The 70,959-nt window shown below is 47.5% G+C and overlaps 4 protein-coding genes and 4 non-coding genes across 9 annotated transcripts; 4 read left to right on the top strand and 4 right to left on the bottom strand.

The window, feature by feature from the left end:
• The first annotated feature begins 7,008 nt into the window (after nucleotides 1-7,008).
• Trnat-cgu (transfer RNA threonine (anticodon CGU)) lies at nucleotides 7,009-7,080 on the top strand. Its single transcript has one exon. It is a non-coding gene; the product is annotated as a tRNA-Thr (tRNA).
• A 22,098-nt stretch (nucleotides 7,081-29,178) lies between these two features.
• Nucleotides 29,179-29,250, bottom strand: Trnaa-cgc (transfer RNA alanine (anticodon CGC)). Its single transcript has one exon. It is a non-coding gene; the product is annotated as a tRNA-Ala (tRNA).
• A 195-nt stretch (nucleotides 29,251-29,445) lies between these two features.
• Trnas-gcu (transfer RNA serine (anticodon GCU)) lies at nucleotides 29,446-29,527 on the bottom strand. The gene has a single exon. It is a non-coding gene; the product is annotated as a tRNA-Ser (tRNA).
• Nucleotides 29,528-48,704: 19,177 nt separating this feature from the next.
• On the bottom strand, nucleotides 48,705-48,777 carry Trnak-cuu (transfer RNA lysine (anticodon CUU)). The gene has a single exon. It is a non-coding gene; the product is annotated as a tRNA-Lys (tRNA).
• A 391-nt stretch (nucleotides 48,778-49,168) lies between these two features.
• LOC131259396 (mpv17-like protein) lies at nucleotides 49,169-49,720 on the top strand. Its single transcript, XM_058260877.1, has one exon. The coding sequence runs from the start codon at nucleotides 49,169-49,171 to the stop codon at nucleotides 49,718-49,720; it is 552 nt and encodes a 183-aa protein (XP_058116860.1).
• Nucleotides 49,721-49,971: 251 nt separating this feature from the next.
• LOC131260570 (uncharacterized) lies at nucleotides 49,972-50,374 on the bottom strand. Its single transcript, XM_058262332.1, has 2 exons — nucleotides 50,300-50,374; nucleotides 49,972-50,238 (listed from the first exon to the last, which is right to left on the bottom strand). The coding sequence occupies exons 1-2, from the start codon at nucleotides 50,372-50,374 to the stop codon at nucleotides 49,972-49,974; spliced, it is 342 nt and encodes a 113-aa protein (XP_058118315.1).
• Nucleotides 50,375-50,841: 467 nt separating this feature from the next.
• On the top strand, nucleotides 50,842-51,499 carry LOC131258664 (protein UXT homolog). The gene is made up of 2 exons (XM_058260023.1): nucleotides 50,842-50,902; nucleotides 50,966-51,499. The coding sequence occupies exon 2, from the start codon at nucleotides 50,973-50,975 to the stop codon at nucleotides 51,417-51,419; it is 447 nt and encodes a 148-aa protein (XP_058116006.1). The 5' UTR covers nucleotides 50,842-50,902; nucleotides 50,966-50,972; the 3' UTR covers nucleotides 51,420-51,499.
• Nucleotides 51,500-52,175: 676 nt separating this feature from the next.
• On the top strand, nucleotides 52,176-57,585 carry LOC131258595 (zinc finger FYVE domain-containing protein 9). Of its 2 annotated transcripts, none has more exons than XM_058259946.1 (5): nucleotides 52,176-52,229; nucleotides 52,367-52,482; nucleotides 52,558-56,396; nucleotides 56,462-56,623; nucleotides 56,700-57,585. In XM_058259946.1, exons 2-5 carry the CDS (start codon nucleotides 52,398-52,400, stop codon nucleotides 56,859-56,861), a joined length of 4,248 nt encoding a protein of 1,415 aa, XP_058115929.1. In that variant the 5' UTR covers nucleotides 52,176-52,229; nucleotides 52,367-52,397; the 3' UTR covers nucleotides 56,862-57,585. The 2 variants fall into 2 exon arrangements, with proteins under 2 accessions (XP_058115929.1, XP_058115928.1); XM_058259945.1 differs by having other exon boundaries at nucleotides 52,207-52,229; nucleotides 52,341-52,482.
• The last annotated feature ends 13,374 nt before the right edge of the window (nucleotides 57,586-70,959 follow it).

The raw sequence follows: 70,959 nt of genomic DNA, 5'->3' as shown, positions 1-70,959 counted from the left end.
GCTTCCGCCCTCCCCATGAAACCGGTTGTCGACTCACCGTCATCGCACGTTTTTTTCGAATTCGATTGAATTTAATTTTTGGTTCGAGTTTTTTTTAACTTTGTTCGCCACTTCATTCAGCTGTTAAAGGTTCGCCTTCGGTCGACACGTATCTTCCGGTCCGGTCTTTCGGGGTTCTCTTAAATTTTTTTGAGGTTAAATACGGTGCATTTCATTACACCCGAAACGTGCCCGACGTACTTTACACCGCGCGACCATATGGCCATGGGGTTTCCCGGGTTTCGCACTGCCTTCTTCTGCCACTGACATCTAGAGATTTTATTTCCTCGCAATCAAGCTTTTCTTTTCGCACAACGATTTCCTCGCCTCGGTGATGATTCATGGTGCGCCAGACGAGTTTAATAGCACGCGGCGAGAGTAAAAACATTCTCATTGAAGGAGTTTTTGTCATATCATCAGCCATCATTAGATAAGTGCCTGACATTTTCATCCACCCCGTCCTCGCCATTCCAGCGCGTCATTATGGCGGGGGGGTTTTGCAATGCGATTCCGCATGATAAAGGGATCCGAGGCACGTCCCACCGAGGCATCGATTGCCAACCAGACCCCGGACCGATCGGGTTTGGAAATTTGAAACCATCGCGGCGTCATTTGCCAGGCACTTGGGAGACGGGCCGTAAATAACCGGCAGTGCTGCAACGCTCGTTACATCTTTATTAGCGCACATTGTGTTGGCGCGTATCTTAGACGTGGAATCGGGCTAGTTGTGCAAAGGATGGAACGGCAAATGGCGAAAGATAATGCCCGGAGTGTGGAGGCCGCGCTATGTTGATCAATACACTAATCATAGGCTTTTTCCGTCGATGAAGCGAGGGTTCGCTCTAAGGAAAATAATACTCTCCACAATTTACGTACACGGAATGAAAACACATTTTCAAGCGTCTGATGCGAAAGTGTTTTGCAAATAATTACCGTCTATTCTTAGCGACGCTACATTTTGGCAGCTGTCGGCATTTCCCGAGCCCTGCCAAAAGCGCGGAATGTATCTGCCGTTCGTGATATGTTTTAATTCGCACCATCTCCGAGGGACATCGGAGGCCTATCGGCAGGCAGCTGTGCGCGATGGCTATAAAACCCGAAATGTGACGACCACCACCGCATCGCTGAAGGACAATAAAGCCCCGGCCATTCCCGCATACGCGCTCGTCCTCGTGAATCATCAATGAGCTCCGTGTCATAAAATTTCCATTTTTATCTAGAGCAAATGGGTTCCATTTGCTGGCAGGCGTCGACGGATTGGTTATATTGTTGGCCAGCGCACATGTGCTGTGCAGCGGAATCATGTTTATTTGGTGTTAAACATGTTCGGGAAGGAGAAAGCGTAGCAAAAATGTTTTATACATGAGAGTTGCTTTTTTGTTTTGTTTTCAAAAATCGCTCATGTGTTGTTTTTGAATTTTGAATTTTTATTTTTTTTCATTTAGACCCCGAGATGTCATCTCTTTGTTGCGAAAAAAAAATCGTCGAACATAACAAAATAAATGTCCACCAAACCGATTCGTTGAAGGTCAAACTCATGAAAGATTTTTCTCGGAACGGAAAACTCTGCACGTTGCGTCGGTGGCATTATGTAGCTCCAGGCAGCATCTTGCAGCAAGCCACGGACGGGATGGGCCCATCCACCCAAATCAATTGCACCGAATGACGAATCGATCGCTGCCCGTGCCTTTTGTTCCGCTTCCGCCCGCCCGCATCCCGTCGCCGTGGGAGTCGGAAAACCCTGGGCCTGGGGTCGGGTCGCATCGGGTGGGCGAGACCCGATGGCTGCTTGAGAAAAAATGACGACTCATCAGTGCGCCGGCCCGTGGGACATTGTTATTACCCCGTGTGGCATGGCCCGTGTTCCCCGGCAAGCTACCCGCCGCGCGTCTCCCTTTCTCCCCGCCAATGCAGTGCACTGCGGGTTTTAATAATAACATTGGAAATACATATTTTCGAGGCCCATTATTTATAATTTCCTTCATTTGTTTGCCTGCTACAGGCAACGTGCCGGGCAATGGAGCGTATGAGTGGAATTCCTCCATTCTCTCTACCCACCTTCTTCCCGTCGCTGCCGAGGGGAAAGCGTGCGGGGTTAAAGTTACTTGTAGCATAAAATTTACTCGCAGCAGGTGGCGATCGGGCCCATGGCCGAGTCATTGTCTGTTTCCTTTTTCCCTCCGTTCGTGCCTGCGAGGACCAGCATTTTCATCCCGCTCTTCAGGCGTCAAGCACAGCAATCACTGCAGGTGAAGTATTTGGCAACGGGCAACTTCCGTCCTTCGCTTGAAGCCCGAAGAAGCCCTAGAGAGCCCTGGCGCGATGGGTGCAATCTCAATGTCAATCTCGAGCCTGCAGATTGAGGGGGCGAAAGAAAGGATAACAACAGTGAATGCTCGTCAACATCAGCCGCTACTCCATTGCTTGTCAATCTCGTCCATTTCTGGCCCAACAGCTGCCGATGCCCGATAAGGTTGATGCATTTCGCATTTCTTTACCAGAGGTATCTTCTTTTTTTTTCGAGTAAGAAAACATTTTTTAGAAATGGAAAATGTTAAACAGAAAGACCATTTTTGAATCCTGTGGTATTTAAAGGTTTCAAATATGGAGGACATTTAAATCTGCTTCCATATTAAAATAAACGGAGCATTAAATTAAAGAAAAAAGATAAATGGTTTCCATCTTCACTGAAAGTTGCTCGCTAAACGAGAAAGAAAAGTAGCTTTTCTGTAATTCTAAGTAGAAATTTTCATTCCTTCCAACAATTTAATTTGCAATTAACTTTTCTTCAATTGAATCATCTCGTGTAACCATCTCTGTGTAGTTCTTAGAGGAGGAAATAACGCTTCCGGTTAGTCATTAAAATAACATTTAATTCTTTGCCCACCGTTTGCCATGAAATTTTCCTCACTTAAGCCTCTCGTAAGCCCACTCCCGGACGCGCCGTTCCAGCTGCCCGGTGTAATAAACGGATCACACGGCTCCCGATGCCATTTCCATCCAGCACGATAACGCGCCCAACGCTGGTACGCCGAGTGTGTGTGTGTGGCCTCCATAAGCACCCTTTCGCCACCGAACAGCGAAGCCTCGCGCTTAACGATTGTTTACCAATCGTTTGCCCGCAGCAAATTGCACTCCACGCCGGTGGCACAGGCGGGATTATGGCGGGCGGGATTGTAAATAAAACCCCCCCCCCCTCCCGGTTTGTCAACTAAGTAACCCCTCCTGCTGGGTGAGAGAACCACCACCCCATCCCGGCTCTCCGCCCGAGCACTTTCACCCGAAGGCGCCCCGACCTAAATACATTGTTGGCCAGTCGGGAACAAATTTATGATGAAATCGCTTTGAAGTTTCCTCGTCGTCTCGGGACTCGGAAAAGATAGCTGGGATCCCGTGAGCTGGGATCGGTCGTGGTGTGTGGTTTGGCCCCGTTGAGTGGACCGTTTCGCCGGACGGGAAGTGGAACTGTGTTTGGATTATTATCCGCCCGATCGGAAGCTGATACGGAGACCCACGATGGAGATGGCCACGCAAAGCCACGTGCAAATTGAAAGCCAACCGGTGGCGATATGGATGTAATGACAGCGAATTGGTAGGATCGGGTGATAATTTTCCCGGGCGATGTTACTTATCGACGTCGCTTATCGGGTTACAAATTGCGTTCCGCGCAAGATGCGTGTTTGGCATTTGTAAATAACACTTTCGACATTCGATACGACACGACGTGGGTATGAAATTAGCGGAACGTGTACGTGTGTGTGTGTATGCGTGCTTCATTGCATTTCCCTCCCTCCCCGGAGGAAGCCGAATATTCTCGAGGAATGCTCAAATTGAACGCGAAAAGTCCTACTTTGCGCAGGCCGTCGATGAAAGGTGATATTTTTATTTGTACTCTATTTGAAGGTAGCCCCTCAGACTCACCCCCAGGCCCACCTCCGGGAACAGGTTTCGACGTTCGACGTCCAACTTTTCGCCCCGGTAACCGGCTTCCAGTGCGGCGACCTTTCCCACCGCCATCCGATATCGGTTCCGTTTGTTTAACATTTCGAGCGTCCGACCGCGTCTTGGTGGGTCGCGTCCGCGCGCTCGAAGGTGAAGAGAAGCGGAAAGACCACCCTCGACGGTCCACCGGTGCAGAACGGCCAGCGGGGAGGCGGTAGTTCCGTTTCCGTTGGAAAATTCGGAAATCTTGTTATGCCACCGTCGAGGCGGGACAGCCGCCAGCAATTAAGATGATACGCCACGTGCGGCATTATGGTGGTGCGTGTACGGATTATGGAAAATTCGTCCCCACCTTCTGACTGGCTTTTCTTCTGCGAACGCGGGTCGGGTATTTACTTCTCCATGCGCCCTAGGAAAAGCGACAGACCGAGCTTGTGTACGGTTGTTTCACTTTTTCTTCCTCCCCGCCCCCCCCGAGGGCTGAATACGTCCCACGTCCAATTACGAGGAAAAACTTACCGTGGTCACGTTGACAACGGCTTTGCGGGAATGCACTGCTTCACTAACGATATTATTTACGTACACGAATTCGTTTTGTTCGTTCCAACGCAGTTGAAAATAAAAATAAATGCCACAGTGAGATTACGGCCTCCATGTTTCCATTTATTATCTTGAAGCTAGTCTTGAACGCCTTTGTACACAAATCATGAAGACCGTATACTTGTTTATTACATTTTCTGCTGCAGCATTGCGACGATTGCTTTGAATCAAATTTATCAAGAACGCACACGTAGAAGCATATTTGATCTAAATTAGAGTTTTGTAATTCAGATTCAGATTCATGAATCTGAATGATTCTTTGCGTTTTAGAGATTAGAGAGAAATGAGCAAAACATGGGTAGAGGGACCTCTTTTTGATTTTTTTTTTCTGCTCGCATGATTCACGCCAATAAACTAATCATGAAGATTTGTGACAAATCCATGAAAGATGCATGAAGATTCATTAATTTTTTTAAAGATCCATAAACGTTTGAAGCTTCGAATCCCAAAAGATTCGTAAATCCATCTGAAGGAATCTTAGGTAAAAGATTAAAATGAATTAATCTCGCCTAAAGATTCATAAGGCACAAAACTAATGTAAATTAGTTATATTTATTACAAAATAAAATGCTTTTGAAACCAAGTAATGGGCATCAATCACAAACAGGATTGAAGCTTTGTTACCATAAAAATCTTGAATTGAATAACTGAATGGAGCACAATAGGTTCTTTCTATCGTCAACATCTATGCATGTAAAGGAGCATCGTTACTGTAGAGAAATCATACCCGTACGTATATCCGTCGCAGCGTTCGCAGCGGTGACAAGGAAAAATGGATTCGTTTAAAGTTTAATGAATGTACACTATTCACTATTCACCTCGCGCGGAGATAGAGAGATCTTTACACGGCGGAGCAGGGAGCCGGGGTCGAGGGATGATAATGTTGGACATTTTCTATCGATCACCGTGCGTCCGGTGGTTGGAAGGCAAACAAATATGCTGGGACGAGAATGCAGCCGATTGTGCAGCCTCGTTTGTGTGCGAGTGGCTCGTCGGGGGCAAATCAATCAAGCATGTGTTCGTCCGGCCATCCCAGAACCGTCCCGTCCCGCGTCCTCCGAGCCACAATCATCGGGCACACACACGGCGTTGGCCACAATCACAAATGGCGCCATTAAAATCCACTCGCATATGTCAATAGAATGTGTGTGAAACCGCAGAACGATGGCGGCGTTCGGCAGCTTTGTGCGCATCGTCCAGCCCGAACGCGGAGGGCTTTTTATTTTCCCATTCAATTGCCCGGCCGGCCGACCATTACGGGGCGCAAGAGGGACGCGGAGTTTATCGGCGTCCATCTTGATCGACTGCTTCGGGGTGGCGCACCCCGGCGATGAACCTGTCGAGATGCCCGGCCGAGTGAAAATGTTTACGTTGTCGGTCATTCGACTTAATTTATCTTTATTTGCTTAATGCGGCGTCCCCTTCGGGAGGCGAGGCGAGGCTCCAAGATCGTCTACCAGCGATGATGACACTCGGCGATGCAGGAAGAAGCTAAGAAAGAGGGAGGGGAGCGATGGGGGGGACTACATACATTAATTGATCTGTGTATTATTATCGTTCACCTTCTCCGGCAAGCCATTTCCTTTCTGCCGAATCCAGCGTGCCACGAACACAATCGACAGCGAAAGCCCATCGATGTCGACGGCGAACGCTTGCAACGAGGCGTGAAATGTTACTATTAACATCCTCCCCCTCACCTTCCCTCCCCTGTGCATGCGTCACACCGCACTCTTCCGCTCGGTGCGGGGCTCAAAGTTCGCCTCTTCAGATCTTAAAGCGCACGAGCACGTCGATCATGGGTCGCGTTTTGAGTGCGTTCAATAAATACCGGCATTAATTTGCGGCACACACATACGGGCACACCAACGAACGACGCGCACATGGTCTTGGCAACGCACTTGGGCACGTTGCTCTCCCCCGATCCGCCGCCCAAGAAGGAGCTCCGTATAATTTATAGTTTATCGATAATAAATTACGAGCGATTATAATTGATTTAGCGTGTACTTGGGTGACCTATAAGGCATCGGCTGTTTCCTGTTATCCACCCCTACGCCCCGCGGCACACGTCACCCGCGATCGGCATGTTTAAGGCGTACCTTCGATAATGCCTGTAATGGATCCGGATGTAGTCCTGTTTGAAGCTGGCAAATTCCATCCCCGTAACAGATTCTGGATAAAATTGAACCGACACCGTTTTTAACCGGCAATGTTCTTCCATACCTTCGGCTCCGTTTACGGTTATCGTGGAGACGGTTACATGTTATTGGTTCTCTATGAGAAAACGAACGTGGCATATAAATTCCTCCCTTAAAGTAATGGAAAACGAGGGTTTGTTCCAAAATACAAAAACGGCAAGTCGGCTGCCTTTCAAACAGCTGGCACGCACTCTGTTTTCTTATACGCGTTTAAGCAACGGAGAGACCGTCAGCCTCTTTAGCTCAGTGGTAGAGCGCTGGTCTCGTAAACCAGCGGTCGTGAGTTCAAACCTCACAGGAGGCACTGGGAAATCCTCGCGTGTGCGAGTCCTTTTTTCTTACTTCACGGTCGTACATCGAAGAGTCCTTTTCCTTTTTAAAACACACACTCCCTTCCCCTATAGCGTTTTACCAGCACTGCCAATGGCGTACTGAGGTAACGGATGGGTGATAAAACAACAATGCCGCAGCGAAGGGCGACGGCATCAAGCTGTGTACGTGTGTGCACTGGAGCAACAAAATGCAATTAAATTTTGTCGTGTCGTCATCCGGTGACGTGACAAATTACCCATTCCGTTTTCTTGCGAGCCGGGTTGCAATGTGGAGCAGGGTAAAAAATCATTAGATCGCTTGAAAAGCATATCGCGGAACCACATCCCATAAATTGCACTGCTAAGAGCAAGCGCTTCTGTTCTTCGGCGTCATTATTTTCATTGGCAACGAACGGGTGTATGGTTTCTGTACTCATGATTTAGGGACGTTTTTGAACGTACAGTAATCGCTCTTTTGCGTAATTTCCCGGCGCTTCTGTGTGTGGAGCATTTTATTGCTAACTTTGTAAAAGTCCCACAAAAAACCCGCCGGATGCTTCGCACTAAATCCGAGCCAGTGGAAACTTTAAGCAGGAAAATATACATCGTCCCAGACAAAACCGACACTACCGAGTGCATAAATCGTGCACAGGAATCGGCATTAAAAAAACCCGCCACCGCGAACTTTACAGCATCGTTCGTTCGCCGGTGCAACCTATTTACTATTTACGATTGCTACACGAGTCGTTCCGGCGCGATTGTGCTGCTTTTCTCCACTCCTCAAGAGCACGTCCTTGGAAAGGTGCCACGGCGAAAAAGCACATTACGAGCACATTAACAATAACGGCGCACTGTGTGTGCCCGCAAGTGAGTTGCGTAACATTTTAACGACCCATTCCGTCCGGTGGAGTTTTTCCGGCTGTGTTTTTCGATGGCGTACTCCACCGTCACGCCGTCGCATTTCCGTCGTGACTTTCGGGTTTCGCGGAGGAGTTTGCGAGGCCACAAAGTAACACCCTTTGCTGGAGTGATGTCTCGAATGAGGGACAATTTTTCATTTCCATTTCCCTTCACCCCGCGGTCGGCAGGAGACACACTCGAGTGACGCACCAAAGCGTAGAATTTTCTTTTCAGCCACCTCTGCCTTCTGGAAAAGCACCGTCCCAGGGGCCTGTTGGGAAGCGCTTGAAAATCTTCATCAAACGAGAAGTACATTCGAGGACATCTTCGCTCTATTATGGTTTGTTGTCCACTGGTTTCTGTGTGTGTGGAAAGTTACCACCTATCGGTATTGTACGCGAAAAAGGGTTCTTTCTTTACCGCACGTACTTTACGCTTCATGATATGAGATGCGATGTTTCGAAAGTGCACTAAGGCCAAGCATTCCCCCCATTGGCTGCTGAAAACGCACACTCCAGCACCGGGAAAGTGCAAAAGACCGGCACAAACGAGATGAAGTGCTTCGCTCAGATGAAAAGCAACGAAATAAAAGGGAAGGCCTCTTACGCGGCCTGGAAAAGGCTTCGCCGTTCGCGTTCCGTTTGCGTTTCGCTCGCTGCCAGCGGTAATTATGACATTTATATTATTTTGTCATTAATTTTAATACCCTTTCCCAACCCGACCGTGGCCTCAACCCGTTCCCGCGGGCCAAAAAACCAACCCCGCGTGGTTTACGTCTGTCTGTTGTTTATCTTCCATTTCGTTCCGATGTGGCCATTCGTTTAATGACCCCCTTGTGAGTGTCGCCCCCTCTAAGGGGTGGTTTCCGGAGAGGTAGTCGGAGGCTGGGGCTTCCACGAAGGGCTGCAGCATAAATCCCACGAATCCCGGCCATTGTTCGCCCGTTATCGGAACGACCAATTTATCAATCAGCATAAAGCGATTGCATTCGGTCGTTCTGAGTTTGGCTTCTACTCGTTTTTTTTTATTTGCATCAATTGCAGAGCGCTGAAATGACGGCCTTCATTATTGCGCCAGCCGTCCTTTGGGAACGAGCAGATTTCCAATGTCAAAGTGATGCATGCGCGCGAGTGTGTGTATAGGCATGGTTTATATATTTATGGAGAGATAATTGAATTCCGTTGGTTTAAATTGATTTCAAATCAATTATAAACATCAATTGAAGCGCATGAACGAATGTGGCTAATTATTGTATCTCTACCCGGGCTGGGATGTGTGACAATAGGAGGATTTTCTATTTGAAAATAATCTTTTTTACAGTGAAACGAATCAATGATTGCTAATAGATAACAATTTCATTTTATTGATTTCATGGTAAAATGGATTGGTTGTATCGATTATATTTAATCCTTTTTTCTATCCTACCTTTGTTTTATAACTTTGAACAGTTTTTTCTACTCTGCTGCAAGCATCGATTTCATGATTCATTTTAATTTCCATGTCAATTAAATACTTGTATTATTCCATTCCGTTACCATTTCTTTAAAGTCACGGCCTGATTTTCCTCTGATTCCGAAGGATAACCGTTCTCCCATTCTCTGGATCACCCGCCATTCAGGCCATTTCCGCCCGCGTTTGTGTGAGCGTGATTGTGTGGGGCTGTTTGTCACAAATTCCCGGCGGCCATTTGTACCGACGCGAGCGTGTCGGTCGTTATCGTGTCACGTACCGCACGTAACCGTGCACGAAGCGAAGGAAGCGCATTTGCTTAGCATAAATAACACACACTGCCTGCCCAGGGCCGGTGTTGACTTTGTCTGGCCACCAACGCACCCCTCCTTTCCCCTAGGCCCGGGGTGAATACATTTTTCAAATCTCACTCACCTTCCCCACCCCCCTCCAGGACGCATCCGGCGGCAGGAAGTTCTGCCGTCTCTAAGTCGTTGTTAAATATTTACAATTGTGATCGAACTGTGAGGATTTTTCCAAGCCCGGTTTTTTTTTCTTAACTTCCCTCTCATTCTAGAGCCCATATTAATCAGCGTTCGGTAAACCGGAACCCCGGGATGAACGGTACAATTTGTTCGCCAGCCTGCGGCAGGCGGGCGTGTTGATCCGGCAACAATGGGCCAGAATCAATCATCCCCGGAACGCTATCCCTTGGTGTGTACCATCTTGCTTCGCACTGTTCGATGGACGAACCCTGGGCGATTATTAATTCCCGCATTTGCATTCCCAACCATCGCCGGTGGGGAATCGGCCTTATCTCGGCATATGCAAGGCTGTGCGTCACTTTGTCAGTGTCGCCGTGAAATGATTTATCGATTTGCGACAAGGAGGAATATTTCGGGAAGGTTGCTCAGAATCTGTCGAAATGATTACAGAATGGCGAGGATAAAATTAGTTTGTGGGTTACTTTTACGCTTCGGTGAAAAACACCTTTTACAGCCACAAATAAGAACTAACCTTAAAAATTGGTATCATACTTTAGTGAAGCCATTTTCCCACATCGCAGAATATAAGCGATAGTCAGGGTGAAGGAAAATGACTGTATATTATTTTGCGGCACGCTTCGCCGCTTGGAATGACGGTCACTTATAACTCTTGCGGTTCGTTTATTAAATCTGTCGTGAAAAATCATAGCACGCAGCCATTCTGGGACCGGCCGGGCGTTCGCGTCGCATGTTGGGGCCATAAACAAAAAACATACCGTACGTAATTTCGTGATAAATACCTTCGCGGACACACGAGCACGTGCGGTCGGAGCTCATAACCGCATTTGCTCGGCGCTCGTTTGGAACGTTTCCTTTTTCTTTTCGTTTTTTATGCCGCCCTCCTTATGCTGGCCTGGGAACCGTCATGCGGTTTTGTGGCACACTAGCGCGCAAAACCACGGCCAACTCGATTCCAACCCTGACGCTGCAGGAACGTCATAAAACAATAAAGTACATTTATCTCGTGAGTTCGCGTGCATAGCGCGTAGCTTCGCCGGATACGTGAGCCTCGACGGGAAGCGACCGGGGGGGCATGTAGTAGATGAAACATACGACCGCTGCGTGCGCCTCGGACCGGAAAAGTCGGGCAGAAAAATAGTGCACTCTGCGGAGAACACCACAAACTGAGGGCCCCGCGAATGAAGCCGGGTTACATGATCGGATTGCTGTCACTCGATGGCGGTTTTTTAACGCCCTGTCCGCGGGCAACATTGTTTCATTTCCCTACAGCACGCCACTCCCTAAGCCGGCGTTGGGACGGATGCTTTCGCTTTTAGCTATCATCGCGATGTCCCACACGCTCTTCCGGCTCTTCGGCTTCGCGTCCTCGTGTTGGCTTTATTTGATAACGCCGGGGTCGGTAGCACAGCCGGGCACCGGAGTCCGGCACGTATGTAAGTCATGCACCGGCGAACGATGCCACTGCGCAGTTGATAGGGGTATGCGCTGTTTGGCGGTTAAAAGATTCGCCCCGTCTAAACATGCGGCGAGTCGGCAAGAAACGGCGGAGCACAAAAGTGCACCCAGAAGAAATAAAAACAAGCACTAAGCGCCCTGGGGCTCAGCCACGCGAAGCCATTTGGGCGAGTGCGGTGTGTTTATGGAAGCGTTCGCGTTTATTACAGTATTTTTGTTTTCATTGAACCTCGTGTACTTCTTCTCATACGAGGCGATCGTCGGCGAAGCAGTCGGCCCCGGGAGGGAACAACACAAAAAGTAGCCGGGATGGGCATGTGGATCGTCTCGGGCCCGGTTTGCGTTATTGTATTAAATAAGCGCCCTTGCCTGCGCCATGCGATGCGATGATTATGATGTACAACACGCTGCTGACAAGCGCATTTGTAGCGCACAACATCCTTCCCAGCAATGGAAGACACCGGTTGGGGCCAATGAGTTTGATTGAGGAATGATTGCTGTCGTTGGGTGCATTGAGAGGTAACCATGGAGGAGAAACATAAGTTTCGTCTAGGTGAGCCACTTCCGAGCGCTGGATAGCAAAAGAAAAATCGTAAATAATAAATTTGTTAAATCATTAAATTTGTTTGGAAGTAGAAATTACTACAAAACGTTAATAATTTGCTGCCTTTCTGTTTGAGCTGCTCGTGAAAATTGTTTTTAAATAGTAGCAGATGAAGGAGAAATAGTTCGTAAAAATAAAACCTCAAAGTTAAATTCAAAAAACCTTGTTTAATACACAGATGGCCTATCAATCGTTAATGTATTCCAAGTTCTATTTCAGCAGCATTCAAACGTTCGCTACATTGTACCATCAAGAGGCCATTATATTAGAGCTTGTTTCAAATCAAGATAATCAAACCTTTTACCGATAAGTTTATAAATAATTCATATCCCAGCTTGTCGAGCTAATGGTTACGTTTAAAAACAATTCAACGGAGCCGAATTTGCAGCCTCAGCCGTTTGGTAATTGCTGTTCTCTCTCTAAGGGCCATGCTGCAGAAAAGAACCGAACCACTTTCCACCACTATTGATTACTTTCCATCTAATGCCATCGCACGCCAAACATGCTCGCCGGCGCTCACGATCAGCTCGTTCGGTTTAATAGCACTCGCCCGAAAGCAACCGGTAATTAAATAAATGCAATTTTCATCGCTAGTAACACACACACTCGCACACAAACGAGCAAAAAAACCCTTCTCGTTCGCATTCGCCCCATCTGCGGTCCATGGCCGCAAGTGCAGTTAGCTGCGAGCTGATTGCGACAACTTAAATGCACTTCGCGCACGGGAAAGGAAAGCGCCCGCGGGGGTTTAGGGAGGGGGTAGCGGCCACTTACTCGCAGGGCCAAACTGCACCCAATCAGGAAATGGCGTTTTAAGGCACCGCGAGTCGTCGGAGCAATTACAAAAGGGCCCTTCTTCTTGCCCGCAGCAGCAGCTGGATGATGGGTTTGGGAAAATTTTTAGCAAACTTTGGAAATTGTAGAAAAGAAAATTGCTCCACCGTTTGGGATCCCAGCTGGGGTCGTGGAAATTGGGAGCGAGTTCCGGGAGATGGGTAGCGTAAGAAGTTACCCACCGAGCGATCGGGATGGGAAGAATCGCTATCGCTTCTTGGATGACAACCACCAACCCGGGTCTTGGTTTCGCATTTCCTGCGGCCCGCGCAATTATCCCCCTACAAAAACACCCTCCACCAACATTATCATTATTGAGCAGGCATTGTCGTCGATACACAATTTGCTGTCGATTAATAGCGGCACGTTCGGTCCCTGTCGACGCCCGGGCAGATGCCGCCGGCACTCGAAGCGATTGGAAACTCCGGGACGGAAAACCCAGCGCCATTGTGCGCGAACGCGACATGATAAATGGAGTGCGGGACACCGTTGCGTTGTGCGAAAGATTATTTATTCAAGTGTTGGCGACGGTTGTGCAGGACGAAATCGATTCGAGTACGAGGGACCGCTTCCAACGGTTCTACCTTGGACTTCTTCAGAGGACTTCCTCTACCACGAACTGGCAGGACGAACGCGTGTGTCGCGCTTGGGAGTGTGGTTTTTCCTTTTTCCTTTCCGTTGACAGCCAGCACATGTGGCCCGGTTGTCGAACGGCATAAATAACACAAAAGGCCGGAATTACATTACGAAAACACGGTTTGATAGACAATGTCAACAGAGAGTGTGGCGCGACCGTCTCCTCAGACACGCACACACACACCCATCGCCGGACGCAGCTGATTTCGGGCAGCATTGCCATTCGTTATTAGGTTGACGACGGCGCTGCGAGGCCAGACAAACCCGGGGAAAAGAAAAATTAAATAAAACACCCCCACGGCAGGGGTGGTATTTAGAAGCGGCCCAAGGAACGACGAACGAATGGAAAAAGAAAGCGCACATTTTAATACGCGAACGATGTTGTGCACGCGGTGGGAAAATTAAAATACGTGTTCCCACAGACGTTCCGGTTTCGAGCATCATTGGCACGAGACACGGGGACTGGGAGGGGAGAGAGAGAGACAGACAACGCGATGTCGTAGGCGCAAATGTGTCATGGGGGAATGCGTAATTTATGAAAACCCATAACCGCAACCGAATACGCCCTCTTTCCCGGGGCGTCGCAAAAAAGGGGTTTGGGTGGCATTTTCTGGCGACGGTGACAGTTATTGAAAAAGTAGTGTCTGCCGGGGAGTTAAGTGTGCGTGTGTGTGTGTATGACGCGAATGTAATTTAATCACGCCTTATGGTGTTTTTTACGCCCTTCGCTGGCACGCGGGTGAGTATAATTAGTTTGGCTACGAGAGCACAATTTTATGACTTTTTAAACACGTTTAGTTTAGACACGTATGGACAAACCTTTCCTTTCGTGATTTATTTCTTATACTTCAGCCGAAGTTTTATTCCTGAATTTTTCAATGTTTTGAAATTTATCACACGAAGTTAATTTACCCCGGATTAATAAATCAATGAGGCATTATGGGTCAGCTAAATAAAAATAGGACTACAAGTGTTAGTTTTTATGTCCCAATCTTTAACATAGCCATCGGGTTTGATACACACACAAATCGACAAATCAAAATAAAATTATTAAAATTAACAAGGTTTCTTCTGGTTTAATAATTTGTTTGTAATCTCTTCCCAAAGTATTTTGTTTTCAAAATGAAAATTTATCAAAAATATTATTTTTTATTGAAAGTTGAGGAAATGTTTGCAAAGTGGAATGAATTCATTATTATTAATTTTATCTGATTACTAATATAATTAGCTGCATTAGAATTTGATTAAAGTATGTTTGTTAACAAAACTAATTACATTTTAACGATCAAAGCCTATCTAATCTTTCTACAGTGAAAAAAAAAACTCTCTCGACATCGTATGGTAGACGTATTAAATCCATCCTGAACTCATAAAAATATGATTTGCCGGATGTATTGTTGTGCTTTTTAAGATGCTGAAGATAAGCTAAGTAATGGTAAACAATAAATTTATTCCCCCAACCGGAAATGAATCGTGGATAGAAGTTTTACATCACAACAGCGGAGATTAATAGATCTTTGTCACAGCAAGTAATGTTTTTACGGTGCGCTCTTTCGGTTCCATTTCCCGAACCGATTCGTTCTCATTCCCATCCATCATGAAGCTTCCTTTTTTCCCTTTTACTCCCCCCTTGCAAAATCCGGATGTTTCGACTAACGAGAGCTTGAGTCAGCCCGCTCGCGTAATGATGAATATAAAACTCCTCCGTCAGCACACTCGGTGGCCGCATTTTCCCCCCTGTCCCCTGCTTTATGTTGCCCTCGGTTGTTGGCGGCAACATACGATGCTACGCGCCTCCCGCCCGGTGCACTGCGGCAAAACGCATTAGGCTCTAATCCCTCCGGTAAGCCTGGAATGCCATTTCCTAATCTCAACTAGATTAATTTTTATGACCATCCCATCCGACCCGGGACCGCGGGCATCGGTCTTCCCCTTGCCAACCCCACCTACCCACCCGGGAGGCCCGGCCCGGCGTAGCAACCGCATCAATCAAAGCGTTTCGTGAAATCGTTTCGGTGCGGTGTTTCGGGCAAACGATGCGGTGCGCTGAAAATCAATCACTTCTCATCGATTTTTTCGTCGGTTAGAGGAAATAAAACCCACCGCTGGGTTGAGGCTTGGGCGGGCGAAACCATGAGGGGAAAAAACCAGGAATTTTGCTAGGCTAGGAAAGGAAAGGAGCCGAACGTATTGACCACTATAGTTTGACCGTACCCTGGGAAACCCTGGCCGGAGAGAGAGAGACAAAGAGAAACCGACGATTACTGCACTCCTTTTCCCCCCTTTTTCCCCACCACAACGCGATTGGGAGGACCTTGTTTTATTATGATTGATGCCCAAGGCTCAGCGAATTGGAAGCAATCAGTCTCCGGATGAATGAAGCCATGAACCGAACCGAATGTGAGCGCGAAAACCTCCTCCGGACGAAACAAAAACCGAACGGGCTTCAGTGAGCCAGGTCGGACAAAATAAACATCCCGAACATCCCGGGCGAAGGAAACCCTGTTGTCTGTTGCTTAAAAATACATCCCGCAAGGAAAAACGACCGGGAACCGGACCGGGAGGCTCGCAAAGTGCACACACGCTCGTCAAACGCTTTCCGTGTATGTTCGCGGGCAGGTTTGGCTTTTTTACTCCCGCCGAGACGCAATCGACTGAAAAGCGAGCATAAAATTCCGGCCCCGAAAAACGCCATCGTAAGGCCGGAGTGTACAAAGGTTAATTAGCATAAATTTATTAATCATAAATTTATATTCGCTGCACCTTTACCGAACCGCCACCGTCACCACCACCACCACATCCCTTCGGGGGTAAAGCCGAAGTGGGCGGGGAAAGTGGAAGGGGGGGTGGGGTCCTGGTGGACTTCTGGCTGAGCTGAGATCGTGCGGAATAATTTATACAATTTCATGTTTCGCCTGCCCGATGTTCGCTCCCCTGCCGTTCGCATACGAGCCCTCTCACACGCCGAGGCTCCGCTGGAGGCTCACAGGTTCCCGCATTGATGTTTTTATATTTTTTGTATCTGTTATACCTTCGCTTCATTATCTGATTTTCATTCATCAGTCACAGAAAGAAAATCAACCGAACCAGTCCTGGCTCTCGGCGTGTGGGCGGCAAGTCCTGGCCCGGGGGTGGGTGGGTGGTTGGGATGGGTTGGCGGGGCGGACAACCGTGGCGTGGTACATGTATAATTCATCTTTCCATAAACATAAAATTACGAATAATGATCGATTGTTGAAAATAACAATATAGGGAGGTAACAATAAAACCATACATTTATTCACAACGGCCTGGAGGCCGGTGATTCCGATGCTCAATCGCGAATGTTCATATCCTCGCTTCGTTTTTTTTTCTGTTTTGTTTGGAAACCCCGCTGGAAGTTTCGCGTGGAAAAAAGGCCGTCAATTTTCCGTTTCATTACGGCAGCGTCGGAGTCGACGCGAAGTGTGATAATAATGCTACCGGCATAGGGAAACGTCGTCTCGTGCTCGTTTGGCAGTTAGATTACTATTTTAAATCGTTGCTTGTACTACTATCTCTCCAGCCTCGCTTTCCATACTTCATCCACCAGCCTTAGCTCCGACACTGGCTGCCATTCCCACGCACGGTTCCGAGAGCTTCTCTTTACGATCCGACTCTAAGTCACATCCAACTAGAAGGAAACCATGTGCCATGTAGATAATAGGACTCCCGATTATTATCGTGTCGAGTGGAGAAGCAAAGGAAGCGAGAGAACAAGAAGGAAAAAGCCAAAGTGCACCACCAGCTAGAGACGAAAAACCACACGGTTCCAAGTGGGACCACCAGCGACTTTCAAAAGGATGACAAGAACGTGGTTTTTTTGAACGAACGCTCATTCATTGCGCTATCTTCGAACTTGGTTGGCTGCTTGCGCTTGTGGAACGTATGGAAACGGGTCCGAGGTCTCTCGAGGCTAACTAGATAACAAAAGGACGCCCGGATATCTTCTAAATTGAAAAATGTCGCCCGACATCGAATCGAGCGTAACCGCAGTCAATCTGAATGGAGATAAATTAAGATGAAATGTGTCACCAGCAGTGGAAGGAATAAGGGAAAGTAGTGGGAGAGGACAAAAAGGGGAGGGAAGTAGAAACGAAGCCGTCCCAGAGCTCGCCACCATGTGGTAAGCCAATCGAGTCCCAAAAAAGCGCCCGACGTAGTCTTTTGTACGTATAAATGGCTACATTCGAAAAGGGGGTTCCTTTCCCAGTGGAAGTTTTGTTTATCACCCCCTTCCGGACAGGACCATGGCGTTGGCGGTGGTAGTGGTGGACGTACACAGCATACTAGATAAAAGGCCCAAAAGGGGGATGCACCCCAAAACAAATCGGTGCAGTTGATGAGGGCTCAGGTTCCGGCACCGGAATTCTGAGTAAGCAAGGGTTTGCCTGCACGGCATCCCGGAGTTTGTGTAGAAACACCCATGATGTTGTGTGTGTGTGTGGGTCCTTAAGCCATTTACGTCACAGCGAGTTAGGTGGATCATAAATGATGACACGGGAACATGCTTCACGCTTCACGCTTCGGCCACGAACCGGGCACGTCGAGCTGCGCTGACGTTCGCCAAGAACTATCTCCAGCAGCGGGATGGCCATGCGGGAGAGCTCCGGCACGGCAATAAAACCCAAACAGAAAAGTAACGCAAAGTACATGGGAACACGATCGAACGTAAAAGTGGAAAGCAAAATCATGGAGATCCCCCGAGACTCGACCGTCTAACTGCGGGTAGAGTTCGCTTTAAATCCTCCTCCTAGGGAACGCTCTCGTAAGTCTACACCTCATAGTTCACACACACACACACACAAAGGCCCATTTTGAACACGGACCACCGCTTGGAGGGAAAGGATGAATTTTATGATGCCTTAAAAATGTACTTTTAATTGAAAAATGTGACGTAAATTATGATTCACACTGCGCCGAGGCCCGGACGTCTAGTCTGTAACGAGTGTTACGGGAAAAAGTAAGATCCACGCCAGGTCCGTCCCTAACACGTGAGGGAAACGGTGGAGTGTGGTAGTGGGTTGGCGGAAAAGTGGCTATAAAAGTGCACTCCCACATCCGGAATGTAGTTTATGGTGGACGCATATAAAATATCATAAGCTTAATGAAACTATTCAGTTCATTCTTGGACGCTACTCCATCCATGTCCATGTGTCCTAAGTTGGAAGAAGTTTGATTTGAATAACAAAGAACAAAACAGTTTTCTTACTAAAATTCTACATAAGCATTAGCTAACATGGCGTTAATATTTTATACCATGCACTTGGAAGGCAGAGAGCTCATTTGTATGCTAACAATTTATTTAATTATCTTTATGAAATTTATATCCTGCTAGCTCACTGACACAACGCAACACGCCGTGAGAACTCGTCGCTGCTCGAAAGTGCGATTATTTATGTAACATATTTTCAATTGTAAATCAGAATAGATTTACTACGTGCATCCAGACGGAGGTGAATCCTTTTCCGAGTGGCGTTCGGCGAAACTTCCACCGTTCCGGCAATGAATAATGGAACATCTTGTGTAATATAAAGCACCGTAGCGCTGGGTAGCTGGCAAGCGATGGGCTACCCCCTAAGGACCAGAGCCTCGGACATAATAATGCAGGTCCATTGAGTTCGTTCGTTTGCAAAATTTAAAACCATAATTGCTCTTCATCCTGGTTGGCTTACTTTTTTCCTTCCTTCCTCCGTACCAAAGGCCAGTTTTGCAGCACCCTTTGGGCGAGTGAGTCCACTGGTCCACAGTGCATTATCATTTCCCCCACACCGGGGTGTTATCCTAGCGAAAATGGTAACATAAAATCCTTCTACGTTGGCGAGTGCCCGTACGAAACGGAGGGAACGAATTGGAGTATAAATTTGAATGCGAAATGGCCCACCAAACCCACCGGGCAGGGCACATAATACATGGCGCAAAGTGTGCATGCATGCCCGGGCACGAAAACTTCATCCATTTCCCTGGTCAAGTGGTAGCTGGGGGCTGCGCGGGGTGCCTGGTGTTGCCCTCGTGAAGTTACTGTAGGTCGTCCTCTCTGACTCCAAGCGGAATCCCTGGATAGGCAAAGAGTGGAAAGAGATTTAGCGAAAGGGCACCAAAACGCCCCGTTGGGTACGTTTCTGCGGTCCACCATGTGCAGTCGATATATTTTACGAATGTCTGGCCCATTTCTGGTCTGCCGGGCTCGTTGCGAAACTCATCATCATCATCAGCGTCGCTCTGGCGTGTTATTCCAGTTGAAAAGGGGCGTATTAGACGTCCACTCTTAGCTGTGATGCTCCCTTGGTTCTCTTTAGTGGGTTGGCAGATTGCTAAAAAATTGAAGTAAAATAACTCGTTAGCTGATAGTTCTTACGAAAACGAAATGCAACGTCGTGGTAAGTAAAATTTTAATTGGGAGAGATTATTGCCACCGTAAAAACTATCTTTCATTTGAATCTGGAAACTTACCTAACCCATTTCCAACCGCCCCGCCGGTTCTACCGGAAAGTTTGATGACAAACGGAAAACTGGAGCGGAGACACACAAAAAAAAAACTAGCACACGACGAACTTTCCGCAAAGCAAGAACAGTATTACCATGAGCAACTTTTCCCATCAAGCAAAACGCCTTTCGCTGACTCAAGATTCACGTGCCAGAGTTTGCCAGAGTCCCGGCCACACCAAATCCCTGGCAATATTTCTTACGGCACGGTGCTGTCGTTCCAAGTCGAAGTAGACTCGCTCCGTTCCGTAAACACATTCCAGCAAATGAGCACTAGGATTCTTCCTGCAAACCCGCTCGGGAACGGGAAGTGGGCGAAGAATAGGCGAAGCAGGCGCGAAATGCAAGAAAACTTCCAAATAAATAGACCATCCTCCGAAACAGGGCCCCGAAACGGCATCGGTACCGCATCCTCACGATCGAGCGAGCAACGAGACATACGTGGAATAACATTGTTTAAACAACCAAAAATTTTAATTTTAAATTTCAATATAAGATCATAAACATTCCGGCTGTTGTTGTTCCCGTTCGCCGGTTGTCGGTGCCACTCTCCTCGGCGAGCAAACCCAACCCGGCAACGATGGCATCCGCACGTGATTCGAGTTCAAGTTTTCGGCCCGAGCCGAGACTATAACGTTTGGGATGGTTTCGCCGCTAGAAGCTCGACCGAGTATCACGATGGCGCACGTTTGCGGACCGATTGCACGTTCCCTTCGGGGTGATACAGTAATGTGCAAGCAGCGACATCACATGGGTTTAAAGCAGCTTGGAAAAAGGGGAGAGGGGGCGGAATGGAATTCTTTTCTCCTGTGTTATTTTCTTGCGAAATGTGTTTCTGAACGATTAATATAAACTTAGTATTTGTTGTAGAGCACTAAACTCGTCAAAAGACATTTTCTTTGGATAGCAATCTTTATAAATTTTTAGTTTTAAATATTGATAAACCTTACATTCGGCGTACAGTTTTATATTTTAACACAACACTCTTATCAACCGCTTAAAGATAAACGTACGTGCCTTCTTCGAAGCACAATGCCATAATGAGCCAGCATGCGACACACGCCATCGCTGTGGGAGATACGGTCGACGCCTTTCAGAGCCAGTTCCGATGGATGTTTGGCATCCGATTACGGCGAAAACGGCCACGACGCCAAACGACGATGACAGCGATGACATTCATGCGCCCTGGGATGAAAGGCATATTTCCTGGTGCGGGACTACGGACTTGTTATTATTTCGCCCCCGCCCCCGACGGAACCCATGCCGGTGTTTTCAGTGGACAAATATGATTCAACGCGCAAACCGGGGCCGGATCTCGCTTCCACGCGCCCGTAACAGCACCGGCCTCATGCTGTTGATTATTTGCACAAGTGGCTTCCGTTCTATCAATCATTCATTCGGAAGGTTTGCAATCCCGAGCGCCGGAGGGGAGTAGAGGGCGGACGGGGTTTTGGGCAGAGGAAGGACCACCGCACGCTCCACGCGCCACGGCGATGACCTAGGCAAGGTTCCCGAGCAAGAGCGTACTGCGAACTTTGCAGACATTGCTGATGAAAGCACAACATAAGCCAACGATTAAACGGGCTAAAAATACCATCATCAGCAGCAGCGTCATAATCAACAAACGTCGTCCTGCAGCTTCACCATCCTGCGACCGACCGGAGAGCTGGGAGCGTAAAAACAAAAAGCAGATGCATTCCGAACAGCTCCTCCGACCCTTTTTCCACGAACAGGGACGGAGGCAATGATGACTATCCTCCCCCAGCCCGACTGGGGGTTCTCTCTCTCTCTCTCTCTCTCTCTGCACCGTAATGTGGTCATTTTGATAATCAGCCCCAAAGCGGGTGAAGCGGGCAAACTTCCAGCCCGCTCCACCGGAACATCGCGCAAACGAACCGTTTATGTCCTCATTTTGCATTCTTTTGATGAGATGATGTTGTTGACTCGGAGGGTCTCCACTCGGGACTCCACTCCACTGTAGGACGACGGACGGCATTCACGTTTGATGCAGACACTGAAGAGACTCGCTTTGGGAGTATGAAATGGCTAATTCACAGTCGCACGTTTATGCGAAGTGCATTGTTTGTTTCAAAATGTTAATGGAACGAGCGGACGAATGGAAAAGAAACAGTTTAAATGTGATTCTTTTATTGGCAAACTTGAACGAACGAACATTTCAAGGAAAATATTAAAAAACAAAAACACAAAACAATGTTAAACTCAACTAGTTAAAGAAGAGTAGTTAGAAGATTTACAGAAAATTTTATATGTGTCAGCAGGTAGAATATCTTCAATATGTCTTCCATTTGGGCAGATGTTTTCCATCGAAAGGTGTGAGTTTCTAGCTTCACGAATGATTGTTGAGTGTTATGCATCCCGAACAACTCAACCTAATGGAAAATGGACTGATGCTCAAACAGAAATATTTCACACCGTGTTTTCCCTCTTGATTCGAACATTTTAACCACTGATGTTTCTCGTTCGGTTGGTTCCCTTTTTTGTTGACTTTTTTCAACCTCCTAGAACCATGCACCCTTTTTCTCATCCCTCCGACGTTAGGCCGGCCAGTTAAAAGACCCATTTTTTCCATTTGGTGCCGGAAAAACACACTTACGGTGCATCGGGAAAAATAAATAATCACCGAAAAGCGGAAGGCAAACAAACAAACCCCAAACCGAAAACTGCATCTCGCAAACTGCGGCAGCAATGGAAGAATAATATTTTCTTTCCAACATCCTATATTGCGATCGTGACCACCTGCATTTTTCTTCGACCGGCAAGTCCTCGGGCCGGAGATAGGGTGCGTTTGGCGTGGAGAAAGTGTTCGATGATTTACGAATTGGAAAATGGCCGATGACGGTCGCGGGCAGCCGGTTCCCATATTTTACAACGTCTTCCCCAGAAACCACCGATGGAATAATATGATTATCCGATAGTGCCCGGTTTTCGAGCCGAGTCGTGAAATTAATTTATGCTAATTCTGCAATAGATTTGCAGCCGCGTTTTTTTGGGGTGTGTAAGTTCGGTGAGTTCGGCTGCCCGGGACAGGATTAACGGAGGCTGGTTTCATGCCGTGTTGTTGGGATGTCTAATCGGCTTAGTCGTCGCGGAAGGCGACTTGGTCTCTGCTTATTTCTGCGCCTGACATTTCGAACCCGGTCCATCGAGACGCGGCTTATCGGTCGTAATATTTTATCCGCATGATAAAATGGTATATTTTTAATCAACTGGTTTTATTATCATTTTACGATTTTCTGAATCCCGAATGGTGATGGCGTGAAGATGTGCGTGTTTAGAAACATTTTTTTTTTTATATTTTTCCTCAACCCTCCGAGCGGTCCTACTGTGCGGACGCCATCGGCTGTTCCTGGCCGACAATTGGTTTATTTTGCAGCTAACGAAGCGAGGAAAAGTGTTGTCCTAGATTCGAAGCTACTCCCCGACAGCGTCAATAAACCTGCTTGATTGATAACATTCCATCCTCCCCGTCGTTTGACGTGCCTTTGCCCTACACACAAACACACACACACCCACACCATGTGCTTTTGCACAAGGGTCAATCATGGCGGGCCACAAACAACCGTCCGTATGCACGCCACAGTCAACTCGTTTCCCTTTTTTCGCATGATAACTGAATTTAAATGCCCAATTACGTTCGCTGACTCGGGCGTTTATAAAGCGTGGCCGAGGGGTCCGCCCGCAGCGGAACACAAAGGGACAGGAAGTTCACCGAGCCGCGTGGGGGAAGGGGGACCTTGATTTAAATTGATTAACACCCGGCGCTACTCTCGGTCGTTCTTGTTTCCTCTTTGCTTTTGCCCACCTCCGGATGCATCATCCACCCGCCATCTTTCTTTGGCCGCGTGAGTGATCGAATTTCGAAAAGGACACCGATCCGATTCCGGTGCAGGCACGGAACGAAGGGTGAAAACACGAGCACATTAATTTTGATTATCTTCTTTGTTTGCGGACTCTGCGCGACCTATCGGACTATGCATCGCATAATTCGTTCGGTGCCTCTAACGATGGCCGCCTCTGGACTCTGGTTCCTTGTGTTGACCTACTCCACGCCGAAGTTCAGCAGGAGGATAGAAAAAACAAACATCGGAATAGATTGCTGTAGAGTTGCGTTTTTGCTGAGATTATTGTATAGCTCATAATTTTAGTCTTTAGCCTAATTTATTTTTTCATCGTGAATTCGACTAAACGAGTTTTCTTTAAATTTGGGACACTCTTTAGAACATTGCCATAAATTTGGTTTTAACTTGCTTGCAAAACTTCTAAACCAAAAACTCCAAACTTTCCAATGCGGTAGACATGTTTTGCATGAGATAGACTCCATTAGCGTCTCGAGAAATATTTGTAGTCGCTACCGTTCCTTTTTGTGCCACACGATTTACGTCGTCAAGAGCGGCCTCTTTAACTCGTCTACCGGTTCTTCCGCATCCTGTAGCTCCGGATGCCTGGCATCTTATGAACACCGCACACGAATGACGTGGCATAAGATGTCCACCCCTTTCCTACCGCCACTCCTGGTGCTCTCTTCTGGTATGGCCACCCGTGTTCTTCTCGATTGCTACCGACATGCCCTGTCACGGCAATGTTTTTACCCCTTTTCTCGTCCTCCGTGACGCTTGCCACGCCAACGTCGAAGCCATGCCACCATGCGCAATCGCACAATTTGGGCTACGAATTTATTTATTCCATCCGGTGATGATTTATGGCCGGTACAGTTTTGGTTGCCACAAAAAATATCCTACGACTCGTGCGGCCTACGAGCAGTGTTTGTGTTTCGGTTCTGGGCGTGGAGGAACTGGATGGCCGGACTAGGTAAACAACGGTGGTGTCGAGCCTGTACGTGGTCTTATCGGCTTGGCGTGCTCGCAATCACTAAATGCATTTGTGAAGAATTTGATCAAGCCCACATATTTAATATTGAAACGAATACTTTTCACAAAGCCCACAATGAGACGCGTCGAAAGAATTCAATTCAGTTCAGCGAGAATATTGGCTGAGATGTTCCTGTGATATGATTACGGTGGAAGCCGAGTTCACCAAATGCTTGATGCCTGTCAGATAACGCACGTTTTTATTGAAGCCGAACAAAAACCTGCACCGCCAGGCAATTTTTCTATTTCATTGCATTCATCCCGTGTCCCTGAAGTTCCGCCCGGGAGAAAGTGGTCGTCTAGTACGGTTCCCCCGGACAGCAAGGTGTAGTCTAGTCCATGTCCGTGTGTGCTTGCTGTGCGTCGCCTGCGTCGCTTGCTGTTAACATTTTACAGGTTCCTCTTAATGAGCCCACTGGCGATGCTTCCGGCGGCCTTGGCAGCAGCGGCTGGGTTGGAGAACTCAATCCGGGCGGTTCCCGGTACACCTTTGAACTCGGACAGGACCAAGGATTTGCCGTTCTGCACTATTTTGGCGGCGCTCGCGAACAGGACGGCGGCCAACACGGAAAGTAGGATGAAGATCGCTCTCATCTTGGAAGGATTGGGTCGGTTCGACTGGAGTTCCTGAGGACAGAAAGAGTACTGGAGGGCACAAGGCTCGACTTGATTCACTCGGTTCGCCGGGGACGGTATTTATACTGGTTTCGGAGCGTTACCGGCTTGCCTTTTCCGGATGATGTGGCTCTTGTGACGCACTGCTATACGAAGGTGTCAACAACGATTCGATTCATTAAATGTTAGGCAAAGTGCAAAGAAACGAAATTGTAACATAGGCTTCTGTTTCACCAGCTTCAATTGACGTAAAAAACACCAAACAAATGCAAAAGAACAGGTTATCATTAAGATGTCAAAACAAAAAAGAAGGCATGCATCTGTATGGAAGATGTATTCACGTAAGAGAAATGACAAATGTTTTTACGGAACCTTGCTTTGAATGCTTGTAACAACCAACTTTTGAGTTTTTAAATGCCGAAGATCTACAAAATGTCGACTTATTGCGAACTTAGAAGAATGTCTCTTAAAGGCTTGAAATCCTCAACAAAAGAATCGTAACTTTTAGTACTAACTGTATAGCACAGCTAAGTTTATGATCATTTACTTTTTCCTGAGTAAAGTTCCGGTAAAAGAGAACCTCCCAATCACAACATCTCAGGTAACCGTGGGTTCTTGCCCTGACATCTGCGGCCCAGAGAACAACTAACCGCCATCGCCAGGTTGCCCGGCGACCGGGCACGACGTTCTCCAATAAATCAAAGCTGACGATGGTGTGCGATTGCCTCCGACGACGACGCCATCGGAATGCGGTGTTCGCGTTGGTGGTGTGAAAATAAAAACGAAGTGCTACAAGCGAGCTACCACGATTCTCCCGCTGGAGATGATTTGTTGCCGAGGAAAACATGGGCGGCTGGCGGGAAAGGGGGGGGCCGGCGGAACAGGGGCGTGGAACACACGCAATCCCAAAATGTCACGACGTTCACTTGGCCGTCCGTTGATTGATATTTTAATTAAATTAGGGCCAGCGCTTGGCCCCGAGTGCGCCTTCATGTGTAACATTTATTATTGCTTTTTAGTCATGCTTTTTTCTTCTAGTGCTTGACTGGCTTGTTTGTGTGTGTGTTTCTCACGAGCGGTGCTGATAGGAACGGGGTGGGAGGAGGTGCAATCACATCACTCATATCGACTTCTCAGCTTAAGTAGAGTGTATAAAATTGCAGAAGTGATATTTTCTTCGTCTCCACAATCTCTTCATAAATGAGATTCTATCCTGTAACATAGTGTCTAAAGTAACGTAACTAAATCTAGCACTTCAGAAGCCATAGTTCAATACGTAATAACAATGCATGCCGTTGATGAAACATGATATTCGATGTCAGTTGAGATTCACAACTCCTTTCTCCAGTTTCCCTCTGGCACTCGATGCAATTCAATACAACGAGATTGAAGTTTGAGGGCTCCTACTCAAGTAACGGCCCTGGTCGAACACAGCACATCCTCGAAGTTACGTTCCATCGAAATCCAGGCTACGCAACGCCACCAAAAAGTAAATGGTAGTCATCCACAGGATTACGAGATTTTCGTCCCTCCGGGGGAATGGTTCTGAAGCTGTAAAACACATTAAGAACAGGATGAGACGATATTGGGGTATTTTGTTTTATTAATTTGTAGTTGTTTTTCGTTTCCCCCGGTTGGCCTTCGGTTGCCATATGGTTTTTCTCTGGCTTGAAAGCGGATCTTCGGAGTGAGAGGTTTTTTCTTTCAAGAAGTGAAACGACATTCCACGAGCGTTCTTTTGAAAGGATCCTGACATGCAAGACTGTAACCTTTGGTGGATGGTGGTGTGCAGTCGGGAAAAAACGGTGAAAGCTAAATCTCATCTCGCTCGGTTTGTTTCATCCTGACGGACCACATTCCCGGGACATGCAATGTGTGTTAGTGTAAAGCAGCAGTCTGGTGGCAGTCTTCTCAATTTTCACGAATGCTTGCAAGAGGCAAAAAAGTGGTACAGGTTTCTTTCATTCCATCCCGGTTGAGATGCGAGATGAGATTGGATGGTGAAGTGGATGACGCCGACCCGACCTGATGGACACTTGCGTTTTCCACACGGGAATTCTGAGGGTCGTTCTTCGAGGCCAAAGCGATGAGGCTACTCGAACGGAATCATTTCCTCCGCCATGTTTTCTAAGCAGGTTCGTTGAAGCATAGTCGTCTGGAAACCGCCTTAAACTCACCGTTGAGGACGATTGCGGTTCTTTGGCCAGTGAACCCTTTGAAAAACATTTTCCTATCCCCCTTTTCAGGTGCTACATTTTCCCATCTCACTTGGCTACGGGTCGAACCGGGCCGGCATGCAATTGCATGCATATTTCACCTTCCGGCTGCACCTCATCCCGGTGTAATTATTTGAAATTTGAATAATTTATGCCGAAATTATGAAATGCATTTAATTTTAATTGCCAAGCCGGGAGCCGATCGATTGGGGCGAAGAGAAAAGGAACGCTAAAATTAGCCCCGGAGCGTAAGAATTGGCAAAGAGCGAGCATGTGCGTGGCGGGGAACGCTCCGGGGCTAAATTAAACTTGTCGGTGCAGCATTATCATCTAATCGAAAGAAAGGGTACTTTCCGAAGTAGTTATTTCAATGCTGCATCCATTCCAACATACATTTCTGTACGTTCGAGTTCAAAGACATCAAACGGAATGAAACTTATATCGGCTCATCTTAATGCTATATGTTTTTTTGAGCGAACCTATTTCCATGCTGGAGCGTCGTATTATCAAAGCAGGTTATGTACAACGGATGATAAATTAACTCTAAACCCAAAGCAGTCTAGAGTTCACATGTGTATTAAACCATTACTCCTTGATTGGTCTACGGTTTTCCTAGAACGGGGCACGAAAATCCTGTGCCTCGGTTCGATCCTTCCGGCCAGCACGCCCCCTGGACACGTGCGCTGTCTCCAATTGCGAACCGACCTAAGAACGAACGCAACAGCGCTGGGAAATCGAGCGAATCAATAAATCTTCTCATTTGCTTCTCAATCTCCATCTTGCAGCGGACGCAAACCGTGCTCCATCGCGTATCACGGGCCGTGTGTGTGTTTACTCCGCGCAAACAGAAGCTCCCCGGATTCAACGGAAAACCCTTTTTTCCCCCCCGAAACTACCGACCGACGCGGAGAGTCGGCGAACAACGTGACCACAACCGGTAAGCCCTCGTGGGACGTCCACCGCACACACGTACGTCATTGGATTGGCATCGTGCGACGGAAACGATGGCCACTTCCTCCAACCCCTGTCACTCGTGTTCCACACAACCCTTCACCCAATCCATGACATGTGTCCCGGGTTTGCCGCTGACGTTCGACCCTAAATCAAAACATTATAAACGATCTCTCATCGCGCGGTAGACGGTCCGTGTGTGTGTTTTTTTTCGTTCTTCGTGCATCTTTTCCGTCCGACGCAGGGGTGACTCGAGTGATGCCCCGATGCGACGGGGTAGAGCAACGGTTCCGAGGGACAAGGCAAGGGGCGAAAGCAAATGAACGTATCGCAGACAGATTTATGGTTCCGTGATGGGCTAATACCGTGAGACGAGGGTTGCCAACGCGGGGGAATTACAATAAAAGAATACAAACAAACAAACATGAATCAATCAAAAAGGTCAGGTAGGGTGGGTTTGGGAGGGTTGTCGTAAACGGTAAAGGAAATGTTTCTAAACTGTGCAAAAAAAGATTTCATAGAGTCACACATGTGGAGACGCCGGGGATTGAACCCGGGACTTCTCACATGCGAAGCGAGCGCTCTACCACTGAGCTACGTCCCCGTGATGAGCAGAGCTCGTTCAAAGCCCCTTTTGATCGCCGGGAAGATGCCTCACCATTATGTAATTCAGTTTCGTTTCCTTTTTGTACGAAAGTGATGAAAAAGCACAACAATTTCAACACCTGTTCTGAAGACGGAAAGAATAAAAATAAAACAGAGAAAAAATAAAATAGAACTTGGGTGGCAAAAAACTATCCGACGAGGATGGGATTCGAACCCACGCGTGCAGAGCACATTGGATTAGCAGTCCAACGCCTTAACCACTCGGCCACCTCGTCACTATGAATCTCGTTCGCTACCAACAAAAGAGAACAACGCAGCCTTTTCGAGTGCCTGCCCGTTATGCCATCCTAGAAGGCTTCAACTTCCATTCCTTTTTTTTTCATCTCCTCCTTTTTCTGGGTAACCGTTCAGCAAGAAGCAATGGTTCGTTCGTTATTTCTTGTCTTCAACGAAGATTGGCTTATGTGAACAGTTTGAGCCGGAAGAAAATCTTCAAAATAGCTTAGCAAGAACTCTACACCTATGTACCTGAGTATCCTTGCTGCAGGTGTGAGAATGTATATGTCTTATTTATTCACCAGAATAAATCGAAATTAGCCTCATGGGATGACCAGCAGCCGTGATCGTTTCCTTTCACACAAACCTGGAACGGTATCATCCTTCCCAACCATCCAAACACGTTTAATGGTGATGAGTTCCGGTTCGAGCGGTATAATAATATTATGATTTCATCCGTAAGAATAACATCAAACAAACTGAATCATGCTGCTTCTTCCCGACACATTTCATTACATAAAAAACAAACTTTGAGAAAGGGATGATGGGAAATATTCATCAGTATTTACAGATGTTGGGCAAAAGTTTCTCTAAATAAATTGCCATTCTGCTAATGTTTATTTTACAAAGCCCTTCTGTTTGTATTCAATAACGGCCGCTAGTTATCGTTTAAATATTTAACCATGAGCAATGCCTTTTGGATCTCGAAGATAGCTTGTATGGCAAAATGAGTGAACAATGCTTTTCTTAATTTCTTTTTTCGTTAATATTTCTTTTCAGATTATTGAGAACTCCATTGGAAGACGTTTTCAAAAGGTAAAATTCGACTTTATAGTTATGCAGTATAACACCAAGGCAGCACTTATTTGATTTCAATGTTTTCGCTGAATGTTATGTAATATATCAATTATAGGATTTACGATTCTTCCAAATGAAGTTGATGAATGGTAAAAAAATGGAATAAACTTACGATATTCAACTGCCCGTCGTGAACAGAATACAAAATCAATATGACACAGCACCAGATTCAAGCGCCAGTTTTTCAATGAAACTTCTTGCATAAGCAGTTGTTATCGAACTTTTACACCCAATGCTGCAAGCCGAGCAAAATTCCAGACTCATAACAAAAGCAAAAGAACTTCGCGTGTACTATCAAACTTTTACATTTCGCTCGCCTTTCTTGACGCTGTCTTCGGCATGCGCCTTGGAGGAACTCAGGGAATGGAGTAGCAGATTTTCTTAGTTTTTCCCGGCAGAAGACGCTAGCGCCGACAAGACAAGTCTGCCGAAAGAAAATCCAATAAAGGATGCACACGTAAACTTTTGCTCCACTTTGCTGGTGAGGTTTTTCCCGACCGTCGGTTTGTACGGGCATCGTTCAGCCGCTTTTCCTGGCATTCGCTCACAGTCAGCACTCTAGCGCTGGGGCGGTTCTTACGTAGCACAAGATTTCAATACCAACCAACTTTGCCGGGATAATATATTGCTTACATAACGATCTGTCTGCCGAGCCATCACTTCATTCCAATCCGCTCATCAAATATTTATCCGGAGCTCTTTTGCTGCAAAGAGATTTAAAGAAACGCTGAACACTTACTTATCCATGCTGGTGGAGGTATGAGTGATTCCTAGAAAAGTTTGACTTATCTAAAACTTTACCCGTGTTGAAGATGTTACACAACTTTTGTTATCGTTTCCGTTTGTAGGAAATCTCGTGTTTCTAAAATACCCCAAGATAGCTCCACATGTTTTGAAACATTTGGTAGTTCTGTTAACGTTCCTCTCTCTTTGTTCCACATACTCCGTGCTTGGCCAACCCCAACCGGAACGGAAATGAACTGCTTGCGGAAATAATAAGATACGAATTTGTGCACACGCAGGTCGACGAAAAGCCCGGCGCAAACATTGCAGCAGCCGGGCAGGAAGCCGCTACAACGATAAGGACCTGGTCCCTTGGAGGGATTGTCGCCGCCCCCGACCCTTGCGCAATATTCGGATCCGTAGCGGCGTAGGACAAAAACCCCGTCGGCAAACATGTGTTTCGGTAATAAAGTGTCGTTATGTAATTACGAAACACGGTCGCTCGTAAAAAGTAACGAAACAGCAGCCCGAAAGAACCGTACGTTCCACGGTGAAGGGCAGGGCGAGCGGGAGATGGAGCGCGGATAATAAAATGGCACGTCCGGGAAAATGGCACGAGCTCAATGACGGACACTTTTCGGTTTCAAATGTACAGCAGCCGACCCGGTCCCGGCCGGCCCAAAGTGGAGCAATTCGATACGGATTATCAACCGGAGCTCTCTTCTTCTGCGGGCACATGTGGCGTTCGGGGCGTAAAGCGAGTGTATTTTCACGTTTCATCAGGACGTAGAAAATTCAAGCAGCAGCCCCCGATGGCTTGGAATGCTAGGAACGACATTTTTCAGCTTTAATTGCTTGGGTGGTAACCCTTACAGCGGAATGCAGCGGTCCTGCTGATGCGCCAGACGGCAGACGAATGTGTTCCCGTCAAGAGCGGGTTCTGCTTTCACACCAGTGCTTCACTTGAATAATAATGGAAATTGAGTTTAATGAGTGCACTTCTGCGAAGTGGCCTTCATCGTCCGCTTCTGCTTGTTTTCCTAAGCCTTCTGAAAACGAAAAGCAAGACTGAACTGCTTTTATGCCGGACGGAAACAACCACGATAATTCTTTAGTGTTGGTAATTAAGCTACTTATTCGGGGTAGGTGAGCTAGTATTTGAAATTAAAAATGTTCAAGTTCTTAATATTGTTGGAAAATCGTCATTAAACACAACAAGATTTTCCAGAAAAAGATTTTACCACACGACTTAAAAGCATATTTCTTCCGCCAAGAAAACTGGCAAATAGAGTTATGAAAGGAAATTTTCCAACCTATTCTACCGTTTCATCTTCAAAGGCGTTTGTCGCTGGAACCGAACCGATCCTTCCGATAGAGTTTTCGGCAAAAATATACCGACCGCTCTTTGGCGCTTGATTGAGTTAATCAATCAAATTACGCAGCGTCTATTATGCTGCCATCTGGTCCGGGGAAGGAAAACCCCATTCCGGTCGGTTTTCGCCAAGGAAACGGAGGAAGTTTTCAACCGGGAGCACGTTTTATCTTTTCCGGTTCGGAAAATTGGCACACTTGGTCCACTCCGGTCCAACACAAGCTCTTCTAATTACGTTGACGTTACAGAGAAGTAAGAGCGTGAAAAATGGTCTCTTTCAAACGGTCCGCCCGGGGCGAGGAATTGTACAATGAGGCACTTTTTGAACGAAAAAAAGAAAATGAGTACATAATTGTACGTTTTATTCTTTCGGTTGCCTCCTTCTTTAACTCACAGATTTTTCGTCGTGCCCCGGTTTGGCCCAATTTTCCAAACACCTCCGGGTAGGAGGGTGGCTGTTTTTCTAGCCTAGAGGGGGATGCCGGGACGCCGGTTTCGGTTCTCGTTACCGACCAATTCATCCGTGTCATTTATCATTTCGTTCACGTACCAACCGTAAGCGACCCGCTTCGCTCGAGGATGATAATGTGCGGGCTGCTGCAAAACGAACCCCGCCGTGATTAGAAACAACCGGTAGAGGAGTGAGAGCGGGAGAAGGAGAGAAAGAGACGCAGTGTCACTTCGGACCTTGGAGGACATTTAAAGTTTATGGTCGGAAGAAAAAAGGAAAAACGAGCTCAAAGGAGTGAATGAAAAAGAAAAATAGGTTAGAGGGAAAAGGCATCCCTAGAGCAAACCCCGCACTTTTCCCCCCCATATCGCCCGACGGAACACGAAAGTAAAACAAGAGAAAGATTATTTATGACAGTTTTCAGCGTTTCAAATTAAATTATGAAACATTGCATGTCCCCATAAATTCATTTCATCCTTCCGCTTTTCGACTCCGGGCACTGCGGCCGAATCGTGCGCCCGGGCGTCGTCCGACATGCCGGGCATTTCAAGACATCCCATCGAGTTTTTCCTGCCCTTTCCTATGCCGCACCAACCACCGGGCACCGGCAACCGGAAGCTCCTCCCCGGAGGACCAGACGACGGAAATGGGTTTCGTGCTGACCGGATTTGAGCTCAACTCGTTGCTGCCTTTTTGGCTGAACTCGGATGCCACACCACGCCGAATGGCCTTGGGGGCTACGGGCGAGGCTGCAGACGTCAAAAACATTAAATTGATAATTTCATTCCCAATCCTTGCGGCTACTTCCGGCCGGGGAGAGCCTTTTTCCGAGCACCCGGAGCTCGCAGGAATGTCTAGAAAAACGGGAAGTGCCCTTTCGAGCGAGAAGCACGTAAGGACGGCTTTCCCCTAGGGGCGCGACCGTTCGCCAGCAAACTACAAATGACCACTTAATTAAAGGTCAATTTTTCTCCCCCAAGGCTTCGGCGGGAAAACATTTCCACGCCACGTGGCCGAGTCCTTCGGTCGGACAGATTTGGTTTTCCACCAACGTTCGGATAATCTCCCCCCTCACGGTGGGCACGTTTCATGTTCCGGACCAGGCCAGGAGTGATTGCCGTTCCAATTGGGACGATGTTATTTGTCGATAAGCCAATGGCAATGAAACATCACCGGCGTTACCGTTTTCCATGACGAAGGCGGAATTTCCCTGCCGAAATGCGAAGGATTTCGGGTTTCGGCGGGATGGCCACGAGCGGCACATAAATTTATTGCGAAAGAGAACACGCTCTAAGAGGGCTGGTAACGTCACCCCCGTCGCAGCCAAATGCCACCCTCGTCCCTTTTGCAAAACCCTCCCGCAACGGGTGGGAACCGTTACGCGAATGCGAAGGGACGAACCGAAAAAAAAGGGACGAAATTGTGTGATCCGGAGAATAAATATTTATCAAAACTGTCGACTGTTTCAACGATAATAGCCGTGATAATGTAGGCCCTTAAGTGTGGCCCCTTTTCGGGCGTCGGGAATGGGCTCCTGGATAAGGTAAAGTACCGCCTTAGGGTGGAAGTGTGTCGCGTGAGGATTTTTGCCGAAAAATCAAAATGGCTCCGTGGCTGGCACGGGTACAAACAATGATTTTCCGTTTCATCCGGTGTCGATTTGTCTTCGGTGGTGGCTAAAAACCCCTCCAAGAATGAGCAAACGGGAAGGGTTGTGGGGTAACATCAACCTCTCGAACTGGTGGAACGAGTTTTCTACCCCGAAACTCATTCGCGCAATAACCGTAAGCCTATTTATGTAACCGTCGCAAATGAATGGAATGACAAGCGCTTCCCGAGCTACCTCGCTTACTTTTGATCTGCAAAGTTTGGGTTTCTTTTCAGCTTTCCGAGCACGAAACGAGACGTTCGCTTTTTCTGGAACACTCTGTAGCAAACTACAGATGGCACCCGAGGAACGTCGAGCCGACTGCCAGGGGGTCTAATTATGCTAGGCATGAAATTCAATCTATTTGCCGCTCCGCAGGCCTTCCAAAGAACGGCACACTCATCCCATTACTTGTTATCGCCGCGTCTTGATCGTGCCGTGCCGTGTCCAACTGCCATCGCTCCCAGGTGCCATGCCATTCGAATCCGCTCGTCAGCCCCCGTGACAATCGTCACCCGGGCAAAACATCCTTCCGCCGGAGCGCACCCCGTAACGATCCGATCCGATTTTAATCTCTCGCTGCCATTCTGCAAAACCATGGAACCGTTCACTTTCCAAACCATGTCCTGGCAATGTGTATTCGGTTTTATCGCACCCGGGAAGAGGTTAAAGGAAGCACTTCTAGCGAGGCAATTGTGCGCCAACCATCCGAAAACCGTTTCCAGCGCGACAATGGGCCACTTGGAAGATGAGCGACATTATCGTTAAAACGGTTCCCTGCCGGTCTCGGAATGAAAACTTTGTAAGTGCCTTCGTCTTCCGCAAGCCCTCACAGAGTACGTAAAATCGATAATGCAACCCGGTTTCCTCTTCCCCCAGCCCAGCAACGTCTCGTTTTTAGGCAGAATGAAAATCTTTTCGTACTCTTGCTTAGTTTTTGGCAACCAATGGGAAAGGGACGCCATCAGAGCCCCGCTTCTTCTTCTCTTGCCTGCTCGAATTAGATACTATTTTCGCCTGAATTATGTATTCTACACTGGAGCAGGAAATAAACACGCCACGATCTGAGGGGCTAAACTTTTCCCGGACCACGGACGGGGAGGGTGGACGTACCGTCCCGCATGTTTAACATTCTGCACAACGTCCCGCCGGGTCGTACTAAAGACCCTTGCCTCCATGCGACGTCATAAGAAAAATAATACCATTCTCTTTGATGTCATATGCCATATAATGGATGGGAAAAAGATATCCTCCACCAAGGTGAGGCTGGGGGGGGGGGGGGGGGGGTGGTTTGTTGCCACCACCATTCCAGCGTTCCGTCCTCGACAGTTCCAGGGAAAACACCACCCCAACACACACGCACACAGCGGCACAACAGAGTGTTGTTTGTACAAACTTTTCCATTTAACGACCCGTCCTTCTGTTCTGCTCATTTGAGCGTATTTCTTTTATGATTGTGACATTCAATTTTGATGCTTCCGTTGATGTTTATAATTTACGTCAGCGAGTGCATGTTTTTCTTCTGCGCTCGTTCGTTCCTTGTTTTTCCTCTCCTGCCTTTGTCGTTTTGCTGCCATAACTTCTATGCCGCCACTTTCTTTGCCCGCTTCCGCCATTGTTGTTATTAGTTGACGATGCCCTCGACCGAATGGCACTAATATCGCAGGCCCTGCAGACAAACAGACAACACAGCGGTCGAAGTTCTCAACCGTCTGGCGGCAAAATGTGACCTTTCGCTGTCGGTGACAGTTTACGAATCGGGCGAAGACATTCGCACACTTACGCAAAGTCCGCGCCAGAGTTTGTTGTCTAAATTTTGCACAACCCTAAGCTGTGGATCTGCGTTCATCCAGCCACCGTCCCGAATCGTGTAGCATCGTAAAAACGTAATCCAAACATCGACGGGAACGGATGGCGTCTTTGGAAACCTTTTGCTATCTTGTTTTTTTCTTCCCTTTCCCCCGAGCTGTGAAAAGGCGAGCAATTGAATGGACGCCGTTTCGGGGCCACAGCAAAGCGCCAATGAGTATGCTAATGGGATGGAAATACGCGAAAAGAACACCGCTCGGAAACTTGGGCCGTTAGGGATAATTTCAAATCAACGGCTTCTGAAACGGCTTTCTAGGAGCAACGCAAATGAAATTGCAGCGCGCGCGTCAAGTTTCATCGTCTTCGTCGTGTAATCGGTTTTTTCGGAGCACCACACACACAAAAATGGTGCACGAATTGCAAATGTGTTGCCTCCATCGGTCGTTCAATTCGACCGCCACCGTAAATGGCCGCGCGGGAACATCAAAAATGGCTACACAAATTGGTCCTTTCATTACCACCGACACGCAGAAAGAGCGAGCGAAACCCTACGCCCCAATAATGGGAGGGTGTGACCCGAACAAGGTCAGGATGGGGTTCTTTTCGCTTCGGAAACTTATCTCCCACGTCGATTTGCTTGGTTACCCCTATCGAAAGATCTTTCCAATCGTCTTGCCGGGTTGAAAATTGGTTGCGGAGAAGTTTTATTTTCTATTGGCTCTTCGTTCCAGTAACGATTTCGGGGGAGTTGAATCGAACGACGAGGACACATGCGCCGAAGACTCCAACGTCTTCGATGTCTCGTATGTGCATTATAATATCAATATTGATACGGTAAAGTTTTATGCAAACGAGCACAGAACCGGTGGAGGGCGAAATTGTCCAAATCGAACGAAATCGACACAAGCGAACCCGGCGGGCAGAATCGAGCAGTGCGTTCTTTGGGCTTGGTTTATCTCCATTCCAGCACGATGGAAGTGAAAGCATTCGAAACCGTGCCGTCGCCATATGTGACTCGATAAGAAATTCAATCCACTCGGGACGGACCACCACGACGTTGTCTCCATGGACGGAGGAGGGCAAGGACGAAGGAAGGACGAGAGAATCGCGGCATTCGCATTCGATGACGACCCGAAGCCATCATCCGCCAGTCTTGGACTCCGTCAAACCGGGGCGCGCGCTTCGACGCTCATAAAGAAGAAGCGGTTCTCGTTCTCGCTCCGAAGCGGTAGCATAAATATGTTGAATAAACATATACTCAGCTGCGACAAACCGCCACCGCCGCCAAGGACCGGGGGTAGGGATCGATCGCGCGGGACATAAAGTGGGCTTCGGTGAAGCTGTCCTGTGAAGTTCATTTATTTATGGCCCGAGCAACAACAATAACAGCAAATGAATAAATAAATATTGGCCTCGCCAGAGCGGAAAAGGGGGCCGCCCCATATGCGTAACGCTATGCGCATATACGCCCGGCCGTATTTCATTTAATTTCCAAACCACCTCCCAACCCCATCCCACCCACCGGAGGGAGCGGGGGGAAGGGTGGCACATAAACCGCTTCCAGCTCACTGGAGCTCTCGAATGGAAATCACGTTCGGATGGGAAAACCTCGAGCTGCACACGCTCGACCGAGCCGTCGCTGCCTAAACCTCCCTCGGCTGGGGTTTTCTGGTCGTCTCTATTCGTCCGAGCAAATCAAGCATAAAATTCAAATTTCAAATATTAAATGGCCACCACTCGGTATACCGCTCGGGTGGATCGGCTTGCATCGGTTGTGCAAAACGGGCAGCCGGGGAGATTGGTTGCAACTATTGATGGGCGTCCCGCCGTGAGTTAGGAAATTGTTCGGGCTGCAGTCAAAGCGGGCCGGGATTTGCAAATGACCCTTCCGAACCAACTGGAACCGTGTGATCTATGAAACCGGCCACCGGAAACACTGGTTAGCGGCGGTGCTGGTCAACGCGCTTCCGGTTGCGATTGATTGAATGCATTTCGATCCCCGGTTCGGTATTGTTGCTCCGCCATTGCGTAAGTGTATCAATTTACTGGAGTTCTATTTGCATCTCGAGCACTGTTCCCGGTCGGATAAATCAATTGATGTGATGGTCTTAACCGATGTTCTTTAAGTAAACTATAATTGCTAAACAAGTCGTACATTGTTTTTATGCAGAAGTACCATGAACGTTGGTTTTCTTTTTCAAGATAAATTCATGTTGTGATTCATTGGGTTATTTCAATATTTTTAATCAATCGATAAAAAAAAGAGGAGTTATAAATTTAATAAACAAAAAATCTCAGCCACATTTTCCCATTATAATTACTTTTTACTCGAAATGCAGTTTGGAACTATAAGGATAAAAAACCAAGTAGACATAGCAATCGAGTTATCATTGAAGTAAGAAGAGAAGGATTTAAAAAGGAGTGATGAACAGTAGCGAGTGAGTTGAATACAGAGAGCAGAAGGAAAAGGTTGTATATTATAGAATTTATCCAGAGATGAACTAATATAGAAAACCTTACATTAATAGTTGTCAATTGAACAATTACTAAAAAATAAAACTAGAATAAGAATCATTTTAAAGGCGACGGGAAACGAAGCGCAATCGTGTTATTCTGCTGGTCAATTTGTCAAAAAGAATTTTGGCTCACCTACCCTATAATCGCATGCGTAATCTTGTCAGAACGTAAACATACGAATAAATGGTTCATTCATCCTTGATTATTTGTCAAATTTCTATGATTATTTAGCGCAGTTTTTGTATTTTTAACAATAAACAACAAAGTAATAGCAGTAGCTTCAAGAAATGTTGCAATTTTCACCAAATTGCAAAGCATAAACAAAGCAAAGATGACGCTATACACGCACGAGAGACCAGCGATTACGCTTCGTTTACCGTGCCCTTAACACTTTTATTCTAATAATATAAATTTGGACACTTTTTATATTGAGCGAACCACAAATAATCGTCATAATGAAAACATTTCTGTTTTGGTTGAAAATGTGTGTCAAATGTTTTGTAAAAATCTCTCGATTTGGTTCAACCTAGACCAATCTGAACTGGAAGGAAATTTAATTGAAAAATACGAGCCATCGATGATGTTATTCTCGGTCGAGCGGAATTTCATTGCTGGTCGAACGAGAAACGAATTGTTGATACAATGTCCAAACTGACCGAAACGCTTCTGATTTCCCCGGGGATCAATTGGCAACAAACCCGTCCGTCCGCCTACCAACCTTGGAGTCGCTCGAAGGTTCCTTTCCAGAAGGAACAGTCCCCTCCCTCCCTCCCTCTTCACCAGTCCCGGTAGCGCACCACGAGAAGAAGCGATCCGACTCTTGATGGCCGCCATTGTCCGCGCGATTGCGATTGATAGCGCGAGTGTAATGGTTTCCTCGTGCGCCATTCTTCGGCACAATGGCAAACCACGATGGCACTTCATCTATCTTCGGGGCGGCATTTTTATTAGGCAGCCACTGGCGCACTCAACCCGGCAACACGGCAATTGTGCGCCGGCTGGTTGCTGCGGGTTTCGGTTTCACTCCGGGCCCTCGCCCGGGTCCCGCAACACAATCGCAATCGATTACCCCGCTGGGGCAATTAAAATTGATTACACACCGCCGAACCAGACCCGTGACATTTGGCCAACATGGAAGTGGCCGGGCGGTTTGAAGGCGATCGCTATCGATAAATAATAATTCCGCCCGAAACGCCCGATTCGGCCGGCACGCACAACACGCGAAATCGCTCGCCAGCCCGATCGATCGAAGATGGCCACCACGTATACGCTTCACGTCCGATCACGTACGCGGCACGGCGGGAGGGGCATCGAAGTCCCGGCCGAAGAAACCCAACGTGCAATCCACAGGTGGGGCCAACGTCTCGCAGCCAGCGATTGCCCGAAAGGAACAATGCAGTCCACTGCGCCATTACCGACGCTGACCAAATCGGGGCAATAAATAATCGAGGCCCCGAATGGCGGAATGGCTCCCGCGGTTCATGGTGGGCATCAATAAACAACGGAAAAAAGGTCGAAACGGCCCTTCACTATCTGGCACGAAAGCGAAACAATAGACCCCTAGCCATCGGACAGCTCTCCTTCCCTTGTTGGCAGGGGGACGCGAGTTGGCCGGAGATATTGATAAAAACACAACGCTGGAAAGTATGATCGGCAATTAATACCCGTCGATCACCCGCTCGGTTGAATTGAGCTGAAGTGCCTTTTGCTTGCATTAAAGCATTTCAATGCTACAAACAATTACAGCTGCCAAAATTGGGGTACCTCATAAAGGGTAATTGGAAAGATAATTGTAACGCAAGATGGCCCCAACTCCAAACATCCATTATTTCCCGGTAATTTATAACACTTTTTCCCCCCGTGGCCAGCTGTTATGGCGACGGCATCGAAGGGAAATAAATTCGACCAGATTAATCAACGGCCGGTACAACGGCAGCAGTCGAGGCCCTCAACGAGCAGCTGTTGAGATTTCATCGTACGACGACTCGAAGTGCATAATAATACGCGAGTCCGAACCACGCCGGGCAGCTAATTAAGTTCGCCAATCGTGATCTACATAATCCCTTGCGTCCCTTACGTACGTACGTGCCACCGAATGGTGCTGAAGAAACCGTGGGAGCGGGAAGGCGGTGGGGGCATTTGACCAACGCACACTTTTATTTCCCTTTGCTGGCGCTGAAATTTTCCGCCGGCGAAATAAAAATGATGATTAATCATATTTTCTGCATTTTAATGAGCACCGTTTTCACACTTTGTGCCTTGTGGTTCGGGCTGAAGGAGGGGCGAAGGGCCCGGAAGGGATACGGTGGGACATAAATTATCTGCTGCGGTTTCTTGGGTACATTCTTACCGTGTGCTTGGGGGGAGAAAAGGCTTGGAATTTAGAGCACTTCGTTCGTGTGGTCAGAGGGAAAAATGTGCTGAGTTCGAATGGCTTACTCTATGTAGATATTTTATGCATTCTTTGTTGTCCCTTCTTGAAGATCCTTGAAGTGCCATATGTTGATGCTGCTGAAACAGCAACTAATAATGCTTGTGTAAACCCTCAGTGGACTGTAAACGAAATGCAATCCATGGCAGACGATAAGACGACCAGCTTCGTCATGCAATAAAAGACTCTTCCATGCTGTCCCCGATAAGTATTTTGATTTCTGCAACTTCGCAGAGTGTTGCGAAATGAAGCCTCCCATACCACGGACCACCTCGGCAAGTGCAATAAACTCATTACAACCCCGTGCTAGCTGCACTCGCCCACCCCCCAACTCCTTTTTTACAGGGCCACAATTTCCGCGGTTCAATTGTTTTGTCAACAATCGATAACCCGGTCGTGCCCGGTCGGTCCCTATCGCCTCTTGGTCTCATTCAGACCTTTCATTCATCGATGAGACCGCGGTCAAGATTGTGTCATTTTCGGGTAAGAGGAGGGTCGGGCCGAAGGGGTAAGGGTAGGCTATAAAAAAGAGTGCGCGAACCAAAATAAAACCGGGTTGCGGTCTGGATGTACGGAAAACAATCCCCCAGGCTTTTTCCTTATCAGCCAACGTCTGCGCCAACGGTACGTGCTGGCCGTCGGGTGACGCGATCGGCATTCTTGACCCCCTCCTCCATCCCAACCTCTTGAAGGGTCCATGTGCTTGATGCACACCGTCTAGCACGAACGATGGATGACGAACAACAGGCGATGACAGTCGGTCCGCAATCAGCTGATGATGCCACCTCGTGGTCAGCTGTTACGAGGGCGGGTTGATTGCGATAGGCATCACGCTCCGGCAGTGAAACGAAAATCCCACGTGAAGGCATTGCAGATAACGAGCCGCCGCCGCGTGTGTGTCATTCGCCAGCCCCTGTTTGCCATGTGTCACGGCCTCGGGGCGTCTCAGTAATTAACGGCAGCTAGAAGAAGCGCCGGCAGCACGATGGACGCGATAAGGGGCTAGGGACGATTTATGACGCGAACCGGCGGACTGTTCGCGATGCGATTTGGCACCAGTTCGCGGCCAGCGGCAAGATAATGCGGTCACGATGCGACTCCTACTTCCTGGCAATCGCGATTCTGCGTCGGAGCGCTGCCCTATCCGGCCGAAATCTCCTCCGCGACGTGATTGATAAACAATACAGTAGGTCACGCAGGCCTCTGGACGAAGGGCATTCGGAGGGGGGACGAGTTTTGATAACGATAATGGGAACGGGAGTCTCTGCGCAATCGGCTGTCGTCACGCGGGAAGCTATTTTAATTTGATTGCTCCAGATCTCGGGGTATACTTAGATCGTAAAATTATCTTTATAAAGCACTCTAATCTCTCAATTGCCGCGACTCGTTAAGTGCCTTCCAGTGAATTCCTCGATATCGGTTGGCTCGTTGGATTACTCTCGATTTCTTCTTATTTTAGAATTCACTGGAAATTGTCTGATTGCCAACTTATCAAGATGGAAAAGCAAGAAAAACAATCCATTAAGATGGAACAACACGGTCAAAGGTTTGGTAATGTTTGTTAAGTTAATTTGGTTCACAGACTGGGAGCTTTTAAATATCATCTAGGTTTTTTTCCGGTTGGCTGTCTTATTCGTAGGCGTTGAAATAAGCGAACATTTGAGGATTATATGTATATTTTAAATATGCTAGGGATTTATTTTGCTCGATAATCCTCAGATCATCATCATTTTCAGAGTCTTTAATAAATTCCCAAAAGTGATCTCTTTAATATACGTTACTGCATTGTTGTTCTTATCATCATTTAAAAAGCAACGCCAATATTATAGTATTGATCCATATTTTTACGCACATTGTTTGAGTTAAACACTGACATTGTCGCAACATTACATAAATGAATGTTAAAACTTTTGTTTGCAATTCAGTTTATATATTTGATTTAATTTAGTTTAATTCATTTGTAATTTAAATAATAAGCATAATTATTTATACTGGCCAGGGAGATATATTTACGTTTGGTGACCATCCACCGTCAATATACAATCCAGATTTTTCAAGTTTTTAATCCAAAACCGCATCAAGTAGGAGTTTGCAAGATAAACATAATTCCAATTATCAAGCTGTAAGCCTCGGAGCCCCCAGGCAGTTGCTTACCCTATCCATGTTTGCTTCTTCCAGAGAGTTACATTCGTGTGTTTTCGGTCAGAAAGCTGTATACGGAAAAAAAAGGCCTTCTGTTTTAAACCATTTATAATAGGTTAATAACATTGTTCTATGTTCTAATTTAATTTATTTAAATTTAGTACTTTTCAGGATCACCATAAATAATACTTAGAACGGTCGGAAAATGTAGCTCTTTCAGTTATTCAGTTTTAACGACGCATAAAAAAGTCCAGATGTCCCAGCCAGTGGACATTCTGGTGCGTACGCAAACGGTAGTTCTGGCGCAAGAGTGGTATAATACTATAATATAATTCACCCCCTAGCCAGCCCAACAGCTTTCCATCCTTTGCATCGACCACCACCGGGAGGCATCCTTTAACCGCACGACCGTTTAATTAGCGTCATTTCGTTCTGGTGCAAAACCCCCGAGTCCACCGTATGACCGGTGGCTAATTTGTTGAAATGTTTATCGGCCGTCGGTGCAGATAGAAATTTTATTACCTGGGCCGTAAAACCCGAAGCCGATGTGGGCCTTTAAAATCCTTTAACGACGATATAACCCCGCGGGTGCAACGATCGAGCCATCGAACGAGGTCGGTTTGCGGTGGCGGTGCATGAGGTGCAATAAAAATTGCACCCAAAGTAAGTGCATTCCCGCTGAAGGTGAAGGTGTGGAGGCAATGCGAGATGCGCGAGATCGAAGCCACGCGAAAGATGTCCGAAGCGAATCTCGCGGAAAGAATAAAAAAGTGCTCGACTCGTAAAAGTCGACTTCGACGAACGTGATTCGAAGAAACGGATCATTCGGGAGCGGCTCGCTGCTTGCTGCTCATTTGTTTCTTGCCATCACCGGGGGGGTTCCAAGCCCCTGACCAGGGTCGCCGGCGACCATTATCGCACCTCGTAAGAAACTCGAACCCTCCGCCACAAATATATATATGCACCGGGACTTCGCGGCGGCCCGGGTCGATACACATGAGCATTAAACATAATTAATTTTATACCTCATAAATAAGCGCGGCGTTCATAAATATTGCGGAACCCAATCGCACTCGGGGGGTCCCGGCGGGCGCGAGGGCATTTGCGCCATTTAAATTCGTTAAACTTTCGTCATGCCGATCGCCTTCGGCAGGTGGCCGTGATCCCTGAATTTGACTCAGAGTGCCCTAGAAAACCCCGTGCTATCCTGGGAATTCCGGAAAGTGATCCCGAACCAACGCCGGACCAGATGAGTTCGGTTGACCAGACTGGAGGCCAGGGTAAGAAACAGTCTCCGAAATTACCGTTTTTATTACAAACGTAATTACAATTCCCAAACCGATCCGCCTTCCGGTCGATACGCCATCAACCCCGGTTCAATATGATTATGATGCCGGACCCATGGCAATTCCAACCGGCGTTTATTTTTTCCGTCATTTTGCATATTATATTTCCCTTTCGGGACGAACACCGACACCCCTCTGCTGACACACTCGCAGCCCATCTTCCACCCAGGGACGTGTGATGGGCAGAAATTAATGCTGATAAAATTTTATACCTTTTTAAACTGCCCAAACAAATTCCCGTCCCTCGCTTGAAATGCTGTGTTATTGGGACTTCTTTTTTTTATGGACACACTTCACCCCCTTTCGGTCACGACCTTCCTTCCCGAGCCTGCCGGCAAAGGGTCCATACATTCCACCTAGACAGCACTTATTTTTCCCGTGCTCATCCTGAATGTGCGTATTTTGTTAGGCTCCCTTTTTTTTCGCAAATAAAACTAATAAAAAGGCAAAAACGCAGCCACACGCAATTCCGACCAGTCTGGCATGTTTGTTTGTACCGCTGCGTTTTGCTACATAATGCCGTTTGCGTATGCGTTTGCGTTTGTGAGGTTGTAAAAAAAAGAAAATAACGGAAGCCACAACAGTACGCGTACGTGGCGTACGTGGCCAGAGAGGACCTGCGTTACGGGGGATTTGGGGATCCATTTTGATTAAATATTTTATTTTTCCCAACAAACACACACGATACCGGTCGGTGGTAGCAATTTTTCGTGGTCCGCAGTAGGATCATTTTTCCACCACAAAAGGGTATATTGGTCGGGGCGATGTCGAATGGTTGTAAGGATTAGAGTTAGTTTTATTGCACAGAAATAAAAATGTTTCGGAATGGCACGGAAATGAAATGTGTTTTTAAGCTCGGTAAATATTTGTTCAACATGTATTGTAGATTCGCACAGAATTAAACAATTTATTTTAGAAGCACGAATTAACGTTTACGTATTTTACAGTAACCGGCAATTGTTAATTTATCAAATTTATATAATGGTTTTTTCCTAGAAATTAGTTCCACTGCCAACTCTCTACTTACTTTATTTTATTTTCATATGAAACAAATTTATCGAACCATAAATCAATCTTTGCATGAACCAACTATCAAAACAGTTGAAGGGGAAATAACATGAGAAAAAATATTAGATCAACTGCGGTTATTTGCAGCATTGCACTGCGAACGTGACACGTGCAGCGCGAAGCCGCAAAAGTGTGCGTGCGCAGTACCACCGTCTCATCCCGGCATGTTGGCCATTACTGTCAGAACAATTAATTCATCAGCTCGCATGATTAAATGCACGTTCATTACGAGGCCATGTGTCCGTTCCGCAGACGTGCGTCGCATAGCGAAAAGGACACACGGGAGCAAGCCTTACCGGGTCGCCCGGCATGTGGATGTTAAAAAATTTCAAAACCTCCCCCTCCCACGGGTTGAAGTTTTTCTCGAGCACGCACCGTACCGTTACGTGAAGTCGAACGAAATGGCTGGATGCTCGTAAGATTATTTATAACGGTAACACCTACACCAAAGGGGGTCTTCTCCATCGAGGATAATAGTCCAGGCTTTCCTTGGCATGCCCGGTGGGGGAGGGTTCGGTTTTATGCTCTCTTGTGTAGACCTTAAATTATATTAATACACATCGCTCAAACCGAGACGCACGTGCTGCCAAAGAGGAGGTCGCCTGCGATCTATCAACCAATCTGAATGAAGTGGCACAAAACGTCGGCACCGAGGTTCAAAAATGAGCTACCATTTGAATGGCTTCCGTAAAACGTGCCCCAAGAAACGCCTCCTCGGATGCCCTCGCCTTGATGGCACGTAGGCCGCAAAAATGGGTTCAAATCAGAGCACGACGCAATCAGCATCCTTCCGCCCGAAAACGTTGCAGCCAATTTGCGTTTTAAAATTAACATAATTAAAGTAATGATTTGTCGTTAGCCGCTCACTAAACGGCGATGGGTGATTGGATTACGACTCGAACCACGTTTGGATGGATTTACATTTTGGTACCACTTTTTAAAAGCACTTGCTCGGCGTTGGACGTTCCTTCGGAGAAGGTTCTACGGAACGCTCCTTCAAGCGCTTAACTGTGTCAAAAGACTTTAGCAATAATATTTCAATCAGCCAGCTACAGCAAAAACCCCCTTCGCTGGCGTCGAGCTTGACGTTGTCCTCTTGAAACCCACCAACGTGACTCCTTAAAACGTCCCACTCGGATGCGGACAAACAAAGTATCGGCTTCGAATACGCGCTCGTTGACCACTCGAACACGTTTCTCGCTATTTACGTTACGGCCGGGTCCGGCAAATTTGTCATCCTTACCGTCCGAGAAAGGGATGTATTTCTGTGTTTCTTGTTTCTGTTGATGTTTGTGTTTGTTGTTTTCTTCTTTTTGGGGGGGAAATAAAAATTGCGCATTCATTAAGAAAGCCTTGTTCCCTCTTCCGAAGGCGAGGCGCGAGAAGAACACGTTTGACTTGTTTACTCACTTGCCAATTTTATCTAATTCCTCATCCGGCGGAATCCATCCGTTTGGCCCGGACAACCGTTGTGGCGAGAGTGTGAATGCATTCCCTTCACCATACCAACACAGGGTAGGAGGGCAAGGGTACTGGGTGACCGGAGGGAGGAAGTGCAAATATGTAATTACGGTGCCACGATGACGACGCGTCCGTCCGACACGTTTCGCCGCAAAAAGTCTTGGAAGCAAACCGCGATTCCTCGTGGTCGTCGTCGTCATCTTGTGTTGTGCATTACTTTATGGAATGTGTCATTATGGCCAGCGTTACATATTTGTCCGTTTGACGTGCCAGCGGTTGCCATAGCGTGGACAAGGGCTATGGAGATAAATAGATCGAATCATGTCGACACAATGTGGACGTTGGCGCAGCTGCACGCCATTCCGATGCGACTTGTCGTTTGTCTGGTGGTGTGTTCAACTTTGCACCAAAGTCCTTCATCCATCATCTCTCGCCTTGGTTGGTTTGTGCACAACCCAGCGTCACTGGTGTGTTGTTATCTTCTAACGACGTTCCCTATGCTCGGGGGGGGGCCGGACAAAGGCATCAACATTTCCGTTGCCTTCGCCTTTATCGACGGGACGCTGGCAACACTTTAGCAGCTCGTCTCAAAATTGGCAGCCACAAGCGCGTTGTTGATGTTGGGTTTTGTTGGATGGAAACCATGTGAACGAGATTACCTTCCCACGTGGAAGCAATTGGGAATGGAGGTTCCTGTTAAGCACGACACTCATTGTGATTTGCATAGCCTCTTTTTCCCCCATCGACCGGGAAGCGTTAGCACCGACCTGAAGAAGTGTAACGTTCCTCCACGTACCGGAAGGTCGGTTGTGTAAAAGAAGCCCCCGTCGCTGTTCGGAATAATAAATTATTGTTTCGATAACTGTACAACCCACGGCCTCGGTAAGTCTTAGAAGTTGGCTGTGCTTAAGTTTTGCTACGGAAATTTGCATACAAGAGCCCGTCCCTGGTGTGAAGGCTGCAAGTTCGCTTCGGGTTTGTTAGGGACAAACTCTCTCGAACAATTTCTTTAAATTATAGTCTGACCTTCCGGAGCAAGTCGGGAAGCTAAAGAAGCGCTTCACGTGGCCTATTGTGATCTCCCTCCCTGTGCACTAATTTCCGACCGAGATAACGGGCCGCATAAATTAGAAAACTTTGGTCGGAAAGTTGTTCAGAATGTGCAATTATTAAACCGACCCATGCGCCGAGGATGGGTTAGTTGCCCACTCTAAGGCTGGTCTATAATAGAAGGCAAGTTTGCGACTGAGTCAACTTACAAACATCCGGAATAAAAAATGTCCTCTTACAGGAGAAATTATTGCTAGGAAAAACTGTATCCTTCAAGAAAATAAAAAAAAAGTTTCACAGCGCCCAACGTGGGGCTCGAACCCACGACCCTGAGATTAAGAGTCTCATGCTCTACCGACTGAGCTAGCCGGGCTGATAGGTAGACCTGCGAAATAACGCTACATAAACACGATGCCTTCACTCGCGTCATGTGCGACCCCAGTACGTTACATAAAAGCACCATCATTATCGCAACCCCTATGTTGGCAGAGACGGCTTCGGAGAGCCTTGAACCTGTCTTGACCGTCAAATGACGGCCGTCGACGCAACGGTGGTGGTTGTAACCCGGTAGCCGGATGGCCTACTTTTTAACGTTATCGATTTTTCTTCGCCGTTTCGACTAGCACGCCGGTTTGACAGCGAGGCGTATATGACTCTTGTTCTGAATTTTTTTTGTTTTGTTTTTCCATGTTTTGCTCCACGGTTAATATTACTTTTTTCCCTTCTGTCCTCAGTCCCTCGGTTGGTAACGACGCTACGACACGATGTGGTGGAAATTCATCGTCGATGTTACGAATGAGTACAAGATCCTGCGGGGTATGCTCTCCTACTCCGCACTCTGGCCGATAGGAAGCCTCATCCAGCAGACGTTCGAGGGCAAACGGCTGCACACGTATGACTGGGAGCGCTGCCTTCGCTACAGCCTGTACGGAACGTTCGTCTCGGCCCCGATGCTCTACACGTGGATGCGCTGTGCCAACATCATGTGGCCCCGGACGGACTTCCGGTCTTCGCTGGCCAAAGCGTTCACCGAGCAGGCCGCCTACGACCCGTTCGCCATCGTGTTCTTCTTCTACGGCATGAGTATCCTCGAGCGAAAGACACAGCAGCAGGCCGGCGACGAGGCGAAGGCCAAGTTCTGGGACACCTACAAGGTGGGTTTCTTCTACTGGCCTGTGGTGCAAACCGTCAACTTTTCGCTGATCAAGCCGAAAAACCAGATCATCGTGGCCGGTTTCTTCAGCCTCATCTGGACCACGTTTTTGGCGTACAACAAGTCGAGTCAGAAACCGCAACAAATACTCCAGGTGGCGTAGGGGAAAGAGAAAGTATTGCCAGGAACCGGTCGGTTCCCATTTCGCGTTGTAGTGGCCACAAAACGTACCTATAGTTAAGTCTGACGAAATGTACCTCCAAAAGCTGGTGCTAATAAAGTAAATCCATAACGAATGATGGCTTTCACACTTGGTCCGCCATTGAAACAAGTTATCACGATCCAAAACCAGAAAAATAGGTCCCCGGCTGCATCGACCCAGGATATATTCATTAGCAAACAACACTCTCCGCACTACGACAGTATACTCTCGTGAGATGTTTTCTCGGTGTGCTGTCCGGCCGGTTTTAGCTTCCGCTCGGCTGCAGTAGTGACCTGTTCCGCCAGCCCGTCCAATAGCGCCGGAAGCACGCGCTCACCGATGGAAATCAGCAGATCGGCAATTTTCTCCACCCGCATGATATCGCTGATCACGGGTATCGCGGCCCGGTTGTCCTCGCCGGAAACAGACAGGTCTACTTCAACGCCATCGGCAACGACATCTCGAACCGTTCGGTCAAGCTGCAAAATAGGATAAACCTTACTATCGTGGTAGAAAAAAAAACATCCTGGATTGGCTTACACTTCGCCCGTGCGACTCATTAGTCACCATGGCCACAACCGTCAGGAACAGCACGATGCACTTCAAATGGCTCATTTTTCAATTCAAACTCGTTGCGGTAACAATGGAAATCTTTCCTCTGATGGACGGTACTTTTATACGCAATGAAAAACGCTTGGACAACGGATCGTTTTGAGTTTCTACTGCATGCAATCAAATGGCGATGTGCTTGAAAATCACAATTGTAATTGGTTTGATTGTCGTATCATTGCAATTTGGTTCTATTTGCTAATCAAATAGATGTTATTTCAATTTGCAAAAATGCAATCAGTGACGTAATCTACGCTTTTAAAACATGTGTGTTGTTTATTGGTATTTGAAACGGGGGAATAAGAATAGTTAGATGTGCCGTGATTGCTCAACGAGTATTATTCAATTTTATAAATGTGTACATTACGCAACGGGCGAAACTAAATTCAAATTTATTTAATCCAAGCTGGTGGCGCCATCTGCAATCTGTCATTCTTTTCTTCACAACTGTCATGTGCTTCAACATCCTGATCCGCGGGAAAATAGTAAACAAACCGCTTCAACCAATTGTCGTAAAAAACATGAACTTCACAGGTAATTTGGTAATTTTCTAATATAAAACCAGGCACAATAGTTTCATCCTCAATTCAATTATAGCTCCAAGATGATGGACAAACTAACAAGCTCCGAAAACATCAAAACCTTCGTACACGAAAACCTAAAGGAGGATCTTCGAGTGTACGAAAGGCAGCTGAATGAAATTAACGCAGAAACCGTAGAGTATGTTCATCTGAAACACATGATCGAAACGATTCTTCTCAACCAGAAAAATGGTGAAGGTTTCAAAACGCAAGTAAACATCGGAGGAAACATGTTCATGAAGGCGCGGGCCGATAATGCTAGCCGCTTGCTGGTGGACATCGGATTGAAGGTGTACGTTGAGTTTACCATCGACGAAGCGTTGCGGTTTGTAGAAATGAGGATCAAAGTGTTGACGAAACAGGCGGACGTAATCCGAGATAAGAGCATTGAAACGAAAACCAATATTAAACTTGCACTGCTCGTCATCGGCGAGGGTCAGCGTCTTCACAACGTAGAGGAACAACGATAAAACATTGTTAAACGTTAAAACAAGCTTAGATTAGAAGTTACGAGTATGCCCGAAATAGAAGAGTTCGTTTTAACAGAAAATATTGATGCGAATGGGATTATTTTGCATTTTGCAACTGATAAATTAACCACATTCAGCTGTTTGTTGTGACCAAGGTTATCGAAGATTGTTCTTTGTTCTAGTGGTGGGTAAAACGAATCACTCCGAGGTACTCGATTCCTAAAACTCGAATCCCAATCCATCAAACAGTCGCGAGACGATGTAAACCAATTAATTCTGGTCTGTAAATAGTTTATCCTTATTTGAATCTCCATCAAATCACAACTGGTAGCTCCATTTTTAAGTTATCAAAACATGCCTCACATTTCCGATGTGGGGTTCCCTGTTGTAAGTAGTTATGTTGATCTTGAAAATCAAATGACGGGTGTAAATGATGTTTTTTGTAGGCATTCGACTCCGTGGGTTAAATGCAATGGTAGAACAGCTCAGACAATTGACGTTCTACTGTATTTCTTTGTTAAAATAGGTTCCTGATTTTTTCAAAACAAATCAAATCGAGTCTCAAACAAATAACATTTTATTCGAACCCAAACCAAAATCTGATACGAATCCCAAACAAATCAAATCTGAATCAAATTTCAAACAAATCAAACTTGATTTGAATCCCAAACGAATCAAATCTTTTCAATCCGTCAAATGGGATTTGAATCTTTGGAATCCGTCTAAGGATCGAATCTTTGGATCTTCCGAATCCCCATTCTGCCAACACTAGTTGAATCGCAGCGTAAATTGTTCTCGCCAGATAAGCAGGTAAATAACGCCTTTGTGCCTCTGAAATAATCTATCCGGACATCTTTTGTTACCATGGACGATAAGCAAACCCTGGAAACTAGCGGACCAGCGCTAAACACTGGAGTGTAGAGTCGAACATGTTCCGATCATTGCAGGTCTTGTGACGAGAACTTGGAGGACACCGCGATGGACTTGGTGGATATCGATAAGGTATTGGACGACCTCGAGCTAAACGAAGACGATGGCAACAGCATACTTCAACGGGCAGTTGGTGAGAAGTTGGAAGAAACAACCCGTGACCCGCTTCGGGTGTATTTGTTTACCTCTTCCGTTCTTTGCCTTTCAGAACATACCAAACCAAACAAACGTGACGAAACGCCCGTGGTGAATGGAACGACGGAAAACACACCAGCAGCCGCGTCATCGGCGCAGGAAAAGTTAAAGTTTAAGGCCAACGTAGTTAACGTGTCGACGGTGTTTTCTAGTCTCAACGAATACGTGAATGCGGGAGGCACGGAACTGGGAGGCGTAAAACCACCAGTGGTCAGCGAAGACACAGCTAACGAACTGACCATACCGATTGAGCGAAAGCCCCTTCTAACACCACCATCGACCTCATCCATCTCGTCGGACGTCGGAAAGACATCGTCGCCCGCGGTGACCACATCTTCCCCGCGGACCGTATCGTCTCCAGCTTCCTCGCCCGACTCGTCCGTTACGTCGGCGTCTTCATCACGGGTGGCCAGTTCCTCCAGGTCGTCGTCGGCTTCGCGCCGCTCTTCCTCGTCGTCGTCGACGTCGTCTTCGGGAAGCTCGAGTGATGAAGGCGAGCAAGGGCAAGAGGAAAAAGCACACAAGGACGTTGACGCAGAGCCGGGCCCGGGGCATGTGAAGCTTCCTGAAGAGTTGTCTTCTCTCAGTGCCGAAGATTACGTGCTCGATTCGTCCTCGATCACGACACTAGCCACCACCAATGAGGAACGTCAGCGGCAGGAGGTGGTGGAGGTGGTAACGGCCGCACCAAGCGATCCACAGGACACGTCCGCCTTTTCCTACAAGAACAGCCTGTACTCGGACACGCTAAGCAACGATGTGATAAACTTGGAAGGAATCTCGTCCATCTCGTCGATCGTAGCGGTGGATCTTACAAAGAGCGGCCAGGCAGGACATAAGAATGGGCAGGCGGAGGTAGGAGCACCGGTGGCGAAGGATGAGATCGAAACGGAAAACGATGAAGCAGCACCGCAGGGAAAACAGCAGGGTGAAGAGGATGACGCTCGGAAGCCAGTGGTCGGGTTTGAGTCGACCATGGATGACGTTTCCGATACGGAGCTCGAGAGTTACTTGCAGGAGTTGGAAGAGTTTGATTTTCGCAGCGTAAACGTTGAGTCGACGGTTCCGCCAAAACCCGACGGGGTGGAACAAACAGCTGAACAGCAAACGCAAGAGCCCGTGGAGCCAACCGAGACGGCAATTGTTGTGGAGGATGTACCGGCAACACCGGAAGAACCACCACCTCCGGTTCCAAAAGATCGGGCCGACGCCACCAGCATCGATAGTCGCAGCGACGATGACATAAGTCCCAGTTCATCCCGGGGAGAAAACGAGGAAGATCTTATTTCGCAAGCTTCGACGTTGGAATTCAACGACTTAGCGATGGCGGCCGCGGCAGCTACGGCCGCGACGGCTTCCACCCCGCCAGTGGAGGATGTACACGATCCACATGAAATACCGCTGAACGGGTCGGATGTGGAAATCCCCGTTCCCGCCGATACCGAACTCGAAGCTGACTTCCCGCTCGAGGAAGATGGTAGTGAAATAAGGTTCATCGATTGCACCGAAACGGAATCGGAACAGCGACCGATCGCAGATGTCGCGCTCCCGGAGGACGAGCACGAGCTTATGCGTCCCCGGGAACGACCGACTTCGCTCGAGCTAACGGGGACCGCCGCAATGGGTGTGGAGCTTGGTGCTTCACCTGGCCACACGCCACCTTCCACGCGGGTCATGGATCCGGACCATGGGCTGACACTTTCATCCACCAGTTCGGATGATTTTGTCGCCTCGATCGGTGCGCGAACAACTTCGGAACAACCCCCAACGATGGTGGGGGAAGATTTGGCCGCCCGACTTCCGATGGCCGATCCCATTCAATCCCCTTTGGCCCTCTCGTCATCCGGGATGCCCGTGGTTCCGATTCTCAGCCCAGCGCAAGTGCAGCTCGGAAAGGTACAACCATTCTGGGTGCCGGACAATTCCACCAAATTCTGTATGCAGTGCAATCAGAAGTTTTCCGTCATAAAACGACGGCACCACTGTCGAGCCTGTGGCCAGCTGCTCTGCGCTTCCTGCTGCTGCCTGAAGGCGAAGCTGGACTATCTCGGTGACGTTGAGGCCCGCATCTGCATCGAATGCGACGTGATATTAAACATTCAACTGCAGCAAGCGATGGAGGCGGAACAGCAGCTCCAGCTGGCGATGGGAGGCACCGTAGCGGGAGCGGTAAGGAGTCCCCTCGTCGCCGCCGGTCAACGACAGCCGAACCCGAACAATCCGATGGAGTACTGCTCGGTGATTCCTCCGCTTCAGCAGGCGGCCGCCGCAGGCAGTCAGCCGCAGTCCCCGATATCGGTCATGGTTCCGGTCGGGGTGCTCAAGCGAGCCGGAGCGCCACGAAGCATGCGAAAGGATAAGAATGTCATCTTCAGCGATGGCATTCGACCCGGGTGCGATTTGACGGAGCTCGATCACAACTGGGACGCCGTACCGACGAGAACTTCCCCTCCGAGGACTCGCAAGCCGCGCGTACAGACCCCTCCCGGGGCGGACGAGGAAGGAGCCCCGGCGCTACCGATGGTTTCGACCGGAACGCCGTTGGTTTCGTTGATTCCAGCCGAGGAGAACAAATTGCCCCCGGTGCTGAAGCGCATTAGTCCGACAGAGAGCAAGCTGGTTGAGATCGAGAATGATGCCTCGCTGGTGGAAGGTCTCCGTGAGGTCACGCTGACGTTTGCGGTGCAGAAAAACTTCCACGTGCACGTGACGATCGTCGACTTGGCGTGTTGCGTCAATCGGACGGTCATCAACTTCACCACACGTGGTCTACACTACGTTGGTCAGGATGAGATCATCATTCTGTTGGAGCTTGGTGATTCGCGAACGCTTCCGAAAGACATCTTTACGCATCTGAATGAGATATACTGCGAGGCCGCATCCCGTGGGCATATTATAATCGAGCTTGGTTTCTCGCCGGCGCGTACGAACAATTTTCTCGGCTCTAAACATCATGGCGGTTTCCTCTACGTCCGACCGACGTACCAGTGTATGAAGGCGGTGATCGTGCCGGAAGCACCGTACCTGATCGGCTTGCTAATTCACCGGTGGGAAGTGCCGTGGGCAAAGGTGCTCCCGTTGCGGCTGATGCTACGCCTCGGTGCCCTCTACCGGTACTATCCTTCGCCGCACGTAAGCGTCCGGGAGCGCGAATCAGTGTACGTGGAGATTGCGCAAACGATCGTGAACCTGCTGGCTGACTTCCGGCACTTTAGCTACACCATTCCGACCGTGCGCGGGATGGCGATCCACATCGAGCACCGCAAGACGAGCATACTGATCCCGCGGAACCGCTACGAGCAGATGGTGAAGGTGGTGGACGGTTCGAGCGAGCAGCTGATGGCGGTGGCGGGCAACTTTAGCAAGCTGGCGGACGGCCACCTCGTCTGCATCCAAAACACCGAATCGGGCTGCCCGGAAGCGACCCAGTACTCGACGCACGCGATCAACATCGATGGGCAACCGCGGAAGGTGACGGGGGCGAGCTTTCTGGTGCTGGATGGGTCGTTGAAACCGAACGCGGGCCTGACGGGCATGTGCATCATCAAGGAGGACGGGTTGATCGTGCAAATTCCGCCGGTCAAACTGCAGCTGGTGAAGGAAGCGCTGAAAGCGATGAAAAACTACCAGATCGTGTGTGGCCCGAGCGGGGAAGGCGCGGGTGTGGACGAGCAGGCAAAGGAAGTGGTCGCGATCGAGTGGACGACGAATGATCTGAACTACAACATCGGTGTCACGTCGCCGATCGATCGGAAGGCGTTCGATGGCGTGCCGAGTATTCGCGTGCAGCGTGGGACAGACTATTCCAACGCGAACCACATCATCCGGTGGACGGAGGTTTTCGTACTAAAGGTAAGGGAATGGTCCATTTGGGGTGATATGGGACTATGGACCAAGTTTTCGTTTTCATTTTTAAGGGTGACGAAGAATCGAACCATCCCGGTGATCCGATCAACATGTCGAAACTTTCCGAAACGGTTGCAAAGAGTGCCTGCAAGGCGTTGGTGGAATACCTGGACCTGCTCGCATCGAACGGACACTCGAAGATCGCTCTTCGGATCAGTTCAAACCGCGGCCAGGTAAGTTCGGCGACGAATTAGAATAGTTTTTCGAGCCATTTTCATCAACCCTTGCTTGTTTCCATCACCTTTTCAGATGTCCTACGTGGCGGGAAGCGGCGGCAGCAAACTGGCCCCGCTCTACTCGAATGCGCTCGGTCAGGAGGTGATGGGCATGCTGCAACGCCAGGCCACCGCCCTCCACCTCGACCAGCACGATATTGTGTTTGAACTGATTTTCCACATTCTTGACAAGTAAACTAAATTCCTCCTTCCTTCCTCCCCCTCCTCCATTGCCCAACGAGTAAGAAGGCGCCACCAAAAAAAAAACTAAACACGCTCGCAGCTCAGAGTTCCGTTCCCTCAGTAGCGCCTTCATTTCCGTTCCGCCTGTCCGTCGTAGGGCCGTTTTAAGTCGTTTGGAATGAGTTTTTTTTTTGTCCCGAATCGGAAGGAAGCGCACGGCGGAAACAACAATTAATAAAGTGCTGAAAAGCGTGTTCCACTGACGCCGAGAAGGTTGTCGGGAGGTTTGCTTTGAGCGAACCGAAGGGAGGGAGCACGAGGGAAGATAGATTTGAAGAGCAACGTACACACCAGGTGCATAACGTGAGTTATATTATAGAGTATATAGAGTATACATATACATACACATTGCAAATAGATATATATTTCTTATATATAGTTAAAATTATTGAAACGCGGAGGATGAGGGAATTAAAAAAAAACATAACTTTAATATGTTGCAGTTTGTGCGCGCAGCGGTAGTGGTGCGAAGAAGTGGACGGATATTTATATTTGATTTTTTGATGTTTTAACCGTCGTTGGTGAGGAACCGACCCCGGGCTGGTTGGCAATAAAATAAAAACAGTGGGTATTTCGTTGGCAGATGATACTACTACACCCAGTAAGAGTTGCAAACACGATACTACAAAATATATACGCGCGTACGAGGCGCATACAATTACGATGGTCGCTTTATTGTACTCAATTTGTATGACAAATAATAATCAAGATGTGATATCTGCTATCGTTTCTTGGATTTTATTCAAGTAATATCCTTAACGTTTTTTTTCCATTTCACTTCCGTTGCATTAATGCAAATTCAAATTTGAAGCGAATCTGAGTGGCATGTTCATTGGTTCATTCTTAAATGAATGTGTACACTCATCAAGATGAGTGAATGTGAGTTCCGTTCCGCAAAAGAGACCGGACTCATGTAGGTTCAACTATTTGAAAATTCAGTTTAACGAATTACGGCATTTGAATGTTATATTTATTAAAATTTGCCATGTTTATTCAAGTTTTACAATGGATCAAGTGATTCATATACATTTCGCAATACATGATTTCAAAATAATAACTACTGTATGTTATGTTGAGTGAGATTAAGTTAAGCTTTAAGTAAATCTAAACAACTAAACCAAAAAATGGATAGCGAAATGAACAGAGGAATTTAGTATAGCCTTAAACTAGTTTATATGACGGAAATATGAAAATGTGCAGCATCTATCTTATGTTAATTCGTAATATCTACCGCTACACTTACTGGAAATGAAAATGGAATAGAACATATTCAACATTAGATGCTTTCCAATCATACGAGAATTTTATTCTTATAAGTGCCGCAAAATATTTCTTTTTCTTTGCAGCAGTAGAGCCAATCAAATCAAGTTTTACTATCAAAGGGTACACGCGAGATGCAGATACTTTTCCACAAATTGCCATAATTATGCCATGGTGATGGCATTTACGTTACGTTGTCGCTGGGCTTTATTTTCTTACGCAAAAGTATGTTGCGATAAGTTTTTATTCCTTCCCTCCAATCCACGTGGGAGTCGTTCCACAGAAGGAAGATCCCGTCTTCAATAGAAAATGTGGCACATTATTTTATCTTCACCTAGCATAAACCATCCTCCACCGGCTTGGGGAAATCAAAAACCCTCCCCCCCGCGCTCTCCAAAAACCGGTGAAGATCGCGTGGCATCTTCCTACAGAAAAACGTCAGTCATTCAGCGACCATAATTAACTATTGGGCGATGCCTACCGGGCGTCTCGCGGGCGCAGCGCATCCTCCGAATAATGTTTCACCGCGCAAACAATACGCGATCGGCGGCATCTTTGCGTTGGCTTCGGTGCGTCCTGTATCAAGTTGTTTGTGCGAAAGGTATCCTACCCTCGACGGTGGCTCCGACGGCTGCATAGCTGCGAGGTGGCGGAAAAAGGGTGGCACGGTGGAGGTGTGGATTGTGACCCCTTTGAGCAGCATTCCATCCAATCACTCAAAAGCTTGCGGGCTCGGGCGTCGAGTGTGTATGCAATCCATTTGCATATCATAGAGTGCAAGTCGAGCTGCTTAAGATTTTTCAAACCAGCCATTCCCTGAGGAGAGCTGGGCGCTCGAGAGTGGGCGCGAATAAAAGGGAGGGTGGCGCACAAACACAGCCCGGCTTGGAGAGGGTGTCTTGTGTTGGGGCAAACGAATGCGCAGCCCCCAATCCAACCAAGAATAATAACATTCATAACAGCAATGGGATGGAACCCTACGAAGGGTCGGTCGCCTTCTTACAAAGATAAGCCTCCCTTGGGGAGGGGGAATGTAGGGGAGGAGAAACAAAACATTTGGAGGAAAAGCAGCCAGAGCGGTGGCCTAACATTACAAATGACACACAATAATGCGCGCACTAAAGGCACACTTTCGCTTCAAACACTCCTTGGGGGAGTTGTACTACCGTGGGGCGGTTGGGGAAGATGGAAGGCAAAGCATTGGCACTTGGAACGGTACTTTTAACTTTTTTGTATTATTGCAGGATCATCGATCTCCCCGCGTGCGATCGTAACGGTGGCCGGAGACCCGTTCCGTCGAGTTCCCCACGCCGATAATGAGCCTTCCGATGACGACGATGATGATGATGATGATACTGGGACTGCTGAAGAGGTCCACCGGGGTCCTCCACCGTAAGAGCGTAAGATATCGAATGTTTTATTAGTACACCGCAGCGAGGGCTCTCTCAGAGGTGGCTGACTTCCCTCCGCCGGAAGATGATCGCCAGCGCAAGATAGGCGCCTTGACACCCACCGGTCAGAACTGACTCGCTTCGGGAAGCGAAAATGAACGATTGTCACTGTCCGCGGACCAGACGGACGAGACTAAGGCCTGGCTAAGAGATAGTCGATAGGTCGGCTGGAAATGTTATGCAAAGTATCCCGCACTCTCGCACGCGGGACGAACGTTTTCAACATTTTCCAGCCAACTTTGTACTACTCCACTCGGCCGCACGCTGGAAAGCGTGACCATCCGTCACCTTGCCGGTTCCCCCGTTCCGGCCGATCCGCGAGAGATGAGTTAAAAACCGTCCGGCGATCCGAGGCCGAGGTACATTTATGACTCCTGTTCGGTGGCCGGGCAGGATCGATCAATCTTTTCCCGCCATCGGCTTCCCATTGCCGCCGCCATCACGCTAATCGTTCGTGGGAGGAAGACCGGCTCCGGACTGGGACTGACACTAACGTAAAGTAGACGGGACACGCACCCCAAACGCACGCCCCCCTCGAGAGGCGAGCTCGAGAAAGAGCTTTAATCCGTAAACAGTCAAAATGTCACTTCGAGTAGCGGCCGGGAAAAGTGTCTCAAGGATCACGCAAATGCGGGGAGTGATTCGTCCGCAGCCGCCCTTTGGGAGTTGACATTCCAACCGGCTTCTCCCTGCCTTCTGTTCTCTGGTTTTCATTTTTCTTGTTTTCCCTCCCACCCGACGGTGCTATCTCAATCTAGTCGACCGCAGAGTGGACATGAATTCCGCGAGCTGCAAGTAGCATTAACGACTTAGACGCAACACTTTGAAAGCGGAGACACACACGTACAGCAAAGATCAATCAATCTCCCTTCGCGCACCGAAATGGCATCCTGCGGAAGGTACTTGCCGGTGGTTCATTTCTTAATTCTGTCAACTACAGAATGGAAGGAAAATGCATTATAGAGCCCTTGCTCCTCGAGGGCAATCTTATCGAATTCTCATCTCTGTCTAACGGAGCTGCAACGAAGAAAAGCGAAAGAAAGTAACAAGGAAATAGGGGAGGAACATTGCATTGTATAATAAAATCATCTTAAACAACGTAGCGTTGTCCCGGGAAGATCTTACCTCTTATCGCCGCCGTGAACGGCCAAAGACAACGCATCGCGACGGTTGAGATGCTGCGGCCGAGGATCGCAAGCCCTTTTGGCAAGCGAAGGGAAACCCACATCGGGCGGAAAATGAAGTGAGAAAAGATGGAGATAAAATTTATTTCATAATTAAAATTAATTATCTCAATTAATCTGGTTGGCATCGAACCGCGATCACGATGGAGGCCGGACCCGGTGAGGCCGCGAAGTGCAAACAGTGACGCGGTGAGAAGCTGCTGGCCGTGTTGGCTTGCTCGTTACCTGTCCGATTGTGTCCGATAGTGTTTGCCGTTCCTGCCACGGGATGGGTGTGGAGAAGAGATTTAAGGACGATAAGACGACGCCCTTTCTGCCAGCGAAACCCACGGAACGGAGCGGATTGATCGCCCGAGCACGACGTCCAACTGCCACGTCCTCGTCTTTCCAGGGAGTTGCGTGGGAGGGGGGGGGGGGGGGGGGGGGAATCTTACCAGCCAGGATCAATTAGCCACCGTTGGGGTTCGTGGTGGAGCGAGGGGAGGGAGACTTTTCTCCAGGGAAGTGGGAAGGCGCGTGTTGCGTTGGCGTGGATTGCACACATCGAACAACCGGGACGGTCGGCTGTCGGGAATGTTTAAATAAACGGAAGGAAGTCACGGGCGCGTCGTTCGGGAAGCGGGAGTTTTTCCATGTTTGATTTCATGTTGCAATCTGTCCGGCAAATGTCGATCAACTTTCCTACCATTCTCTTGTGATGTTGTTTTCCGTTGCCTTAATGCTGCAAGAATAAAACAATATCGGGAGAATGTAATACTAGTAACATTGAATATTAAAATAGACGATCAGTTGAAAATAAAACAATATCTAAATTATGTGTTGAAACTAAATTTCACGTAATAGCGGGAATGAAAGATAAAATAAAATAAAACCAACCGACAAGAATTAATAAAACTCAGCAATCACTCCTGTTTGAAGTCTTTAACATAAAAAAACGTAGTTTTGGTAAGCTTCCAGTGATTACTCGGCAGAAGTTACATAAGTATTACATTGCCATCGTTTGTCTTGTAATTAAAGAACTCAGGTTCAGGTTTATAATAAATGCTTCGGGTTGACTGGTTGCTTAACAACTAACTAACGTATTCGAGGTTTGCTTCTTTTATATGCATCTATCTAGACTACTTTGATATAACCCCCTCTCAATCCGACATTCTTATTTTGTTGACTAGCCGTTTAAATTGTGTCGGATTACATTTATTCATTCGAAAGCGATTCACAACTTTTTCAAAAGTTCGCTTCTTGTGACAAAACTTGAGAAATGACCAGGTACGTGGCGCTTTCACTGCGCTTTAGCCTTAGGTTACCCCCTTCTAATGATATCTCATCTTCATTCGGTACCGGTTCCACAACTGCAACCGCTTTAGCCAACGTATTCGAGATGTCCTTCTTTTATGTGCATCTATCTGGACTACTTTGATATCAGTTTGAAAAGACCGTCAAATTTGCTCTTGGAATAGTTTACCAAAATCTTTACGAACTCACTATTGTTGTGATTTTAAATCTATTCTTAAACGAACCAAGGCACAAGAACAGTATATTTTAAATACTCGGGTACAGCACGGACTACGATCGGATAAAATCCGTTCGACGGTCGGTGAAAAATGAACTCTGTGCGTGTATACCTTTCATGCTCAAAGGTTCCTTTGAAGCCTGCAGCTTCGTTTATACCGATAGCGTTGAAGTGTTTCCATGTAATGGATGATTGTTTCTTTTCAAACGAAGTCGTTAGTAATCATTTCAATAATTATACAATAAGATAATTAATTCATAAAAACTACAAATAGCATCCTCAGAAAAGCGATTAACACTCTTGTTTTAAATAAGAACCCTCAAATGTGCGAATTCGTTGAGAATCCGCGGCTTAAAACCTCGCGGATTTCTTCCAATACAAACGGGAACGAACGGATTTGCCCAAAGAGTTCATTTCGTTCACATTCAAAATGGCAGGTAAAATGAACATATTTAAGGGGAGATGAGTGAAATTTTTCCCGCGCTTTTTCACTTGAGTGACCTTTGACAACTCGATTCGAACGTATATTTTTCGATCGTAGTCCGTGCTCGACGCGACTAACTTAATCGAATAAATCATACACTGTTTTCAAAGCAACATTAGTTAAATGGCTAAGTGGTTGTATATAAATCAATCGAATTTGTTAAAAAAGCATGACACATCTTGTTCGCTACTCCTCTGTCTTAATCCAATCCATTTATTTCATTTCCAATCAATTTAATTATTAGCACTTTGTATGAACACTAGAACGATCCAGGAGTAATCGAAATATAAAATCAAATAAAGTCCGGTTCGAGGGCCGGATAAGAAGGTAAAGCAGCATACAACTGAGCACTGAGCACATATCCTGCACCTTTACGACCTGCAGGCGAACAATATATTATAGCACCTTTGCTTCGCGCGGCGAACTGCTGAAAAGTATGATCCAAAGTGGATTTATTGTCCCACCCGCCCCGCGGCCCTGCTGGCGTCCCGTTGGCGGATTTGCGAGGCCCTTCCCCCGGGAATCGCGTCTTAAGACGCTCGGTTTTATTGAACGGAACCGACGGGTGCATACGGCGCGATGCAAGGAAACAACAATTACGCCACACGGTTTCGCAGGCGAAGCTGCCAGCCGTCCCCGGCTAATAAAGAACTTAATGCCGCCCGATGGAAAAATCCGCCCAATCCACGCCGGCCGCGGAATTGAATCATTAATTTTAATCATTTTACCGCCACCGACTGGACGGAGACGAGCCCGGCCCGGGTTGTTCGGGTGGAGAAATTTTCACCCCACCCCACCCCGCACACCTTTTATTGTCAGCGATTGCGCGGAGGTCAAGGACCAAGATGCGCCAACCCGATGGAAGGTTCGCGCGCACCTGCGCGAAGTGCAGCGAAGTTTTTGATTGATGCCAATGATGCCCGGGCGTTGGGACGCTTTTCCGTCCGAGCCGTGGGAAGCTGTCGCCTCGAAATTAGCACTCCCGGGAACGGGAAGTGGCCGGTGAAAGAACACTCGCCCCGGCGGCAGCAATCTGTCATGCTTTGATGTCAAACAGCGAACAAAGACAGATCGGCAGATATGACTTCGGAGTCGGTGCACGCTTTTCACAATCGACGCGAGCGGGTGGAAAAGCACTTGAGAGCGGTTGAGAGTAATGTTGAATGGCGTGAAAGTTCAATCCCAGCTCCACATTGGGACGGTGAGGAATCGCAACCCAGCACGCATACGGTTTGCGGCCAATCGAGGCCACTTGTGTTGGGCCAACACTTCCGATAAAAGGTGCGCCGTAATGGATACGCAGGCTTTTCGCTGCAAAGAAATCATGCGAAAGGAAACGTGGGGGGGAAGGTCAGGGAGGGGAAAAAAAACCCGGCGTGGATTATCGCACCGGAAAGGATGACTATGAAAGATTGGTTCGTTCCATGCGCGATCGCGTGTGTGTCAAAGTCTGCGCGCTGTGGAAAAGGGCACTGCCCCGAACCATAAGCTACAACCTAGCAAAGCTAGTTGGTGCGCATTTTCCTCGCCGGTGGAAAAACGAAACGAACCGAAGCGGAACCCCGTTCGAAGACCTTTCGGACTTGGCACATCCATTCCAATCACCCCGGCGTGTCAGCGATCACTTCGGGACCATCCATCTTCCGCCGGCTCGATCTCGTTACAGATCTCACTCTAATCTATGCCATCTACGCTGGGTGAGTGAGTGGGGCAAGGGAGCAAGGGAAAATCCTGCCCCGGCCAATGCCGGGTCCGAGCGGGTCCAAGCGGGAAAGTACGAGGGCGAAACATCAGCAAAACGATCACTTCAAACATTACAAAATAGTTTCTGTCTTCTCCCTGCGGGCTAAATGCTGACGAGCGATGGAAGCGGTTGTGGATTGGTTGGAAGCAAACCCGCGGTGACCCACGAAGACCTCGCGGGAACACAGGAAAAAGGGGGCTGAGAGGGAGGGATAGAACGAGGGACGCTGTTTTAAATGAGATGCATTTCGTATTACTTACAATCTACCTGCTGTTCGATGTCAGAGCGCGGATCGCGTCAGCGTTTATCCGTCGACGGCGTGTTCCAATCCGCGTCTCGGTCGTCTCCCCTCCCCACCCTTGGCCCTCTGACAGCGGACGGATCCTGTCCGTTGCTGCTAATGCTCTGGCGTGCGCTAGAGTGGGCCAATAATTATGTCTCAAAAACCGGCAAGAAAGTTGGCCGGCCAGGGAGAGGTCGATGAGGGTGAGGGCAACTCCGGGGGGAAGGGGTTTGGAGTCAGCCTAGGGACGAGCTGGGTGATCCTTACGCGCTCTGCGTGTTGTCCGGCGAAGGGTGCTGTAAGCGAATCTGAACCGTTTTATGCGCGCTGGAACGTGGAATAGCAGCAATTTGTTGCACTCGAATTCAATTATCGTTGGTTTGCTTAGGGCGGCTTCGATTCGCTGCGATTGTTGTTAGAAGAGTTCTAAACAAGGAGGACTAACTGATTAACCAATATGGCGAAGGATTAGTAGGAGAGTTATAATGTTAAGACTGGTAAATATTTTTTTTAAATTGGTTAAAGGTTGGAGCTTTAACCATAGAAAATCAATCATGTACAAGAAGGGCAAGAAGGATCTACTTCAGATTAGGTTTCCCTACTCAAATATTAATATTATTAAACACTCTGTTGTTCTCTTCTTGCCCTTTTTTCCGATCATGGCATAATAAAACCACACGCTCGGTTGAGCCCAAATGTGAGCCACTTCGAAAATAGTAACTCTAATGAGGCACCTTCGGGGCAGGGTTTGCAATTACAATATATCAAATGAATCTATCCGCGCCCAAAAGACAAGTTGTTGTGATCCGCGAAACCGCCCGGACCCACATCCCGATTGTCCGTCAGCAGATGGCGATCGTAAATTTGTGTGCCAAGAAAGAAAATGTCACCGGTGCCGGGACCGTTGCGCAGTTCGCTCGAATTATGTCTAATAAATTGTCACGGAATTGATAGTGACATGATCGTGGACCCGCAAACCCTTTTTGCTGCAAGGGTTGCTCGGCTCGGTGCAACAACGTCATCAGGGAAAAAGGGCCAGCCCCGGTCCGTGTCGGTGATCGAGGTGTTTCGAGTAATTCGAGAACGGTCCGCAGGAGAGGATCTATTTTCCACCAACGGCAAACGGCAACGGATCGGTGGAAAAGCTATAGTGGGCATCGCGGGAATGCGGGAATTTTTGGCGTATGATTAATGCCCGCTGGCGTCCCCCACCTGCCCCCTCACTCCGGGAGGGAAAACGTTTCAACGAGATTTTAATTAATGCCCAAAACATTAGCGACACGAAAGCGACACATAGTTTTTCGCGCACTGCACACCGAACTGGCGGGTCCCGGAGGTGGAGCGTGACCGATAGGCGGGGGGAGGGGCACAACGGGATGAATTTAATGCAATTTTAGAATGATATAGATAGCCTCTAGCTGCTCGCCGGCAACGCCGGTGATAAATGGTGTCTGTGAGAAATTTGAGACAAGAAGTTGCACCTAAATGGTTTCGTTCGAAGGTCAATCGGTGGAAATGGCGTGCATCGGCCGGGTGAGGGGCGATTAATTGAAAATGGCCTAAAAATATGTCCCAGAGTGAAACGTCGAGGTGTGCCTGGGAACCTCCTACTTGGGTCGGCCGGTTGGAAAGGGAATCATTGTAACCTCACGTGTAATCATATGAACGATTGATTTTGATAAATTTCGCTTCTTTGCCTATGTTCAGCAAAGTAATTTTTCAAATTTATTATCATGACCTTGTCTCAAGGGTTGCTTGTGATGACGACATGCATTATGATTTGAATTTTTACTTATAATAATTTTTAACCCCTTTACAGTCTCAGTGTTTTTTGAGATTTTATGTGATTTAGATCAATAGTGTCTTAAATTTTGTTCAATTTCATCGATTAGTATCACATAAATGAGTTAAAATGTACAAACATGTAATGACATGTTTTTGAAGCAGGTGCACTTAGAATCAACGTCACACAATGAAAATAGAAACAAAACAAACATCGAGCCTGAATCGAGTGAATGAATCTCAAAAATTCATCAATGTTAAAAGAACAGAATACTAAGGAAAAAAAATGGGTAGTGAGACCCGTCTGGATTTTTTTTACTCGCATGATTCACGCCAATGAAAAAATCATCAGGATTCGTGAAAGATCCATGAAAGATTCACGAAGATTCATTAAAGTTTCTTAAGATTCATCAACCGGTTGAAGACTTTAATCCCTAAAGATTCATGAATCAATGTGAATGAATTTTAGGTGAAAGATTCATATGAATGAATCTCGTTCAAAGATTCATTCGGCACAACACTCAAATATTTCAAAAAAGAAGGAAAATTATGTATGTTTACTTAAATTTACCAGAACCATATGATCGATCAAACAAACGTGTTAAAAATAATCTAATATACAAAACTGGTGTATAAAAACCTATTACTAAATGCTCCAAATCCGATTGCAAATCAATACTCTCCATGGAAAATCTAGCCAAAAGGTAAAATTGACTTTAAAGGACGCCCTTCCGTGTTCTTCCGGACCCCAAAGGATTATCTGTTGCTTGCCCCAAGCGACGGATCGTTGAGCATTGTTTGTCGTGAACGGAGAAGGACGAACGACAGAACGCAACTTCCGAGTGCCCGACCGGACACCGAATCCGATCGGTGTGTTCCGCCGGAGGTTAATTTTCAAAGGACCCATGATGACGGGCGTCGAAAGCCTTGTAACCGAAACCGAGACCCTCCCCATCGAAACGTCCCGACCCCTTTCCCTCAGAGCCATAGTTTGTTGTCGAGCCATTTCGAAATCATTTAAACGCTCGTTTAGACGTAATTTCGATGACATGTGATAGGGCACCGTTTCTCCTCGTTCCATCCGGTTCGGGAACGGGTGTTTTGCCGGAACGTTCGGATAAGCGGTGAACTTTGGCATGTCCAGGCTCCAGTGCCGGCCGAAAACCAGAATCGGAAACTCTATTAGCTCGTTGTCAAAGCCTTTAACTGATTTCCCACAACATGCTTATCCACTAGCCGTGTGGCAAGGTCCGGCCACACGGGCTCCATTCCCAGTGCAGACACCTGAGTGCCGTGGCTTGGCCTTGGGGCTCGTCCGCATGGTCCGCAATCGTTTTCATCAATTTGAATCAAGTGTTTGCGGTCCGGCACGGGACGAGCCCGATGAAGGCTGAAAAACCACTCCGAGAAGCCTCCGTCGTCCAAGGGTGTGTGTGTGTGGGCACGTCCGATCGTCCGATGTCCGGGTCCTTTTTCCGGTGCACCGAGAACGCCGGTGTCCTCCGAGGCTCGGGACACCGTATTTAGAGAAAGTAATCACATTGCAAACAAGTGAACAATATGTACGAAGATGAGTTCGCAGTGGAAAATGGCCCGCCGAAGGGCGTTCGGAGGAAGCGACGACGGGCGGGAGAATGTATGCAAATTTATGCTCTTTCCGTGAACGAGGTGCGAAACTGCCCCAGCAACGGTCGATGTCGTCCCGATGTGCATCCGAAACGGTCAGGACGATGAAACGTCGTCTGTTCGGTCTGGCCGTTCTGCGAACGTCGATGTCGATGAGTCGAGTCGAGTTGCGTCGAGTTGAGAGTGGAGTTGAGTTCGCGCCAGACAGCTGATGGATGAAGTTTCCATGCCTTCCGAAGTCCATGCCCGATGCCCGATAAAAGTGTTTATTCAGCAGAAATGACTTTATATTAAAGAACAGCACCGCAATGGACGGCGAGCAACCGAGAAACCCAATTTCGCAGATTACTTTCGTTTCGCCAGCCTTCACCTCCGGTTGAAACATTTTGTAGTAAAATGTGAATACCGGACCGCCTAGTGGTGGGGTTTCGCAATGTGTTACCCACCCGGTCCCCCAGCCCGACCACCGGATCACGCCCTCCAGGCCCCCCGATGTTTGTATCTCGGTTGTTACAGCATCCGCCAAGTGGTATGCAAAATATTAATTCCCTCGGTCGCCGGCGGCTGTCTCTCCGATGGCGTGGCGTGGCATTCCACCGCGTGATGTCTTGAGTGAAGTTTCCGCACCCCTCCCCTTGTGCTCCCTGGACTGGACTGGCTGGACTCCTCTCTCCCCGTGGTCGAGGTTGTTGCGGCATACCGGCTTCGGCTGGCGTTCAATTGTGCGCGGAGCTTGACCGCCTGTCCAGAAATAAAAGCGGAGAAGGACACACTGTTTGGCGGCAAACAGTGATTCGCGCCGGCGATTATAAATAATTCATCGCCACCCATCCAGCTCGATGAGATGAAGATGTAGAAGTTGTGGTGCGCGTCAACAGGGTGTCTCTTTTACCGACTGTCTCTTGAGTACCGTTGTTGTGACACGTACGCTTTTTGATAAATATGTCCAATTGATAAAATAAACGATAGGTAGGTGGTCAATTAGCCAGGTAATGTTGGTAATTAGCATAGGGAGTCCTTTTATCTTATTTCATCATCACGACTAGATAATCGTGGGAAAGTTTGCTTTCTTAACATGCTAATTAAATTAACCTACGTAAACATTTATTTAGTCCTAGGAGAAGCTCGATCACGATCCAGAATTTAACACCCTTATTATACACTAGGAGTTATACAGAAGCTTAATAAAATAAGCTTGTGACCCATTTGAAATTCAAACAGTAGTTGAATTTAGTCAGTATTTTAAGAAAGGTAGTTTGTATTAAAAGAAGTTGTTGATATAAACGCAGGATGATGCGAGAGGAAAAATCGTTCAATAAAATAATGCAGCTTCATAGGACAACTAGACAATATGAACTCAATATGAGTTGACAAGTTTCGGGATAAAATTCAGTTTTAGTAATTTAAAACATCCTCTTATCAGAGATGCTTCACTTCACCTTTATTTAAATTTCCGTTAGTCTATAAAACTATTTATACTCCTAAACCTTTCTCCTTAACGCTGCCAATCCATACTCCACTATTGTCATATTTCATATTTATTTGATGATTCTTCGAACACTTGTTTGGTTTACATGAATGTTTAAATTTAGGCTATTTGCCTGAGACGTTCACGAAAGCTGGCCTGTGTCAAGTTGAAGTCAAATACATTAATGCTGCCAATCCATACTCCACTTTTGTCATATTTCATATTTATTTGATAATTCTTCGAACACTTGTTTGGTTTACATGAATGTTTAAATGTAGGCTATTTGCCTGAGACGTTCACGAAAGCTGGCCTGTGTCAAGTTGAAGTCAAATACATCGTAGGCTATTTTGGTCCTTGCAGCTCTATATACTGAATCAAACTGGTGCGACTTTGTTAATCGATCCTTTTTTTATAGATAAAACTATGCTACCTATTATCCTTAAGACCCCTCCTTTTTCGATCCAACTAACATAGGCTTAAAGACATAGACAAGAGTTAAATTTGTTTCAAATGTTCTTGTTAGTGTTCTTGTTAATTGCTCAACTTTTACTGTAATTTCTCTACAACAAAATTTGAAATATATTTAACAAATGTGTACTAGCTCCCGCATCTCACATGTTCATAAAAATTAACCTCTATTCCGAATTGAGCCTTTTCGTCTAGCACAAACTCGAAACGAGCTCAATTGCAGTTGCTCATTGTTTACTCCTTGACGTGTGCTCAAGATTAACAGCCGACGACAAAGGCACACCTAGAGTTGCGACCCTGCCCATCCAAATTCCACCACATTCCTGCCAATCCTCCCTCTCAGCGATGTCAGCAGAAATCGCAAAATCACGTACTATAATCATATTAGCCTTCTTTCCGCTTGTCGCATCGTATCCCGGTACGCGGTGGGGAAGGCGGCAAAATTTCATTGACAACCGTTAACGATGCCGAACGTTGGAGACGTCGCGGAATTCCCACACATAAAACTCGAAGCCAAAAGTTTTATGAATGAAAACGAATCATCAAACCTCGTCTCCGCCAGTCTGCTTCGGTAGCGAATTTTGGAGCTTGCATGCATGCTGGTTCTTTCCGTTTGGCCTTTTCTGATTCCACTCCTTCCGTCCTCGTCATCCCTCACCCACCGTCCCGCGCCTTTCGTGGGCTTTGGCTTTTTGTGGATACCGTGCTTCGAGTGGATAAACGGACGACAAAGTTTTATCGCAAATCGCGGGGATTATTTTTTGCCCGCCGGAACGTATTTTCTTCTCCGG

The sequence above is a fragment of the Anopheles coustani genome, chromosome 3, assembly GCF_943734705.1.
Source record: "Anopheles coustani chromosome 3, idAnoCousDA_361_x.2, whole genome shotgun sequence".
Lineage (NCBI taxonomy): Eukaryota > Metazoa > Arthropoda > Insecta > Diptera > Culicidae > Anopheles > Anopheles coustani.
Note: the sequence above shows the minus strand (reverse complement) of the source record. Positions and strands in the feature narration are given on the sequence as shown.

What these genes read in the sequence shown, in the direction of transcription:
- LOC131259396 (XM_058260877.1), top strand. Translation starts at nt 49,169, where the DNA reads ATGTGGTGGAAATTCATCGTCGATGTTACGAATGAGTACAAGATCCTG.
- LOC131260570 (XM_058262332.1), bottom strand. Translation starts at nt 50,374, where the DNA reads ATGAGCCATTTGAAGTGCATCGTGCTGTTCCTGACGGTTGTGGCCATG. An exon ending in ATGAGTCGCACGGGCGAAGT is followed by an intron (nt 50,239 to 50,299) that starts GTAAGCCAATCC and finishes CCTATTTTGCAG; the next exon opens with CTTGACCGAACGGTTCGAGA.
- LOC131258664 (XM_058260023.1), top strand. Translation starts at nt 50,973, where the DNA reads ATGATGGACAAACTAACAAGCTCCGAAAACATCAAAACCTTCGTACAC.
- LOC131258595 (XM_058259946.1), top strand. Translation starts at nt 52,398, where the DNA reads ATGGACTTGGTGGATATCGATAAGGTATTGGACGACCTCGAGCTAAAC. An exon ending in CATACTTCAACGGGCAGTTG is followed by an intron (nt 52,483 to 52,557) that starts GTGAGAAGTTGG and finishes TTTGCCTTTCAG; the next exon opens with AACATACCAAACCAAACAAA. An exon ending in TCAGTTCAAACCGCGGCCAG is followed by an intron (nt 56,624 to 56,699) that starts GTAAGTTCGGCG and finishes TCACCTTTTCAG; the next exon opens with ATGTCCTACGTGGCGGGAAG.